This window comes from Marmota monax, unplaced genomic scaffold (assembly GCF_021218885.2).
Source record: "Marmota monax isolate L192 unplaced genomic scaffold, Marmota_monax_Labrador192_F-V1.1 WCK01_AAM20220418_F8-fsc00087, whole genome shotgun sequence".
Lineage (NCBI taxonomy): Eukaryota > Metazoa > Chordata > Mammalia > Rodentia > Sciuridae > Marmota > Marmota monax.
Window position 1 is genome coordinate 369,902 of NW_026693476.1, and position 62,045 is coordinate 431,946.

Genomic DNA, 62,045 nt, shown 5'->3' on the forward strand with positions numbered 1-62,045 from the left:
AGCAATGTCCCCCATGCTGCAAGGCAGTGCATGATTCACAGCAGATTTTCTGAGAAGTTTGTTCCATAAATGAATGTGACCAGGCCTGCCCCTGCTAACCTTTTCAAGGGCACCCACTGCCCAACAAAGCCAGACAAAGTACCCGTTGCCTGATTCACAACACTTGTAGACGTGATGATCTATAATTACGCAAGACATCAGGAGAGATAATAGGCATAGTGCTCCATGTGGGGGAAATAGGTAAAAGAGAGATGCAGAAGCTGCCATATTATCCAAGGTTAAAGGCTGGTTTTGTTCCCTGTCAACCATCAACAACAGCTTCCTGGTGCTGAATTATTTTGTAAGATTGTGAGACTATTGATGTGTCTGGAGGGGGCAGTGATGGTGAGGATAAGAGGATGTCATAAGTCTAAAGACTTCACATGCTCTGCATGAGGGAAATGGTAATTCAGCAAAGCAGCATAAAATAGAATCTCTCCAGAGTTCTTGTGTAACGGTAGATCATCATGTAACGAGTGCTGCAAATTGGGCAATAGCCACTTTACTTGGGCAGTGTGTGCCATGGAGAGACTAATAGACACAGGATTGGGAAAGCTCTGGCTAGATTCATGTGTTGCTAGATATACCCTGAGCAAGCATCTAAGTAAAAGTGATGAAAGCATCATGGGAGGTTTACTGAGGTAGTTCTACTGTTCTGTAGGTTGAAGTCTACCTGTGCTGTGGACATCATGTTCATGACTTCAGAGCCAAACTGTTGCTGGCCTTGTATAGCCACAGGTGGAAATGAGACCTTGACTGGATCTGTGCAGGGGAAGGTACAGGTGTGAGGTGTTGGAGGAGGAGCACATTAGATCACAAGCTGGACGGATCTTGGTAGATTCTAGAGTCAAGTAGATGTCAGAGGGGAGGCATAGCCCTACTCTACTACTGATGGTTTTGAGGGCTTGGCAAGTCACTTTATGTCCCTGGTTTCTGGGAGGTAAATAGCGATAGCAAGAAGCACATATCTTTAGGCTAGAGGAAAAACTTGACCATACTGAGGACTGACTCCATATTTTGCCAACAAAGTATTAATGTGGGAATCCTATTCAGGCCATTAATTAAGCCTAATATGGAGGCCCCAGTGTCTGTACTTCTCCGTGCCTGTGATATTCTCCTGCTAATATTCACAGTGACTTGACATACTCCGGCCAGTGCAGGAAAAAGTGAGCTGTGGGGTCCTGAAAAGGATGCTTCTGTAGTCATGGCCAGTGTCCATTCCAGGATGACCACAGGCCAGCATTCCATGTCTAGTCCATGCCCGTGTCTCCTGCACCTACTCTGGCAAAAGGGCTGATGTTGCTGTTGCTGGGCCTTGTGTTCTGAGGATGCACTACACGGTATATTCCTAGGGAGCTTCTGAATTGTAGAAAATATTATGACTGCCCCAGAAATTGCAAGTGACTCAGTGTCCCCTGTTTTTGAGGACAGGGTGGCAATGTACAATGTGATAATTCTCTCTTTTCCTCTGCTCCTCCTGATGAACCTCTTTCATGCTTCAGAACCCAACTCCATTCCCTGCTCATTACCTTCCTGTGTGATGTTGAGCCAAGAAAAAGGTAAGAAATTCCCCCAGAGTCCTCTGATGTGCAAAGCACTTGCTACAGAGGGAACAAGGTGTCCTTATCTCGAGTCTCCTAATATGACTTTAAATTGGAAAATGTCATAAAGTTCTAGTATTTAAAAATAGAATTTTCCTATTTTTCATAGCATAAAAGTGCTGAGGGCCTTACTTTGTTTCAGGAGTATGTCTAATTTCCATTCCCATTACAATCTTTGCAGGTGGTGTTACTTTCACGGAAGACTTCTCTATTTTCTCTCTCATATTCCTTTTACTAACTTGCTCATTCAGTCCTCCCCATACAGTTAAATGAATACCCTTCGCTGCCACAAATACCAGGGAAGTCTAGGATTCTCCTCTTGATTCTGATTCTCCTAATGATGACATAATTCTTCAGGTTCATTGACACCTTGGAGGCAATTTTGTATCTCTTTCCTTTGTCGTCCACACAGTCTGCTTCTCGGATTTCCTTTACTCCCTTTCCTTCCATATGTCCTCAATTCAGTTGAGTTTGTTTGTGCTCTGTTTCACTATTTGTGTGTCCATCATCTATCTAAACATTGATCCTTTGAGCTCACTTGGGTCAGGGCGGGTAACACACAGATGAAGGAGTGGGTTTGTCTTCAGGACTTGGAGGTGCAGAGGGAGGTGAATGAATAAATATATACATGCATTTTAATTAGGTATGCACAAGAAGGGGGGCATTTAAACGAAAGGTTTTTTGATGATGAATAAGGAACTGAGAAGGATGTGTCAGCAAGAGAGCTAGGTACCCTCTAAGCAGTAGGAATTCTTCGTACTCAAGTGGGAATATAAAGAAGTACAAAGTAATCAGGAAGGTCCAAATCATGGTATGTGGTTGTAGCATCAAGTCAGATAATGCAGGGACAGAGCAGGGATTGGCAAGAATTTAGTCTGAGGTGGTAGAGGGGTAAGTCTTCAGGCCTTTGGTATTATACTCAGGTTGTCAGACCTGTCCTTGTCCTGGGGCTCTACTCAATGGTTTTAAGGGAGAAAGTGGCCAAGTTTGATGTGATTTTTGGAGAGACATCTCTGGCAACTATGCTCAGAATGGCTTTAATGGGTGACTGCCCAGGCAGGGAGGCCCTGTGGGGGATTAGACAAAGAATGACAGGGGTCTGGACCAAGGCTGGGTGACCAGGGAGGAAGATAGCATGTTATTTTGGAGGTAGAATGGGTAGAACTGAATGAGAGGAAGGAGGAGGAGTAGGGGATGCCATCAGGTTTATGGTTTGAGAGAGTGTTGCATGGGACCGATGTGACCACCTCAGTCTGTCCACTCTGCCCTGGCTTGCCTTGGCCTGCACCCCACATTACATTTTGTTAATGTGACATACCCCAGGCCACCATCTCTGGACTTAATTCCATTCCTTTCCTTTCCCTCTCTCCCATTTCTTTTCTTTTTTTCCTTCCCTCCCTCCCTCCCTTTCTTTCTTTCCTGCACTGTGCATTGAAACCCGGGGCACGTTACCACTGAGCTGCATTTCCAGCCCATTTTGTTTTTTACTCTGAGACATTTCTCACTAAGTTTCCTAGACTGGCCTTGACCTTGGGATCCTCTGGCCTCAGCCTCCCTCATCACTGGGATTATAGTCATGTGCCATTGTGCCCGGATACTTCAAGCATCCTCCTCATCTCTTGCAATCCATCCTGCAGGGGTGATGCTGCAGTGATCTTTTCTGGGAAAACAAAGAGAGACCTTCACTGCCTCCCATGGCAAACTGAGTGGTGAGTGCCCAGATCTGCTCTGTGACTCTCATTACTTATTATTGTTGGAGATGACCTCTTTTGCCATAGAGTCGGAATGTTGGAGGAGATGAGGCATAAAAGTGGAAAGTAATAGAATGTCCAGTGCTCTCTAGAAGGAGCACACAAGGTGTACTCTGAGGCGAAGAAAGAAGGAGTGGGTATCTCCTGAGGAGACCAAGGTGTTTCAGGCCTGTGTCCCTCATGCCTGTGCAGGTGTATCCTCCACTTCTGGTCTGCACCTGAGCTCTCTGTGTGGCCCAGACATGTCTCCTTGCGCAGGAGCAGGATCTCCTTTCCTGCAAGGGCCTCTGCAGATTCCACTGTCTCTGTCTGGAGCATTGCCCTCACCTTTCTGCCTGTGGAATCCTCCTGCTCTCCACACCCAGTCCAATTGGTTGGGCCTATTGAGCCGCTGCCCAGGAGGGATCCTCTGTGTGCTCTGCACAGTTTCCTGAGTGTGCAGCAACCACCTGGTCTCACATTGTATTTCCCAACTGGACCAGAGTCTGGGAACACACATGGAAGGGTGTAACCCATAGCACTGGCTCAGGCCACGTAACATTTTCTCAGTTCGCACATTCTATTCCAATGAGAGTGATTTTATTTTTAACAAATTACGGCCTATTTCAAACATGCAGAAAGCCTAAAAGAAGATAAAATGTACAGTGGGATCTAGAATAGACTGTTACCTTGAGCACCTCATTTTTAAGAAACATAATTTTACAGTTAAACTTGGAACTCCACACACATATTCCTTTCCTGGAACTGGTCTTTAAACTTTTTTTTTTTTTAATGTTTAGAGTTAATTTGCGATATTTAGGGATCAAAACATTGAGATAAAAATTGGTGCTCTCATTTTGTGAAAGTTCTGGCTCAGGCTATCACCTTCTGGCCACTTCACCTTCTGTTATTCTGGTTCCCAGCATGGACTTCTTTGGCTTTTAATTCTCATCTGCACTCTGAGATTTTAGCCAACACTATATTTTAGCCAACTCAGTTGCTGTCTCCGTGTTCAGTTATTCATACAACTTTAGCCAGTGGCTGAGTACCTACCTGTCTGTTCTCTTATTTCCTTGCCAGAGGCTGCAGAGTGCCCATATACTGAAGGGAAGGGAAGGGCTTGTGCAGGCTGCCACTCTCTGTCCTGTCTCTGCTGCCCCTCTGTGGTGCATTTTATGTGGTGCACACAGGCTTGTGTGCAGAAGCTCCCACTGCCTGGCATTCTGTGCCAGTGCATGTAGAGATAGTGGACTTTGTTGTTCAAGGCCTGATGCTCTTTCAGTCAGGTCCACTGTCCAATCCCTTCATGCTACTTGTCTTCCTTTTGGAGATGAGGCCTCATCCTATCCCTGTGAGACTGCCCTGATAGGTAGAGTGATGGATTTCACTTGTCTGAAAAGGTGAGAGAGGTTCCTTGCCAACTATTCATGGACATCCTATGATGCTCCCTGTGGCGCTGGTTGAGACCTGGGGAAGGTGTGCATACCTCAGCAGAGCTGGGCTGCACTGGCTTTTGTTTTTCAGACATCTAAGCTGACAGAGGGGAGGCTACATTTTCCACCTTACCTACTACTTGGGAACACTCTATCTACCCTACTACTTGGGAACACTCTATCCCTGTGCTCACTGCTGATTCTCTGTCCCTTGAAGAGTTGCACGTGGCTCCTCAGTGTTTTTTCTCTTTGTTGCTCAGAAGAAAATCTTAAGCTATACCCTTAGTGATAGCCCAACTCAACAGAATTAGTGATTTGTATATTCCCAGGTATCAAAATGCAAACCTTAAATAGATTGAGTTTAAAGATGTTAATTAGCTTTTAATTGTGGTTTGAGATACAGACAACATCCATCAAACTTTGGATGTTCAATGAACTTACCAAACAAGGTGGCTTTCAAGGGTATGAAGGGGCTAAAGAGAACCAAACCAGACAGAATAAACAAAAGGGTTTTTCAAAGTTATTTTTCAAAGTTATTTTTCTTGTAAATGTTAAGCACAGTGCACATCATTGTCATGCTGGCTCCACCTGGCCTGTTTAAAAACATAGCTATTGATTTTGTGAAGTTAGATTGACATCTTTTTCTTGGGGTGTGGAGATTAGCAGGAGGGACTCCATTGTGTTTGATCTGTGGGCCTGGTGCAGGAATTCTGTTCATGCCCCAAACCTCATACATTATAGTCAATCTCAAGTCCCCTTCAGATCCTATCACTTCTCTCCCCTCCTAGTTCCATCCTCTTGTTTTGACCAAAAGGTGGCCATACATGGACTTGGAAGGGACAGTGGAAAAATGTCTTCATAGAAACACCCTTCTCCTGGTATGCATTTTAAATTTTTTGGTCTTTTCTGCCATGACAGTTTCTGGGTCCTTTATTGTTTGTTGGTTGGTTGGTACCAGTGATTGAACCCAGTTGAGATTAGCCATTAAACATCAGCCCTTTTTCTAATTTTTAATTTTTTTAATATTTTGAGACAGAGTTTTGTTAAGTTGCTTAGAGCCTCTCGAAGTTGCTGAGGCGGGTTTTGAACTTGCGAACTTCCTGCTTCAGACTCCTGAGTCGTAGGCATGTGCCCCTACACCCAGCTTGATGTTTTCATTAAGTTTTATGAAGGAATGGGAGATGTCCAAAGAAAAGAAATGCTTTAGCACAGGAGAGGGGGAATAAAACCAAGAGGCTCCTGGTGGCTCAAGGAAACCTCTAAGTTGTGTCATTCCCGTTGTACCCATTGTGTCAAAGAACCTGGGATGGTTCACTGGTCACTTTCTGGAGGGAGCCAGGTAGAGGAGCTCGACATATAGCTCCTGACAAAACCCGGGCCCCTTCCCTGCCATCTGCCCATCAGGGAGTCTTTTTCTTCAGTGCTCCCTTGTGTTTTTCCACCAGTGAGCCAATCCACTCCACAGTTTTCTCTTTGGCTTCTTCCCAGGTGTTTAAGGGCTTATAACCCAGATCTCGCTGAGCTTTCTTGTAGGAGAAGGTAAACACACTATTTGATGTTGTCAGTAAATAGCGGCTAAAGGGAGGTTGATATTTGTAAATGGGACTCAGAAGGAAGCTCACTGTCTCCAACAGGAAGGCAAGCCAGTACCTCAGAGAGAGAGGAAGTCTCAGCCTGGAGTCAGGGCGGAGGCCCCATTCTTTGGACATGTTGTAACGGAAATCATCATAGCTTTGGTGAGGTGTGTCATCTGTGATGTAGTAGAACTGTCCTCGGATGCTCACGGCCTTCTTGGGGTCCCTCAGAGCCCTGCAGGCCAGAATGTGTGCCCAGGCCGCATTGCCCACGTAGACCGGGTTAGCTACAGAGAACTTTCCTGTATTTTCCAGGACTCCATTGTTCTCGAGGGCCCTATTCACAATTCCAGAAAGTACAGGGCTTCCTTCCCCATAGATGTATGCGGGCCTTAAGGAACAAGTCCACAGGTTGCCCCCATTTTTCAGAGTGCTCCCATTAGCTGCCAGCACAGCCTTCTCAGCCAGCTTTTTGCTGTAGGGGTATGAAGCAGTCCATGTAGTTTCATGATGCTCTTCCTCGTGGCCATTCTGGACAATCTCCTTGTAGGAGTTGGGTCCAGCTACCGCTATTGAGCTGGTGTAGATGAAGAATGGCACACTAGCTTGGATGCAGGCGTCCAACAGGAGCTGGGTACCTATTCATGGGGAGCAAGTTGTCAGTGTCAGGAAATAACCTAAGAGTGCACCATGGCCACAGAGTCTCCCATATTTCCATCTATTATCCCAACAGAGGAGTTTACTCCTGATCCAAGTACATTATTCCTTGCCATAGATTTACATCTGCCATGGTAAAGTCCCAGGAAAATGCAGAAAAGAGATTGACATTTGTATTCTATAATGAAGAATTTCTTGTATGTGGGCCCATAGACCTGTCTGTACTTTGTAATATGTGTGTATTTGTGATGGTGTGTGTATAGTTTGATTTTAGAACTGTACATAGAAGCCAGGTGTGGTGGTATATACCTGTAATCCCAGTGGCTCTAGAGGCTAGGTAGGAGGATCACAAGTTCAAAGCCAACCTCAGCAAGTTAGTGAGTCCTTAAGCAACTTAACAAGACCCTATTTCAAAATAAAAAAATAAAAAGGGGATGTAGCTCAGTGTTATAGTGCCCTTGGGTTCAATCCCTAGTGCAAAAAAAAATGTTCATAGTGTTTCCAGTTTATATTTTGTCAAACTGAATATTAACAAAATCCCATTAGCACTGGGAATATAACTCAGTTGTAGAGTACTTCTTTAGCCTGTATTGGGTCACAGGTTTGGTTCCTATCACCATCAAGAAAATAGTAAAGAAATAAATAAAAACATTTGTCATGCATCTCACTTCATTAAAGATAGATCCTTTTTAATTCTAGAAATTCAGAAGACCATACTTTCAAGGACAGTTGGGATTTTACATTACATAAGCTCATGCACAGTGGTTTATGGGCAAAATGCACAGCTTAATAGACATTACAGTTCTGCCATGCTTTACATTTGTTGAAGACCAATAAAAACTTTGTCACAAGGATATTGTTTAAGTCACTGAGTAAATGGTTATCGAAATTTGGGGAGGTGCTGGAGACCCAGCCTCTGTTACTAAATGTGTGTTTCCTCAAAGGTCCCTCGAACCCTACGACTCTGTTTACTTAGTTGTGAACAGAAGAGATGATCATCATTCCCTTTACTTAGCATTCTGGAGACCTGCAGTGAACTTTTCTGATGAGCCTGGTTGAAATTGAAATGAAAGGTGAGCCTTCTATTGAAGCACCTCTAATATTAGAATTCTGTGGAACTCATGGAATAGTGAAGACCTTCAGGTCCTGGAGTAGTGCAGATCTGCCTTGCCTTAAAGAAGGATGGAATGTCCCTGACAGAGGATTATTTATATAGGAATTCATTTATTTGTCATTTAGAGTATTCTTGCAATCTGATTTTCTGAAGAGAGAGCCTTGGTTTTCTAAAAAATATAAAATGTTCTCTAGAAGATGTACGATTAGTTTTCTAACAGGGAAAAAATGAGCACAACTGTGTAGTATTTTCTAAGCCTTGACAACATATTTGTAATTTGTACCTCCTACAATGCCTCTTTCATTTCAAATCATGTTTGTTGGATGAAGCAGAGGGTAGGCTTCATGAGGCAGGAAGTAGTAATGAAATTCTGGTTAGTCCTAGCTCATCCTGCAGTGTGTGTGTGTGTGTGTGTGTGTGTGTGTGTGTGTGTGTGTGGTTCTGTTAAGGACACGGCAATATGGGAACCAGGAAGGGTTTTTTGGTTTGTTTGTTTGTTTGTTTTTTAGGTAATGATGTGAAAGAGCAACACGCTCCTTTTGGTGGATTTGGAAAAGGAGTCTCTGAGTAATTAAATGTGGAGATCAAGGCATTGAGGACAGAAGGGCCAGGGCTTGGGTTGCACTGGTGTGGGAGTGACTGGCCTCTGGGGCTCAGCCTAACCAGCTTCCTTAGGCAAATGTGTCTAATTTGAAGTAAAAGAAGTCAGCAAATTATAAAGAGGCACCTAGTGTTTAGTAATGAGAGTCTAAGGAGGGGTTACTTTGGTCACCCCTGTAGGACCTGCTCCACAAGAGTAGACTCAGAGAGAGATGAAGAGATAGTATTATGGACAATGGGTAATGATGATTGCTGGAAAAAAAGCATCGTGGGTTGGCGGCGAGTGCTGGACCATTGTGTCTCAGCAAACCTCTGCAGGCCTGCTTTGCTAGTGTTCTGGAGAAGAATACTTCTCTGAGGTGAGCAGGAGGGCTCTGGATGTTCTCATTAGCCCTGATACAAGAGCTAGAAGCATGAAGGAGGAGGCACCTGCAAAGTCTTTTCTGCCCAGGCAGACAGGGGGTGGATGGATCTCAAGAATTTGGAGACTCAAGGTGAGTTTGGAATAATGGTGCTGCAGAAAGAGATTCATGGCAGACGAACTCACACAGGTGTGAGTTTAAATTCCCATTTTCCTATTGGGCCTTGGCCAGGTTCCTTGCCCTGTCTCAGCTCTGTATTCCTCAAACAAAACCCTGAGAATACGGCTCTCAGCTCTTTCATCTGGGATAGGTGAGCAAAGACACCTGAGTCAGAGCACAGGAGGTATTTCATGGGGCGGGCGGGGGGCAGGAGCTTGTCTACCCTTTTCATCCTGCTTTGCCACCCTCGGCTCTATCTGCTCCATCTCGTTCCCAGGCCACTCTACCTTTCCCATTGACATCCATGATGGTCTGTCTGGCATCAAAGATATCAATAATAGAGGCTATGTGAAAGACAGCCGAGATGATATAACGTTCCTAGCTTCATCTATAAATATAAGACCAGTAAATCTCCACATCATGTATGACCACAAGAATGGGAAATTTTATTCCATGTATGTGTAATATGTCAAAACACACTCTACTGTTACGCATATCTAAAAAGAGCAAATTTTAAAATAAAAGAATTTGGAGTGAGAATCAGGTAAGTTTGGAATCAAGGAACAGTAGAAAGAGGTTCATGGCAGATGGACCACAAAGGTGTGAGATTACCTGGGGGGCCTTGCTCTATCTCAGCCCTGGATTCCTCACGTAAAACCCTCAGAATAACATCCCTGAGCTTTTGTCAGCTGGGATGGGTGAGCAAAGACAACTGGCCCAGAGAACCGCAGGTTTCCATGACGGGGGCTTCTTTACCCCTCCTGATCCTGCTTTGCTACCCTCAGCTTCACCTGTCCCATGTCATCCCAGGCCACTCTACCTTTCAGATTGACATTTATGACGGTCTGTCTCTGAATGAAACTCTCGGTATCAATCATGGCAGCTGTATGAATGACGAGTGAGAGGCCCTGGCAGGCTGTCCTCAGGCATTGGGCATCCAGAATATCTCCTTCCAGCCATGTCACCTTGGTCTTTGTCTGCAACTCTGTGGGGACAAAGGCAGATCATTGAAAGCTTTCTGAATGATCCTGGATGTTTCCTCAGAGATGTGACAATCAGCTAGGTTTTCAAGGACAGTCATAGTGAGAAGATATTAGTTAGGGGCACCTTCCCTAGAAACAACTAGTAACAAAAAGCTCACAAATCAGAATGTGTCAAATTTACTTGGAAAGAACAGATGACTCTTTTTAATCCCATTTCAATATGAATATGAATATGAGCAGTGAGCTTATAAGTGTGTCTAGGTCATTCGAATTGTTAGAGTAATGAGACATTCATCAATTTTAATAAGAGAGCTGAGGCTGTGCAGAGTTGGACGTGAGGGAAGGATCAGAATTTAGTTCCGTAGGGAATGAGGAATCCTGTGTGGATTTGGAATTGAAGAAGTAGAGGCAGGGTTGTAGCACAGGAAGCTAACCTTGGCCTCACCATATCAAATGCACAGCTATGGGGTGTGCGATAGCAGAGTAATCAACAGATTAATGGGAATGTCTCTTATCACATATTATCAAAAGCAGACATTGATCCTGAAAATAAATCAGCTTCCAAAGTACATACACTGCAACGACCAAGTGCTACAACATCAGTGTCTTCAGGCACCTCCAATCCTTCAGGAATGACTCTGCCAAGCACATTGTCACCTTAAATTAGCCCATGAAGCCCACTGTGTGCTCTATGCTGTCTGCGTCAATATCCTACTTGTGCTTTATAATTTACACACAAATTCTAGTTTGTTTCCTTCCTTTCCTAGTTATCTCATGGGATGTCCCTGTCTCCTGTGTAGGTGAGGAGAGCAAGGCTCAGAGAAATCAGGGACAGCTCTAAGCACATACTTCTAGCGGAGGATCCACCTTGGCTCAGCCTCCAAGCCTTGCTTACTTTCCTCTGCAGCACTGACTGTTTGAAACCAACTTTTCTGAGGCAGAGTGTAAAGAAGCCAATTGGATTAAAATTGGTCATAGGGCACTAGAACTGCAAGGGGGACAATCAGAGAGGAAGGGCTGGGCTGGGGAAGGCCCTTTCTGGGGTCCAGGTAGAACTGCTTGTCTCCTTAATCCTCTGCTAAATTTTGTATTCTCCAGCCTCCTTTCCCTTCCAGGCAATTCCAGGAAGGCCCTGTAGTGGAGGAGGGCAGGGTAGGGGTATGAGAAGGAGGTGGGACTGGCCTCAGAGTGGCCTTGCTCTGGCTAAATCTCTTGCCCCTGCTGCTTCCTCTGAGTCTCCTTTGCTGCTGCCTTCAGGAACTGGTTCAGAGGAACTGCTTAGACAGGGAGCAAAGCCCAAATCACAGATGGAAGTGAACCCTCACTGTTAGTGCTCAGGTACCCTGAGAGCTAGGAGAGGGCAGTTTGGGGACTTCATGGTGGAGCCATAGGTCCCACCTTGTCCAAGACACTGAGGACTTAGCATCTGTCATAGCTGGAAGACCCAGTTGCTTTTCTGGTGTGATCTGTATTTGCAGGAGAACCAGAGATACACAGCTGGCCTAAGTGGACTTGAAGAGATAAGAATGCTGGAACTGGAGCACCTGGCTCCAACCCCACATGCCTTCTTGCTGTGGGCCCTGGGACAAACTAATTAACCTCTGTGAGTTCATCTTCTCCTATTGTTGTCCTGAGAAGTTAAGGAGTCTACGTTGCGAACGTGTTGCACCAAAATATGAGACTGGCAAGGAAAGAACTCAGAATTATTTTCCATTTTTTCCTTTCTGCAGGACTTGAGCTATTGCCAGGATATTCCTGTATGCTGAGTATCACACTTTTCCTGTCATCGGATGTAAACTTGCAAATATTTGTGTGACATAATCATTACCAACAGTCTTGGTCTTATGTTAATTTTCTCACCAAGACAAACACAGGAGCTTTTATTACTATTCAATTTCTAAGCATGCAATTGAACCCATTGAGCTGATTTGTTGTCTTCTTCAGATAGAGCAGCTTCCATGGAAATAGGAGTTGTCATTTCACCTTGGAGTTGTCACCCATAAACTACTTCAGTTACAACAGCTTCTATGGAAATCCGACATTGTTTCACACTTGGTTTGTGCCATCCACAAACCAAGTGGGTCTCTATGGTCAGCTAAGAGCTGTTTCTAGGTCTTGGTCCAAGTATTGACAGACCCCAGCAGCTCTTTACACAGTTCCAATCCTAGGGAAATGGGTTGTGTGCTCGTGACTACCTCCTTCCTGCCTCCCTCTATAGCATGGTCCTGTGAAAACCATTTCCATTTGATTCAGGTCTCCTTGGGCAGTTTTATGTCCCTAGGAAGTCTTCATGGTATTTCAGGTTACAAGGTGATTTTTTTTTAAAAAAGTATTTTATTAGTTTTTGGTGGCACTTTTATTTATTTTTATGTGGTGCTGAGAATCGAACCCAGAGCCTCACATATGCTAGGCAAGTGCTCTAGCCACCACTCCAGACCATACAAGGTGATTTTACAAACTCTATTCATGATGGTAGCTTGATTAATTTCTGAAAGAAATGTGAAAATGGTGTAAACCAAAATGGGCTCATTGTGGTCAACTCTCACAAAAAATAAATATGGTCAAGAGTCATAAGTGGTTTTCATGCAGATTTGCCTCATACTATGACAAAAGTCTCTGCCAGAGGCATACCCTGCAAGCAGACCATGGCCATCTGAGTCAAAAAATTCTTTTGAAAGAGATTCAAGATGTCAGATTAGAGGAAGGCTGTGTTTCCATTTGCTCTGTGGCTCAGGATTCAAGCAGTGGATTTGCTGCTTTTTAGAAGAGTGTCTGAAAGAGGGACTTCATTGAAATTCAGTATGATGCAGTCATAGTGTTTTGGACTAAGATTTGTGTGCACTGAGCAAAGGGCAAGAAGGAGTTCATTAAAGCCAAGATGATTGTTGTGATAGCAGCAGCAGCAGCATCAACTAATTGTAGAGAGTAAGGATAACACACAGAGAGAAACATAATGGACATATTTGACTTGGAAAAACCTGTCGAGAAGAAAAGCAGTCTGGACTTAGCTGATCCAGAGGCTGCACAGCAAACTGATATTTGAAAAATGCCGTGGACTTCTCACCTGGCACGTGGAGAGTTGAGGCTAGGCACTATCTTGAGGAGGCCATGCTGCAGTCTGCTGCTGTGGGAGCCCTTGAGGTCATAGCAAATATTGCTACTCTGTCCCAGCAAGTGCCTACTGTGTGGCCTAGGGTGTACCTAAGCAGAAGGTGATTGAAAAAGGCACAGAGAAAATTGTACCCAGATACAAGTCTGAGATATTGAGAGAAGAGCAACTTGCTTTCCCTTTGGGTTTGGAAGCTCATGAGATCGTCTGAAGGTGGTCAGGAAACCAAATAGGTGAGTGTAAATACACTCACAGACTAAACCTGGAAAAGTCATATTTATGGGCAGTGGGGTATAAGAGAACTATGGAGGATTGGCTCCCCTACCCTAGATTTTTTGGGAGACTTCTGAGATCCAGATTCCCAGCACAGATCAGCATCTCCCAGCCCTAGGGGTGTGTTGATCTAGACTCTACAGAGCAGATAGCACCCAGAAAGTCCAAAGGCCTGTTTAGAGTTAAACACCATCAACTAGAACTCCCCACCCCCACACTGCAACAGCTCCAATCTGGGAGATTATGGATCTCCAAAATCCAAATAACACTATTTCCCATTCCATCCTACCTTATACTGGTTATGATCTAGTTAATCTATTCAAGTAGATTAATACAATGATTAGGTTAAGGCTCTCATAACCTAATCATTCTACTTCTAATCTTTTTTGTATTGTCTTACACATGAGCTTTTGGGGGACACCTCACATCTAAACCATAATACTACCATTCCTATTTGTGTGGTAATTAGCTCCAGGTCTACAACCAGCATCAGTTTTAGGCCACTCCAGCTTGCAACTCAGTGAGCCAAACAAAAAGAGAAAGGTGTTAATAACTCCTAGCCCATGCTCTAAGAGGGGTACATAACCAAAGAAGAAATGGAAAGGATAGGTGGGCATCAGCAGTGATCATCCTTCCTCATCAATAGTTCTGACTACCTCAATGGAGAAAATTCTTTCATTTTTACTAAGAATCTTTTTTTGTTTTCTTTTTTGGTGCTCTTGCTGTGCTAATGAGTTCATTGATACACATTTTTCTTATTTTTTCGCAACTTTTATGATTATTATTTACCTTTATCTCATCTTTTACAATTCTTGTCTATTTTTTGTTTTGCTTCTCCTTTCTTTCTTCTCCCTCTAATATCCAAATTCTCTTGTTCTCTCATTCTCTTAGTTTCTTTATTTTTTCTCCTTATTATAGTGATCACTTGCTATATTCCTTATGCTTTCTCTTTATTGATATTTGGAACATTGTAAACTTTCTTTTACCTTGTAATATTTTTTGTTCTCTTAATGAACTGTATGCTTACTTTCTTTTAGAACTATTTAGTTTGCAAAACTGGTGCCCCCAACATTCGTGTTGTTGCAGTTGATAGGACTATGAATGGCAGAGTTGATATCTGCTGTTTAATGCCAGGTCTAGTTTGTGACTATTGTATTTACTGATAGGAATTTCTGACCCCATCTGTTTCAGCCAACTTTGTTGCTGTTCTGATCAAAATACTTGATAAGAATGACTTTAGAGGAGGAAAAGGTTTTTGGGAACTCACAGTTTCAGAGGTCTCAGTCCAAAGATGGCCTACTTCATCACTCTGTGTCTGAGATGAGGAAGAACATCATGGCAGAAAGGTGGAAGGAAGCAGCTCAGGACATGATAATCAGGAGGAGAGAGAGAAAGGGAGAGATTGCTCTCTTTGCTGCGGACAAGATATAAACCCCAAGGGCATGCCCCAAATGACCTATCTCCTCCAGTCACACCCTACCTACACACTATGTCCTAGTAATGACCCTAACTGAGTCATTCAAGTGGGTTCAAGTGGGTTTAGATCAATGAAACAAGAATTGGTTCCCTGAAAAGATAAATATGATTGGTAACCATGTAGAAAGAGAGAAAACCAAATCAACAAAATTGGGTATGAAAAAGGAGCTATCATTGCAGATGCATCTGAAAGCCAGAGGATTTGAAACTGTTTGAAAAGTTAGACTCCTATAAACTGGAAAATCTAGAAGACACCGAAAAATTTCTATATGTATCAGATCTGCCTGAATTGAAACAGGAAGATACAGAAAAGAGAAACCGATCTATATCAAGTAATAAAATTGAAATAGCAATTTAAAGCCTTCCACCAAAGAAAAACCCAGAGCCAGATGGATCTTCAGCTGAGTTGTACCACATCTTTAAAGAAGAACTAACACCAATCTTGCTCAAATCAATAAATGTAATTCAACACCTAAAGAGTAAGGATAAAAATCACACAAGCATCTCAATAGATACAGAGACAGTTTTCAATAAAATTCAGCACCAATTATGATAAAAAGACTGAAGAAACTAGGGGAAGAAGGAGCTTACCTCACCATCCTAATGGAAATTTTCAACAAACCCAAAGTCAACATCACAGTGAATGGGGAAAATCTGAAAGCATTTCTTAAAATTTCAGAGCAAGACATGGATGTCCATGTCCACAGTTCTTATTCAATGCTGTACTTAAAATCCTAACCAGAGCAATTATGCAAGGGAAGGAAATAAAATAGATAAAAATAGGAAAGAGAGGAGTCAAGTTCACTGTTTGCAGATGATATAATCTTATATTTAAAAGAACCAAAAAGTTCCATCATAAGACTGCTAGAACTAATGAACAAATTCATTGAAGTAACAGGTTACAAAATCAACATACAAAAATTAATAGCTTGCCTATATACAAATAATGTATTTGCTGAGAAAGAAATCAGGAAAACAAGTCCATTTCCAAAAAAACAGGCAAACAAACATTAAAAACCTAGGAACATATCTAATCAAGGAGGCAAAAGGCATCTACAATAGAAACAATAGAGTACTACAGAGAAAAATTGAAGAAGACCTTAGAATATGGGGGAAAAAAAACCCATGTTCATGGATAGGCAAATTAATACTGCTAAAAAGGCCATACTATCAAAAGCAATGTGTATATTCAGTTCAAACACCATCAAAATATCAATCACATTCTTCATGGAACTAGGAAAAATAGGCCTAAAATTTATTCGGAAGAATAAAGATCCAGAATAGCCCAAGCAACTCAAAAAAAGGAAGAAAGAAAAGAAAGGAATAAAGGCAGGCCGCCTGCCCTGAATTCTGGAGGCGTTACAATACCTGGCTTTAAATTATACTATAGAGCTATAGTAACGGAAACTCCATGGTACTGGCATAAAAAGAGACCCAATAGACCAATGGAACCAATAAAAGATACAGAGACAAACCCAACAGATACACTCAACTGATCCTTGACAAAGGTACAAACAATATACGTTGGAGAACAGACAGCCTTTTCAACAAAAGGTGCTGGGAAAACTGGTTATCCATATATAGAAGAGTGGAACTTGACCCCAATCTCTCACCCTGCACATAAATCAACTCAAAATGGAACAAAGATCTAGAAATTAGACCAGAAACTATGCAAGCCCTTGAAGAAGATGTAGGGTCAGCATTCCAGTACATAGGCTTAAGCTACAACTCTTTCAGTTGATCTCCTAAAGTTCAGGAGTTAAAAATGGGATCAAATGCATCAAATTCTGCAGACCAAGAATGTGAAGAGAGAACCTGCAGAATGAGACAAAATATTTGTTATCTGTTCTTCTGACAGAAGATTAATATCCAGAATATATTTTTAAAGCCCTAAAAAAACCACAACTCAATTAATAAGTGGGCAAATAAACTAAACACACACTTCTAAAAAGAGAAAAATACAAATGGTCAACAATTAGAAAAGGGTCCAACGTTTTTAGCAATTAGGGAAATGCAAATCAAAAATATATTGAGATTTCATCTCACTTCAGTTAGAACGGCAGCCATCAAGAATACAAGAGCAATAAATACTGGAGAAGATGTGGAGAAAAAGGAAGCCTTTTACATTGTTGGTGGGATTGTAAATTAGTTCAACCACTATGGAAGTCAGTGTGGAGATTCCTCGAAATACTAGGAATGCAACCACCATATGCCCCAGCTAAACCAATCCTCAGTATTTATTCCAAAGAATTAAAGTCAGCAACATATGCTTATCTGTGTTGTATGTTGCAATCTTAACAGCACATGCTAAAAGAGCACCAATAAGATTACCTCAGCCCACAAAATGTAGACTAACCTCTGGTGTGCTGGTAGGGACACAGACCTACATGGGACATTAACTGGGGTTATGCATAGCAATATATGCATACTTATGTTTATAGCAGCATAATTCACAATAGCCAAACTATGGAAGGAGCCTCAGTGTCCATCAATGAATAAATGGATGAAGAAAACACGTATACACAATGGAGTTTCATTCAGCCAAAAAGAAGAATGAAATGACATCATTTTCAGGATAATGGAAGGTACTTGAGAACATTGTGCTAAGCCAAATAAGACAAACTCAGAAAATGAAGAGATGTATGATTTCTCTCATATGTGGAAAACAGAAAGGAAAAAGAAAAGGAAAGGTGTGTTGGGGTCTCTTGAAGGGAGGGAAGAGGAGAAGGAAAGGGGGAAATGCTGGAGAATGATATTGAATAAATTATGTTGTTATATTTTGCATGTGTACAAATATGTAACAATAACCCCACTGTTATGTAAATTATAATGCACCAACAAAACTATGGGAAAAAGAGTACTTCTGTAAGGACATCTTCCAGCAACTTTATTTCCATTTCCAACTATCCTCACCTCAGTTTCACTTATTGTGGCCAGAGATTATTCCTTCAAAATATTTCAGGTAATCTTTTTCAGTTTTGTCTTTAAGAACCTCTCCTTTCCTCAACATCTTTCAATTTTCCCACAGTTTACTATGGCACCTGTATTCCTATTGCACTGCTGTTAATACAAAAAATAATATTATTATTGGAAGAAACTCTGTGATTAATTTTTTTATTTTGATGGACAGTAGCAATATAGTAAATGCAATTCCAGTGAAAATTAGTCCCAAACCTCAGTAGTTACTGGGATGCACTTTGAGGCCTTAGTCGTAAACCCCAGTTAATGTCCCATGTAGGATTATGTCCCTACCAGCACACCAGAGGTTAATCTACATTTTGTGGGCTGAGGTAATCTTTTTTTTTATTTTATTTGTTTTACTTAGTTACACATGACAATCCAATGATCTTGACATATCATACATTTGAATTAGATGAGATATAATTTTTCTGAGTATACAGGTTGCAGAATCACATTGGTCATGCAGTCACATATGTACACACAGTAATAATAACGTCTGTTTCGGTGCTCATTTAGCATGTGCTATTAAGATTGCAGTAAGGGTATGGTTACATGCCTTCTGTTTTAAGGTATTGGTAAGGAAAACCATTGCCCAATCAGACTGTGTCCCTCCCCATAATACAGTCAGGTCAGGTAAAAGAGATGCAAGGATTCACACGAAGGTCAATCAGGGCAGCTCCTGTAGGAGATGTCCTTGATAGAGTGTCACTTCTCCCCAACCCAATTGCAAGGATTACATGCCCCCCACCTTTTGCCCAGCGTTGTAAATTTTAAGGAGCGCCCCACATAATTCTCTTGCTGTTATGGTTTGAATGGTAGGTGTCTCCCGCATAAATCATTAATATTTTAATGGACAGACAGTCTTTCTTTAAATTTACAGAACCAAGAATATCTGGATGCTTCTACTTAGTTTTTAGTCCTGGGTATCACCTAACAAAAAGCCTGAAAGTTGGTGTGAGGTTTAACTTGCTAAGAAGTAATATGTATGTGTTGAGAAAATACAGGCACTGGGCAGGTATGGTGGGGTATGCCTGTAAGCCCAGTGGTTCAGGAGGTTGAGGCAGGAATATCAGGAATTAGAGGCCAGCCTGGGCAACTTAGTGAGACCCTGTCTTGAAACAAAATTAAAAAGGGAGGCTGGGGATATAACTCAGTAGAATGCTCCTTGGTTCAATCACCAGCACCACACAAAATGAAACAAAATAAACAAAACTCCTTGAAATACAGAAATTAGCCACAGAAAGTCAAGGCTGATGGTTAGGTTCCTGTCAGAGGAAAAAACGTAGATTCATGCTGTGACTAACACTCCTCTAGAAGAAACACTCATTGTGCATTTTCTCATTATATTTCCTTTCCCTCCCTATAAAAGCCCTTTGCTCCCCTGAGCACCCCAAGATAGAATTTTAAGATCTACACCACCTCCAACTTCTGATGACGGTGGATCTTGAATGAGCCTGATTTCTTCCTACCAACTTTCACCTCCTGAATATTGGATTTTGAATGTAGAACAGACTGGATCATTAGTCTCTATCAAATTCTTTTGAAAAATAACAATTCTTCTCTAAAGTTTTATCTCCATTTCACCAACCCTCATTTCCACCTATAACCTCCCTTTGGAGTTCATCAACAGCTGTTCATTCTCTAATGCTTCATAGGGGAGTGTTCCCCCAGTTGACATAGTATCTCTTCCCATCAAATATTTAGGTAAAGGAGACAGAGCTTCTTTACGGAAAACCTGTTCAAACATGTCAGCTCTTCTATGTTTATATTTTATGTTTTAGTCCCAGGAATTTATCTTCTCCGACCCCAGACCATTTTGCTCTTTCTTATACAAAAGATTTTTGGTACCCAGCACGTGTTTGGCTATAGAATCCCAGCCATCTGGGCAATCTTTGTGTTGATTTCTCTGAGAAATTCCAGATTAGCTTTCTCATTGGAATATTGGCATTATGATGTTGAAAATTTCTCCCAACTGGGTTACATGCAGCAAACTTGTTAGCAGCCCTTCCTTGTTGAGTTACCAGTAGAGGGACTCAGTCATCCACATTTGAATTGTGATGTATTTGTGGACAGCAGGCTGTGCCCAGCTCTGAGTTACTCCATGATGTATAGAACAGTACCTTTCAAACTGTGCCTAACTGTGTTTTCAAACTGTGTTTTCAGTAAAATGCCAAGGTAAAAAGAACCTATTTGTACAAACAAAAACCATGATCTGCTTAGCACAGATACAAGGAACACATTGATTAATTATTTAGCAAATTAAATCAGGAACACCTGGACACTTGGGCATATCAAATCATATCAGAAACACCAGACATAGCAAAGAGCCTTGGCAAGGAATATTGTCACAGTGATGAGCTTGCTCATCCTGACCCTTGCTCCTCAGCTCAACTCTGCAGAACTGATTACTTAAAATCTTTATCTGACTATGTACATTTATTCTCTGCATTCACATCTGCTCTCGACCTTCTCTCCTCCTGCCTCAGACTCCAGAGTTCCTGGAATTGTAAACATGTACCACCGTACCCTTCTGACTCTCCATTTATAGTCCCTTGCTGTTATGGTTTGAATGGTGGGTGTCTCCCCAAAAGTTCCTGTTAGTGGGGAATATTCAGAGATAAAATGATTTGTTTATGAGAGCTATAACGTAATCTGTCTATCCTTGTTTGAATGGATGGAATAGGTGCTAACTATAGGCAGTTGGTAGGTGGCTAGAAGAGGTGGGTCACTGGCATATGCACTGGAGGGGCATATCTGTCCTGAGGCTCCTTCTCTCTCTTTCTCTTTGCTTGCTGATACCACCGTGACTATGCAGCTTTTCCTCTGCTGGGCCCTTTCCCCATGATGTGCTCTTGGGCCCAGAGCAATAAGGTGACCAACTATGGACTGAGAAGTCTGAAACTGTGTACCCCAAATAGAAGTTTCCTCCTTTAAGATGTTCTTGTCAGGTTCATTATTTTACACTGATGCAAAAACAAATTAAAACAATAGCTTTTACCCCTACCAATGTTTTTCATACGAGTAAAATATTCTGAGATGTCCTAAATTTAGTACGAGGACAGAGAATTGAGAAGATGAAAAATATTATATAGATAATATTAGGACCAAACAAACTAGAAATTGCTCCATAAACCTAAGCATATGTTGAAGCCCTTAACTCAAAAGGGCAGGAGGATGACTATCAAGGGGTCATTGGGAGCTGCTTTGCAGCCAGAACACTCGAGAAGCAAGTACTTCTTAAGATTATTCTCCTATTCAAAAAGTTCCCCTCAGCATTTTCCTGCTCACCTATGGCCAGTAGAGGTCACAGCACTTTCCTTCCCCCAAATTCATACAAAGCTCTTAGCTCTGGTGTGGCGGACATTTCCATTCTGTAGTTTTTTGATGTTGGTAGCTAAGGGACCTGCCCAGGACCTGTTCCTTCTTCTCCTGACTAGCATTTGTATGGAATGGCTCTATAAGCCCCTTTATGCACGCATGCCTGGGCCTCAAGAGTTTTGCTTTAACACTTTCTACATCCATCTTAATTCTCAAAAACCTTTTGAAAAATGTCCATCTTCCCTAGGTTAAATCCTGTAATTCTACCTTCATTTTCACCACTTTCCTCTTAATTAGCCTATTGTTTATGTTGGCATCTGTAAGAACATATAAGGCAAAGCTGAGACACCCAACTTGAAATGTTTTCTCAGAGGTACAGTTGCACAGGGTGCCCAAGAAGAAGGGTCCCCATTAACCAGAGCATCTACCATGACATGGGGGACGCGCTTGACAGACAGGTGAATATCCCAGTCGTATTGAATCTAGCTCCACACACGTGCATAGGAGGCATTAAAGCTGCTTCACATGGGCTGCTCCAGTCAGCATTTGTGGGGATGTGGCAAGTCCGGTTCTCAGCATGAAAGCCATTGTACAGTGGCTTTGTATAGTTCCCTTGACCAGCTGTTCCCTTGGGATAACCTAGTGTGGGTCTCCATCAGGAAAAGCCATCTGAGATGGTTCCATCTGGAGCTGTGTATCCTGCATCCACCCAAACAGTCTCTTCCACTCTGTAGCACTTAAAACAAACACACTGCTCCTAAGGGTGTTACTCTCACCATCCATTTGAAGAAAGTAGATGAAACTTTCTTCAAACCAAACCCTCTGATTTCCATAGAATGTTGGTACTGTCCTTCCTCACATGGGTGGCCAGCTGGTGCCCAAGTCCTAGAGGTGCTCTCTGTTATTCCAGCAGCTTTTCCCAGGAGGTCACTGAGGCTGGTGGTCTGAGTTCAGGCAGACTGAATGCTGAGCTTGGTCTAACCTCAGTCAGACTCAGGCTCTCTTCCATTTTCACTTTAGGCATCCTGGCTAACAATGGCCAAGGGACTGGAAATGTTACTGTTTCCTGACTAAATGCATGTCCATGTACAGCCAAGGGAGAAACTCCCCAGGTGTTATTTCCATCTCCAAATTCCAGGGTAACTTTTATCCTCAATAAATGGTTGCAAACACAGCTGCTCCTTCAGACCATGGGTGGCCAAGTGGCAACTCAGGGACAAAAGTATCCCCATCCCTCACTGTTTTGTCATTGGCCTTCCCACATAATAAATTTTTGTTATCCAGAGCCATGCTAGCAAATTCTACTTCACTCACCAAAAATGCCCATTCACCCTTTTGAAGCCAGTTGGAAGTCTCAGGTTGACAGACCTGGGCCTTCTGATCAACTAGCTTAGAAGGGATCTGGTTCATTTGTTTAAGTTAATCAAAAATCCCAGGGAAACATCTGTATTTTCTGGTGGAAGAGGATGGGAAATTTCCTATCTGATTTCTGAAGCTTCCCTGGAATAAAGTAACAAAGATGAATCATAAAGGCATAAAAAATTCATGTATTTTAGAGGAGTGAGATTTCCCACTATTCCAATATCATTCAAAAATTGATAAACCCCCTTTTTCTACAAGAGAGGTGCAAAATGGGGAATGTAGACAATTTTGGGGTAGCTAGTTGATAATTTTCAGGGAAATTCTATGTGCTTGGGGCAAAGTGTACTTGGCCCCTAGTATGAACAATGACTTGTAAATCATTCTCTATGGGATTAAATAGAGGACTAGGGTATAAACACGTCTGGGCAGATGTGTTGACAGACTTGAGTCTTCCTGTGATATGAGTCTAGTTAATTAAATTTCAGTGAAGGAACAAGAGGGAATCTTTTCCTTCCTGGGGTTCCAGACTTGAAGCAGCAAGGAGAAATCAGGGGCAGCGTGTTCTGGCACTTTCTGCTTTTATGTCTCAATTTGTATAGAGAGCCAGCATTTTGAGGTGTTTGTTTTTAGGGTGAGAATCCCCCAAATCCTTCACCAGTTTACTCTGTAGGATGTTTACAACAATGGAGACAGATGAAGAGACTAATAGGGCAAAGCATTTGGGAGGGACACAGCCACCCTCTCAGAACCTCCTGGGTTTATCCATCATGAAGCTGTCTGAACCTTGGCCTTTTGCTGTATTAAGGGGACTTCACTGCATAGCTATGATTGGTATTTGGAAAATCGTGTGTCCATATGATGAACAGAAAAGGATTGGCCCATGCTGAAAGAATGAGGAAGAAACTCAGCCAGATCTGTCTGTGGAGATTCTCCAGTATTTCTTCCTTGAGGGTATAGGACAGGATCCTGGTAGAATGAAGAGGATTTTTATGACCCACTATACTTTGCCTTAGAGCGGGATATGAGTCAAACACTGTGGTCCCCAACCACCATAATAAAACATATCATTATATAATAACACTTTTGATTTCTTCCATCTATCATGGTGAAAATCCCACGTTCACATCTGCTCTCCACCCACCATTCCTCGCAACATGAAGAGTAGTTGAGAAAAACATGGAAAGTTCTAACCTGTTGTAGTGTAAAGGACAGCTGAAAGGGCGACTGTGCTGGTCTCCTCATTCTCCAAGGCAGGACTGGGGCCTTATATGCTGTACCTTCTGCCTGAGTCTAACAACCTTGGACTCTTGTGGCATGCTCATTGCGTGGCTTCTCTTTGACAAATCTGTTAATATTACAACACGAGTGTTTATTTGCCAAAATCTTTGTCTTCATTCCTTATCAATGTGTGGGTTTGTGTGTGTGTGTGTGGGGGGATCTTCAGAGATAGGTGACTGAGAATGATGGAACCATCTCAAATCTAATCTATAAAATGAATTTCTGCCAGGCACAGTGGTGCACATCTATAATTCCAGCTCCTCAGGAGTACTAGACAGGGGCATGGAGAGTTTGAGGTCAACCTGGACAACATGGTGAGATGCTATCTTAAAAAAGAAAAATATTATGTCTTCCTGAATCACTTGAAAGTATTTCTTTACTTACTCATCCTCAAAAATGTAAACGAATGATTACCAATTGTACTGAAGGGAACTAATCAACTAGATTGGATTTTGTTGAAGTCTCTGTCCACCATTGAAACTTGCATGAGCAATTCCTCAGGAAGAAGTGATGAAGACACAGACAAGAGGAAGTAAGAAAAACATTTTAATTTGTTTTAATAATCACTGCCGGGTCCTTCTTTGTGTGTCCACAAGCCCTTTCCTTGTCCAGCAGGGTCATGATATCATGAACCTGAGTGACTGCTGTGCAGTTGTACTGTTCTCTGGAGTAGGGTGAAGGATTTGATTAGAAATATAAGAAAAAAGGGAAATTAAGACAAACTAGCAGAAATAGATGGAACAGAACTCAATGGGTAAATCAGCCCAGAGGGGGTCTGATCTCTAACAATGAGCATTTATTTTTTAGGTTTTAAACATCAAAGCGATTCACTATGAAAAGCTCTTCTTTGAGGTAAACAGGATGAAGTTTGTGAGCAAAACAGCATAGTTGGGGCTTATGAGTTCTTGCCCATCTCGTCTATCTCTGTGCAGCTAGGATTCAAATTCAAAGCTTTGAACTAGTAAATCCATGAAGAGCATGGAATTCTCCCTATCAACAGGAGTCAACCTCCAAATGAGCATTTCTCTTGGCACTTTCACACCTAAAGGTTCCCTAAAGTGGTGTTTCACTGCCCAGGCTTACAGAGTTCAAAGCAAAGATTTATTCGCTGCTCCAACATCATGAGAAGGCTGGGCCATCTCTGGAAGGAGGGAGATCCTGCTCAAGCCTCACTGTTGTGGCTTGATGCATCAACCAGACCAGCTCCTGGTTGCACAGGCAATTCACCAAAACACTGGGTTTTATGAAGAGTTTTCAGAGCTATACTTGAAAAGTTTCCCAGCCTGCATGTGCAGGTGGAGCCTCTAACCAGGAACCGGTGAGAGGAACTGCAGTGTGTTCAATGACAGATTTCTTTGGGAGTATTAGTTAAGGCTAGAGATATTCTCAACTTTAGAGTGTTTTTTGAGCATTTACTTATAAAACCTGAATATCGAGTGCTAGATTGGAGGTCAAGTATCTATAAATTTTATTCAAGCTATGCCAGCAATTTTAGTGGCAATAATTGTAAAGAAGCCTGTAGTGCTAGTTAGGCATCTCCTTTCTTTGGGATGACAGGAGGTAGAAGCCATCAGCCTCAAGTCCTCTTCTGTGTCCAGAGGAATAGAGGCAAAGTCATTGTAAGACTCCAGCCTTTGCTGTCAATGGCTCCTAGAGACCACTTCCACACACCTTCCCCAACTGGAAAGACAAAGGTCAGGGTCAGGCCAAGTGCCTTTCTTAACACTTCACCACATAAGACAGGAAGGTGCATAGAAGGATGCCAAAGTCCAGTCTCTGCTCTATTGCACACATTTTTTGTAAACTTTAGAAATAGTTCAAATGTTTAAACTCAATATAGTTGTTAGGAAAATTTACATTTGACACTTTCCCACCAGGACTTGAGCAGTACATCATCCACTTGGACACTCTACCTGGTACCACTGAGGTCAGCGTTACCTAGTGCTGGGGTCAGTCTGCACCTGTGCTCCCTAAAGAATCCCAGTTAATCCTGCTTAGTTGACATCAAGCTTCTGCACTCCCCTTGTCTCTCCTCAGGTGCCACCTGCACACTCAGCCTCCGCTCTGCACTAGCTCTCAGGCTGTTTCCTCAAGGTGCGCTCCTTGGTCTCTTCCCCAAATCCCACCTGCTCTCTGGTGGTCCTCCCAACACCTTAGGCTCAGCTTTCTCTCTGTGCTCATGTTTTCCCCTAGCACTTTAGCCAGTGGCGGAGCATCTGCCCCTGTTTTCCTTATTCCTTCCCACAGGCTGCAGTCCCCAGGAGCAGGTAGGGGAAGGGAGAGTGCAGGCTGGAGCTGCCTGCCATTGCCCTGTTGGCTTTTCCTCCTCTGTGTGCTGCATGTCATGCAGTGCATGCTGGTGTGTGTGCAGGAGCTCTGACTGCCTGTAAGAGGCAGTTCTGTGCCAGTCTGAGGTAGGAATGGAGGACCCTGTTGTCCCAAGCATTTGGAGGCCTTATGCTTATTGAGTGGAGGCCACCATCCAATCCAATATCCACTTCTCTTCCTCTGCTCACCCTTGTCTGCCTTTTGGTGACAATGCCTCCATTTGTGAAAATGCCTCAGTGTGTTCAATGACAGAAATCACTGGGCTAAAAGTGAGAGTGAAGGCCTTGTCCAGATCCCACCTCTCTGCTTTGCTTCCTGTGCTACTGACATAAACATGCTGAAGGCTGTACACCTCACAGAGCTGGGCAGTAACTGGCTTTTGTTTTTTTTTTTTCACATCTGAGGGTCCTGAGGGCATTCTCCTTACCACTTCCTGACCTTACCCCTGCTGGTGACCCTCTACCCTGATGCCTGCTGCAGACCTAAGGGTGTTGCCGGCAGTTCCCGAGGGATTCTTTTCCATTTCTCCTTCAGACCACAGTTTACAAGTATAGCTTTAGTGTGAGTGCCACTCCACAGAATTCATGATTTGCATATTCCCACACTTGTAACTTTCCCTGTCTCTGTCTCTCTGTAGCATTCTGAGACCTAAATACACAGTTTTACTTTCAATTCATTTTTCTTCACTTCTACTGAAAATGCTAAATGTATCCCCACCTCCCAACAAAACAGAGCAGAACAGAACAGAACAACAGAAACAAAGAAAGAACCCAATTATGGGCAATTAAGAGGTGCAGAGTTCCATTTATGAGGGTCTGTTGATGATACACACCAATTGCCATACCAGCACCTTCAGCACAGTGAAATCTTGTGAGCTGCCAGGTATGGTTGTGCATGTTTATAATCCCAGTGGCTCAGAAGCCTGAGGCAGGAGGATTGCAAGTTCAAAGCCAGACTCAGTAAATGCAAGGCACTAAATTACTTAGTGAGACCTCTGTCTAAATAAAATACAAAATAGGGCTGGGGATGTGGGTCAGTGGTAGAGGGCCCCTGAGTTCAACCCCAGCATCACCCCCATCTCCCCAAAAAGAGTTGTGAACAGAGGAATGATCTGATGTGATATTCTCTAGATATAAGGGATGGGGTCCTAGAAGCTCAGTGGCCATCAACTGCCACCCTCTCCAGTTCTGAACCAGAAAGAATCCTGTCTCCTGAAAGCAATGCCATCCGAGATTTCTCGTAAGTATAGACATGGGAGGAACCTTATGGCTCCAACTTTGCTTGAATGTGGGGGAATGGAGTCTCACTCTCAAGCCTCAAGCTCACTTACTAAAGAATTCCTCCCTGGTTTCCAGTTTGAGTACCTTGTCCAGAGCCTTAATCTCCTGCACTATTCTTACTGCACCAACAAATAGATGGTGCTCTGGCCTAGATAGCCTCCTGCTCCTGTCACCAGGCCACTCCAAGCAGTCAAGGCCAATGAAGGAATCGGAACCCAGCCAGTAGGAGGTGTGATGACAGGGTGACCCTGCAGAGGTCTAAAGAAAGAAGTCCATTGAGTGCAGTACACAGAAAGCCCTTGTGGATGATGTAAGGGAAAACCCACTCCAATTCATTTCTCCCGCTGTTCTCTCACCCCACACATCACTTCCGTGATCCCAAAATATGTGGGAATTTCTCTCCACCATGCAGGGAATCAATTATGTAGAGGTCACCAGCTGAGCAGCCTCTACTCCAAGCCAATTCTGACACTCTCTACCTGGAGATGGTGATAGACCTCACAGGGTGAAAGCCCTGTTCCCAAGACCATCCCCTTACTGCTTAGACAGCTGTTGTATGCCCAAAGTTGTTTGACCTGTACTTTTAAGCAATTGTTTTTAAGGGATTGTCTAAAATTTCTGGTTCTAGCAAGTTCCTCCTATTAAGGTTTATTAAAGTGATTGAGAAGCTCATAGAACTCAGAGAAATATTTGCTTGCATTAGGTGGTTATCATTAAGGAGATTGCAGAGAATACAGAAAAAGATGGACAGGGTGTGGTGTAGGAGAAAGTGCATGTAGTTTCCTGGTTCATGCTGCACATACCACATTCCAGGCATCTCCACGCCTACAGCTCTCTGAACCCTGTCCTTTTGGAGTTTCATGGAGACTTCGTTGTATAAACGTGGTTAAACATGGACCAATACTTCAAAGTGTGATTGCACAGAAAGAATGTGACCAAGAGCAAACTGGATGAGTAGCTAGTAAGGCCTATCTGTTTAGATTACTCAGCATTTCTTCCTGGAGGGTATGGGATAGGAACCTTTGGAATAAATAGATCCATGACCTCCTGTGTCCTGCATTGGGCATCAATAAGAGCCAGGAACTGTAAGCAAATCCCACAGTATATGTATCATAATATTAAGTCACATTTTGCTTTTTTGATCACAGAACACTATGTCAAACTGATATATAAGCCAAAAGAATCTTCCACATAGCTTGAATCTCACTGAATTGTTGACAATCAGTTCAGTCAATCATATTATATTCATATATGTCCAGGGAGAGGCTACTGAGGATTTCATTTGACTTGCATGTCCCCTCCGTATTCAGAAGTCAGAGAGCTCTCTGCAAACAAGGAGCTTCCTTTCTGGCATGTGGTGTAATTCAGCTGAGGGACATTGTCCTCTCCTGTTCTGTGCCTTGCTGCAGGTATAATAAAATATTTGAGTTTCCTGAATTTATAATCCTCTTACTCCTTCCTGGCTCTCAGTTTCCCCTCATCCTCTGCCTCATTAATCAACAAACATTTTTCACCTTTGGAAAGGACATTGAGTTTAGCCACTGTGCCTGTGTACACAGCAGGCAGCAATACTAGCCCAGCAAGTGCCTCTCCTAGTTCACTGGTTAGGATGGGGTTGGTTACATTGGTTTAGAACCAGTGGACCATGTTGACTACCAGGCTATAGACCTGTATTCACTGTTGCTCCCTCGTTAGCAGGATGGGGTGAAGCAGGACCAACCCCATTACACTCTTGGGAATTAGGTTATCAGGAATCGTCACTATCGCAGATGTGCAGTTGACGGTAGTCCTGAATTTGTGACCACGGTGTCAGGTATTGGTACACAAACTGAGAAAAAAAAATTGAGGTGAGGAAAAAAACTATTAATATAAATCCATATATATGTATATAAGTGTATATATACACACACAAACTTACACAAATAGATGCATATGTATATGGTTGTCATATCGGCATGCTCCTTTTTTGGCAGGAGTTGCACAGTCTTACCACCATCCTCTCCTCTGTCCCCACCAGTCCACCAGGACTACAGAGCACTATCACGGGGGGATGTTCTTTGAGCCTCACTATTTCTGAGTGTGAGCACGGACTTGAGAAGGGGTGGATGGCAGCCCTTCATTCCTTTATCTCCTCCACTTTAGACATCCAGTGTTTTATTTGCCCCTTTCATTCTCTAGAAAATTATTACTGAGGAGCGTCTCTCTCTGTCCATTGCTGGAAAGCATGGGCTATACAGAGAGTTCCTTGTTTTGCAGAACTAATATTTGTCTAAGCTTGTGCAACAGCTTCTGCTCTGGTCTGTAGCCTTCTGAGCATTTATTTGTCTGTGGCACTGAGTAAGCAAAGCCAGATACAGAGCCATTTCTAGTCCTATCATGGTGCATCTGTGGCTCCCAGGATTTCCAGAAACAGTCTCACTGGCCAGAATGTTCAGGATCTTCCCTCCATGGATTCTGTAGCCATCTGCTGCCTCTATACCTTTTGCAGGAAGACAGACAATTTTCTATGGTATCATGACCCTGAAAGGGTGGGAGAAAAACTTGTCTTGATTAAGCCCCATCTCGATTGCTATAGAACCATCATGCCAATTCATTTTGCAGACCTAGGTGACCATATTCATTGTCAAAATGGGGACATCACATTGTCAATTCCAAGAATCTTCCCAACTTGGAAGCGATTTTTTTGATGGACATTAAGTCCTACTTCAGTGTGCACTCTGGAATATGTCCACATGGTTGCTCCCCAAGTGGTTGTCCTTGTATGTACCAGGGTTCTTCTGCCCTTCTGCCTGATGCAGGGCATGAATTTGGCCACTTCCCATGATTCACAAAACCCCAGGACACAAGAGGCTTTTTTCTCATGGTTTCATTTTTATACATGCAATTCATCCCACTGAGCTTATTAATTATCTTCTTCCATCAGACTTATTTCCATGGTAATTATTGCCATCTATTCATCTTGGACCTGTTAACAGCAAACCAAATGGGTCTCTGTTGGTTAGTTGAGAGCTGTTTCTAGGTCTCTGTCCAAGTGTTGATAGACTCCAGCAGCTCTTTACATACTTCCAATCCTAGGGAAATAGGTTATGTGCTTATGACTATCTTCTCCCTGCCTCCCTCAGGTAGCAGGGTCCTATGTAAACCATTTCTATTTGATTCAGGTCTCCTTGGGCAGTAGCATGCCAGTAGAAGGTTTCCCTGATGTCTCCTAAGACATTGTGATATTTCAGGTTTCAAGATTTCATGAATTCTATTCATGTGAATAGCTTAAATTAATGTCTGATAGTGGGAAAGAAATGTGAAAATGGTTAGAATCAAAATGGGCTCACTGGGGTCAACTCTCACAAACTGTCAAAAAAGCTGGGAGTCTGAAGGAAGTGCTTTTATTCATACTTACCTGAAAACATGACATAAGTCTCTCCCAGGAGCAACCTTGCAGGAATGCCGTGGCCATCTGAATTCAAAACTTGAATGTATTTGTCTCAGGAACTTTAGTTTCATCTCCAATTATATTCACCATATTTTTATTTTTATTTATTTTTATTTTTTATTTTTTTTATAGCCAGCAACTTTTTTTAATGTTACATATACTATTCTCAAGGCACATCTGATGATATATTTTATAACACAGTAGGTGTCAAAGTATGTTTAACATATGATTTCTTCAGGATCCCTCCCCTTTCTGAATTCCAAATGGAGGAACTGAAAGTGTGATGTAAAGACTGGCGATCCATATTCTATCTTTGGCAAGCTTGTACAAGCACTATTGTAAATGTAATGTAAAAGAACTGTAAACTAGGAACTTCTTCAGTTTATGAAACACCATTCAGGACTGCTGATTCTTGAGTGTTCTCTTCTTTTAAGGTATTAATCTTTTCTTCTCCTGGAGTACGCTGCAGCTTAGTAATTTCATCGCCAGAAGCACTAGTTGGGCCATTTATTGCCTTTTCTGAAGGACCATGCTCTTCAATCACATCTTTTGCCATTTCTTTCTTGTTTTTAGCCAAAGATTCCCTTGGGAGGTTTCTTTGTCTGCTCTGAGACTCAGCTCTAGAAATATAATCTGCAACTGTGACTAGCCCATTTTCATTAACTGAAGCTGTATCAGATTCAGTCATTCCATCCATCAGAACAGCATCTTCATCAGTCCTTCCTCTAGGAGACCGCCTACGACGGTTAGTACTGTGATGAGATTCGCTGGCATCAGTGTCTGCAGTTTGATCTGATTCTGTATTATCAAGTAAGCTGTATGGATTGCTGTCTGGATCTTTGAGCACAGAACTGATGGAGGATTTGCCACCACGTGGTCCACCACGACCTCGACCCCCTGAAACACTTCTGCCTCTTCCTCCTGGGCGTCTCCTGCTGTCACGCTGATGTCTGCTCTCCCGATCATCCTCTCCTGCCAATGACCAATCGCTCAGCTCATCTTTACGCTCGGATTCTGTTTCAGAGGGGTTAGACAGCTCAGAATTTGTACCATAACCGGAGGTGTAATTAGGGCCCCGACGACCTCTGCCTCTTCCACTATAAGACCTAGAACCTTGTACAGAAGAGACGGTACTTTCATCAGTGGCATATCCTTTCTCTTTTTCAGGCCCTCTGGTGGAAGAAGGTCTGAAACCCATACCAATCTGTCGAAGCTGTTCATCAATCTGTAGGCGTTCCATTCTTAGCTGCTCTACTTCCTTGAGATAAGCAATATGATATTCTAAAAGGACTTGTACATTTCCAATGCTTTCTTTAGTGCCAACAAATACAAATGGAACCATACCATCTTCTCTAGGTAGTTTATTTTCATTATCTCCTTCAATTCTCACGCGAACCACACCAGATTTGTCCACTATTTCTTGAATAACTTTGCCATTTTTTCCAATTACCTTTCCAACAAGATTCCTAGGAACCTGAATAAAATCCTCCACAAATTCCAAGAAACCTCTAGCCTTTTTAACAGCATCAGCACTTTCTCCATAGATTCTAAATGTTCCAGTATCTTCATCTAGTTCAATGGCGGTAACTCCAGGAACCTTCCTAGCTTGTTGTATATTACTACCATGTGTACCTATTGCCAGTCCCATTAAATCTTCTCTCACAACAAATTCTTCATGAAATGCTGCTGCAAGTTGTTTCGTGCATTCTAAATGCTTAGTGGCCTCTTCATTTCTGGAAATTAGCATCAACTTTGTACGAATACTTCGCAGATGCATGTCACTTAAAATATTTACTCTCTTCACAGTTGCTTCACTGGCAGACAGTATCATTAGCTGCGTGGTTTCTGGATGGTAAAAAATTCTGCATGCTCCTACTGCTTTTTTAAAATCTTTATGTGCATTTTCATTAGCACACGCCTCTCTCAAATCCTCAGGAACATCAACTGTGCACTTGAAGAACGTATTTTTTTTGACAGTTTTATTCTGATTGACAGGCCGAAGACGTTCAAATGTCACTATTTCATTGTAAGTGGCATCACAAGCAGCATATTCAATGACATAAAATTCTCCTTTCATCATCCGAACTTTAGCCAACCACCATCCACATGGTTCTTGGTCAGTTGCTCTTGAATATACCTCTACTTCATCTCCTTCACTAATTTCTTTTTTTATATCAGGTGGTGGTGGTAATCTAACTTCATTAAATGGAACCTGGCGTTCTGGTTGCCAATTATTTTCAAAAACAACTGTTAGGGAATCTTCATGAACATCTTTGATAAATCCCTGTAATCCCGGCATCTTGGGAAGCTGAGGATCAGGTAGGAAGATCACAAATTCACAGCCAGCCTCAGCAGCTTAGTGAGATCCTTGTAGAAAGCCCCGTTAGAGCCGCGAACGTCCACCGTCAGCTCCGCCATGTTGGAACCGCAAACCTGGCAGGGGAGATACCATGATCACCATATTTTTAAATCTTTGTGGCCAGAGATCATTCTTTCAAAATATTTACTGCAATCCTTTTCAGTTTTCTCTTTTAAAATCTCATTGCAGCAACGTATTTTAATTTGTCCATAGTTTTCTGTGGCACACATAGTCCCACTGTCCTGCTCTGCTCTTATAAAAATGAGTATCATCATTTTTGGGAGAATCATCCTGTGATTTTTCCCCACCTTTAATGAATAGCATCACTGTAATCCATGCCCATCCAGTGAATGTCCTCTCCTGCAAAGTCCTATTAGTTGGTTTTCTCTGGATGGTGCTCATAAGTCTTTGCATAAACCCCACTTTTGTCACACATAAGGCTGTTGCACACTAGGGATTACTCTACATTCTCCAGGCTCAAGCAATGTCACAAATTTCCACTCACCAATTATAATTGATATTGTTTGAAGGATGTGTACTCATGCTGTTATGTTTGCATAGGAGCCCACTCCAAAGCTCCTGTGTTAATGCAGAAAAATTCAGATGTGAATTTTTTAGATGAACACAGCTATTACCTAATCAATTGATTCTAGTTTAATGAACTTGGCTAGGTTTTAACTGTAGGCAGGTGGAGTGTGGCTGGAAGAGGTGGGTCACTAAGGATGTGCCTTGGAAGGGTTGTTCTTTCCTGCAGCAATTTCCCCTCTCTCTTATTCTGCTTTCTATCAGACATGAATTACAAGTGCTCCTCCATCAGGCCCTTCTACCATGATGTTCTGCCTTATCTTAATCCCAGTGGAGTGGACTTGGTCCACCATGGAATAAAATATATGGAACAAGGAGCCAAAAGAACCTTTCACTCCTCTACATTTTTGTTGTCAGGCATTTTGGTCACAGCCATGAAAATCTGCCTAAAATACATTTTCTATTCTATGGTACTTGTAGGAGAAACACTCTCCCAATTAGATACAAAGTATGTTCCTGTAACATAGTCAGGTGAAAGAGGGGCAGGGACTTCACATAAAGCCTGTTGAAAGATCACACCTCTCCTGTATGCTTTCATTGTATTCCATCAACCCTTACTTTGCTATTAGGACCTTACCCATGGGTTTTGGCCTCTCTCTTCTCCATAGGGAAGCATTCCTGTGCGAGATGTAGTCTTCCTTTGCATCAAATTTTAAGCTAATGAGAAACAGTTTATTTACATAAGCCATTTTACGCATTTCCTTTCTCAGAATTCAGTCAACCTTTCAATTTTATGTTCCAGAAATTTCTCCTTCCCTAAGACCTTTATCCCCTCTCCTGTGCAAAAGAAATTGTGTCCCCAGCAGGAGCTCCAGCCAAGGGACCTTGGACTGTGGTCAATCTGTATCTTGATTCCTCTGATTCAGATTAGATTTTTGCTTTGTTTTTGTGCACTACTGTGTTGATTAACTGGTCCTGGGTCATCACATCCACCCTTGAAAGATGTGGTGATAAAATCTTTGTTCAACCCCATCTCTGTTCATGGGTTTCATTTTATTTCTTAGTAACCATTTATAATTTCCCACCTGCTGTGAAGAGTTCTGGGAGTGTTGGCTTACATTTTTTTTCTTTTGACTTTCACCACTACCAACATTTTTAATAAAAGAAGCATATTCTTATATGTCTTAAAATTAGCACAAGGCACAAGATTGGAAGAAAGCATATAAAAAAAGCTATTTGGCTAACAATTGGAGGCTAAACCTACACAGAAAATACTGGTTCACATTCCTCAGTATATGTTGAATCTGGAGATTCAAAACACAAAAGGTCCTGTGGCTTTTTTCTAGTTACCCAAGACTTGGATTTGGTAGGCAGTACCCTAAGGGTAGGGGAGGCATGCTGGGGGGAGAGGGAGGGAGGGAGGAGTAAAAAGGAAAAGGAGGAAACAGTTATTGATAAAATGTTCATCATGTTCTGATTTCAACCTGGATTAGTCAAGAAGCAAAGAGTACTTTGTATAATCCAATTTCCACATGGTGTCTGCTTCACGTTGTCCTGTCATCTAATCTATGGACAATATAGCACCTTCCTTCCCCCAAAGTTTACACAAATGCTCTTACCTCTGGTGGGACAGATATCTTCCAAATGCTACCTTGACCTGATGCTGCTGGCTGTGGGAAACTGCCTGGGATGTGGTTTTTTTCTTTGTCCTGGCTAGAGTTTGTATGGAATGTCTCAAAAATACCTTTATTTCAGACTTCCTTGGCCTCAAGTGTTTTGTTTTAACTTTTTAAAAATCCCTTTATTCCTCAAAAATCTTTGAAAAATTTCTAACCTTCTTAGGATGAGTCGTGTGACTGTCCCTCTGCTTTCCACTATTTCTTTCCTTCTATTAGACCTTGGGATTTTCACTTTTTAAAGTACTTTTTATATATCTGCTTAAATTTTTTCACTTTTTAAAATTTGTTTATTTATTTTAATTAGGTATATATGACAGTAGAATGTATTTTGTTTCACTGTACACAATTGTAGCACACCTTTTCATTTCTCTGGTTGTACACAATGTAGTATTGTACCATGTGTGCAGTCATACATGTACCTAGGGTAATTGGTGTCCATCTCATTCCACCATCTTTCTTGCCCCCATGCAACCTCTCCACCTTCCCTCCCCTTTGCCCAATCAAAGTTCCTCTATTTTCCCCATGCCTCCCCCTCCCCATTATGGATCAGCATCCATTTATCAGAGAGAACATTTCGCCTTAGGTTTTTGGGATGGCTTACTTCACTTAGCATGATATTCTCCAACTCCATCCATTTACCTGTAAATGCCGTAATTTTCTTCTCTTTTAATGTTGATAATATTCTATATAAAATTATGGTGTATATATACCATAGTTTCTGTATCCATTCATCTATTGAAGGGCATTTAGGTTGGTTCCACAGTTTAATTATTGTCGAGGACAGCTGTTTGGTATTGGGCAATCACTGTGCTGTGTTAGTGACAGCCAGGGAGATGGGGGAGTTAGAAACTATGGGTACCTGGCCAGTGGGCATTCCAAACTGAGAGTTACCTGACCAAAGATGGCGATGACGGTGACCGAAGATGGAGGCGGCTGCCTTCAGCCATGTGGTGTTGGGTCTGGTGGGGGGAGCTGGGTGGTGATGGTATTGGGCAGAAATGAGCTCTGTGGCATGCAGTCTTGTGGCTGTCAACTGTCTTCAGAGCCTGTGCGATGTCCCCAGGTGCAGGCAGGCTACTATGCATAAGGGAGTAAGGCAGTGGCTACAGAATCCCAAGATGGAGGCGATGGGGCAAACCCCACTGCCGCAGTCTGGCTGGGCACAAATCACGAGCCACTGAAGCAGGAACAAACTTTATTTTTAAACTGCAGGAAAACACTTCACACAGCTCCCGGGGAATCCTCCCGAACGCGCCAGGAGGCTTGTCCAGGAACCCCCAGCCGGAAATATCTCTCCCGGAAATCCCTCCTCCTGCACTCCCCCAACCAATGGGAACTCTCGGGGAATCCCTGGAAATCCCCACGAGAACTCCAAAATAGTGCGAGAACTCAAAAGTTGCGGCAGAGGCGGATAGTAATGCCTCGCCTGTCAATCAATACTGTTGGCAAAATGCCAGGGGCCATACAGACTCGGCGGTGGCTCTCAGCATCTCCCCCTTTTTGTTTAATTAAACAACAAGCAATGTGGCTTAGGGACCGTGCCTGTTAGGCAGTCCAATTCAACATATGGTCCTTACCCGTCATCGGATGAACTGACCTCTAGGCGTCAGCCTCCTGTCTTAGGTTGGTACCACTGCAATTGGATCATACCCGTCACTGACTACCGGTCCAGCATACAGCCATACTTGTGGATAGGCCTTTGCACCAGTGGGGGGGTGAGGTTCTTTGCCTCACCTCTGTTGGCCCCCAAATTTTAGACCATCACTAGTAGAAGGGAGGAGGATGCAAAATGCCATGACACTAAGCCAATTGAGGGCTCCTTTGAAAAATTGTACCACCGGTGACACCATCAGCAAAAATACTCCAGCACTACCACAATTCGCTGTACCAACAGATAGTTCACAATGCATACAAGTGATACATAGTCCAGGCAAGTTCTGCAAGCAATTCAAAGCAGAGGAATCTGTCAATATGTCCATTTCCTCCCAAAGTAAATCAACTCCTTAATTGAGCATTACTTGTTGAGTTATTATTCATTGATGCATCAGTTTTTACAGTTTGTTGTGATAACTATCGAAGAAGCTGTAGTTTGGTTTTATCTTTGTCTTCACCGGCACTGGGATGAAGATAGGAATTCTGGCAATGATGCTAAGAAAAAAATTATGTAACATTCCAACAGGCACTAAGAAAACAATTTTTTGAACAATTTACATTATCCTGAACAGAATTATTAAATATAATGAGAAGGAAAGGTGAAAGTAAACAAACAGATCTGTTAACCTCCTTATTTGTTCACATATTAAAACAATTTTCAACAGCTGTTTACCCAATCTAAATTAAACCATTAAAATCACGTGAATAAAAAAATTCGGATCCATTTATTCATGAGCGCTCCTCATATATGATATATGGACATACGCACATACAGACATACAACACAAAACAGAAGTGTGCACACATAACATACAACACATAAGACAATAGTAAAGGCCTTGTAGCTTTACCTAGGTGAAATCTCCATTGCAATGCTTAAAAACTCCACAGTCAAAAAATAAAACTGATCAGAAAAACATTAACCTAGGTCTGTATGAGCTCAAAAATAAAATAGAACTTTATGATGTGGGAAAAGGCAAATAATAAAATAAATATTGAAAAAAGCATCCTGGTTAATCACTGTCGCAGATGTAAGAATAGCCAAACTGGAGTTCTGGATATCAGCTGTTATGGATTTGAGTCAAATCATCTTCCTTTTGGCCTGTAGAAATTGTTTTAGTTAATCTCTCTGGAATCCAAATCGGCTGCTGTTCTCCCTGTGGAAAAACACAAACAGAACCCCGACTCCAGACAATCACTGGGTCAGGACCTTTCCATTGTCCTGTTAGAATATCCTTCCAAAGTACCTTAGGCTTATGTACATTTTTTGGACACATATGCCTTTCCGCAGCACTAAGCCTTGAGGAATCCAAATTTAAAAAGTTTAGAGTAAAAAGGGTTATTTTAAGTTTATCTTTGGGTGACATATACCCCTTTCCAATTCCCTCTTTTTGCTTTAGTAAGTACATTTTAATAGTTTGATGAGCTCTTTCAACTATGCCTTGTCCCTGTGGATTGTATGGAATTCCTGTTATATGAGTAATGCCAAATGATGAGCAAAATTGTTTAAAAGAGGTAGAAGTATAACCAGGACCATTATCTGTTTTTAACTGTTTTGGAATGCCCACAGTGGCAAAATTTTGTAAGCAATGAGCTATAACATCTTTAGTTTTTTCTCCGGAATGAAGGGAGCCCATCAAAAATCCGGAAGAAGTATCAACTGTAACATGCAAATATTTTAATTTTCCAAATTGTGGCAAGTGTGTGACGTCCATCTGCCAAATATGGTTAGGTATCAGTCCTCTAGGATTGACTCCAAGATTAACTTGTGGTAAAAAGGTCACACAATTTTGACATTGTTTTATTATTTGTCTAGCTTGTTCCTTAGTTATTTTAAAACGCTTTTGTAAAGTATTAGCATTGACATGGAACCTTTTATGAAAATGTGTAGCTTCTTCTAGTGTAGAGAAAATATGTATGTCATGTGTAGTTTTATCTGCTAAATCGTTGCCCAAACTAAGGGCTCCGGGCAATCCTGTATGTGCCCTGATATGTCCTATAAAGAATGGATCTTTTCTGTCCCAGATTAGACTTTGTATAGCAGAAAACAAAGAGAAAACAGTAGAGGAAGGGGAAATCCTGCCAGCATCTTCAAGGGATACTATAGCATTAACTACATACTGACTATCAGAGAATAAATTAAATACAGAATCTTTAAACATCACAAAAGCTTGTAAAACTGCATTAAGCTCTACCTTTTGAGCTGATTGTTTGGGTACTAAAAATGTAAAAGTTTGATCAGGGGTAACTACTGCTGCTGTACCATTATTTGACCCATCAGTGAATACATTTGGAGCATTCATGATAGGGGTTTTTCTTGTCATTTTTGGAAAAACTACAGGATGCGAAGACCAAAAAGACAACAAAGGATTAGATGGTAAGTGATTATCAAATGAAACATTAGATTTACACATGATTATTGCCCAAGTATTTAACTCATTAGCTAACTCATCAATTTGATCCATAGTATATGGAGTAATAATTTTATTGGGAGAAATTCCAAACACTCCCTTTGCTGCTTTTATTCCTTTGAGTATTAATTGTCCTACAGCCTCAGGATACCTAGTAAGAATAGTGTTAGGAGAATAAGATAAATGTATCCACAATAATGGACCTTCTTGCCAAAATACTCCTGTAGGAATATTTTTTGTTGGTATTACAATAAATAATAAAGGCAAAGTTATATCAATTCTATCCAAATGCATATTTTCCATATATGTTTCAATAATTTTTAATGCCTTTCTTGCTTCAGGCGTTAACATGCGGGGTGAATTTGGATCTGATGGACCTTTTAGGATATCAAATAAAGGTCCCAACTCTCCTGTTGGTATGCCTAGATAAGGCCTTATCCAATTTATGTCTCCTAATAACTTTTGAAAGTCGTTAAGTGATTTGAGTTGATCTACTCGTATTTGAATTTTTGGTGGACGGACCATGGTTGAGGATAATAGAACTCCTAAATAATTAATTGGAAAATGTAATTGTACTTTATCTATTGCTATCTCTAGATTATAATTTTTTAATAAATTTGTAAGTGTGGCATAACATTCTAGCAATGTGTTTTTATCTTTGTGTGCTAACAATACATCATCCATATAGTGAAATATTTGTAGTTTAGGATTTTGATTTCTAAGTGGCTGGATTGCTTTGTTAACATAAATTTGACACATAGTTGGGCTGTTAGCCATCCCTTGAGGGAGTACTTTCCATTCATATCTCTGATCAGGACCTTCATGATTCAGTGCAGGGATAGTAAATGCAAAATGTGGACTATCCTCAGGATGAATTGGAATTGAAAAAAAACAATCTTTAATATCTATAGCTAAAACGTACCAGGTTTTTGGCAAAGCAGACAATTGAGGAATCCCCGATTGAGCAGGTCCCATAATAACCATCTCATTATTAATGGCTCTTAAATCTTGCAATAATCTCCATTTACCAGATTTCTTTTTAATGACAAAAATGGGAGTATTGTAAGGAGATACGGAAGGTTGTATATGTCCCTCTGCTAATTGTTGTTTGACCAGGTCATGGGCTGCTTGTATCTTTTCTTTAGTCAGGGGCCACTGAGGAACCCATACTGGTCTGTCTGATTTCCAAGTAATTTTTATTGCCTCAGTGACCCCTTCTGAAAACCCAGTCCATGTCTATTTATTCCCTGATCTATTTGAATTGGTGCTGCTATGCCTTGTTCTCCTAATCTTTTTTCTTTCCTGAAACCTTGTCTAGCCCTAATAGTGGGCGCATTTGGATTGATGTTATTTGTTAATGTCAAACCTAATTGATCTAGGACATCTCGTCCCCATAAATTTATAGGAAGATGATCCAATACATATGGCTGTATAGTTCCTTCACATCCTTCAGGATCCTTCCAATCTAATACCATTGCACTTCTATGGGGATTAGTCGCCACTCCTAGGCCTCGAAGCGTTTGAGTGGCTTGTTGTAACGGCCAATGTTTTGGCCATTCTTGACGAGATATGATGCTAAGGTCTGCACCTGTATCCAGTAGTCCATTAAATTCATGTCCTTGAATATTTAGTTTTAGCATGGGACGAGAATCTAAATTTAAAGACAGCATAGCCCAATCTACACCTGTGGAGCCTAATCCCCTGGAACCTCTTTCTATAGTACTACTGGAAAATTTATCATGTAGGCTGGGTATTATTAATAACTGTGCTATTCTATCTCCTGGTGAAATTACTGATATACCCTTTGGAGAACTAGCTATAATTTTTATTTCACCTTCATAATCGGGATCAATTACCCCGGGACTTATCATAAGTCCTTTTAGCGTAGAAGAACTGCGTCCTAACAATAAGCCTACTGTTCCTTGGGGAAGAGGTCCTTTTACTCCTGTGGGAATGATTTGAACTCCCATCTTTGGAGTTAGTACTGCTCTGGCGGAGGCGCAGATGTCCAACCCTGCGCTTCCTCTGGTTCGTCTGATGAGAGATCTGATGGATAATGTGTCCTGGGCACTACCCTGATGGTGTTGCTGGCTTCCTCCATGGTGTTTCTGGGTTCCTCCAGTGCCCCGTACATTTGTGGTCGTGGGCCCCGGAGCATTGGGCCCCCCTGTCCGTTTTTTGGCAATGGAGCTCGATGCCTTTCTCCACGATATCGTGGGTAAACACTTGGTCCTTGTCTGTTTTTTGATAACGGAATACCCTCTATGGTGGTTTGAGAACGGCATTCATTAGCCCAATGTTTCCCTCTACGGCATCGTGGGCAAATACCCGGTATTCTATTCGTTTGATATCTAGCTTTGTTAAACCCTCCTCCTATGGGGCAACTCCTTTTAAAATGTCCTGTTTGATCACAATTATAGCATGTTTTTGGCCTGGCATCTAAAGCCTGTTGTACTGCTGCTAAGACTTGCCCTTGTTCGTTAATGTCTCTACATAATTTAATATATGTGTTTAAATCTTCATGTCTCCATGGTCTAATGACCTCTCTGCAACAATGATTTGCTTGGTCATAAGCCAGTTGTTTTATAAATGGCATTGCCTGTTCTGTATCCCCAAAAATTCTGGAAGCTGCTTGAATAAGCCTATCTACAAATTCAGCGTAAGGTTCATTAGTTCCTTGTATTACCTTAGATAATTGACCTTGTAAACCTCCATGCCCCTGTAAAGTTTTCCATGCCCTAACCGCATCTACAGCAATTTGTGCGTATACGCCAGGATCATATTCAATTTGTTGCCGTTGACCCTCATAAGGTCCTTTTCCTAACAACATATCTAGATTTCTTTGAGGGTAACCGGCTGCTGCATTTCGTCTAGCTGTCTCCCTGCAAAATTCCTCATTGGCAACCTTCCATAACAAATATTGTCCTCCATTTAGCACAGATTTACACATACTAGCCCAATCTGCTGGCGTCATGTCCAAGTTGGTAATGGATTCGACCATGCTTACAGTGAACGGTGCTTGAGGACCATAGGTTGTTACAGCCTCCTTTAACTGCTTCACTGTTTTGAAATCTAAAGCACGGTGAATTCGCTGCCCTCCTGCCTGCTCAAGTACAGGGCATGCTAATCTTTGAGGTCCTGTCTCAGGATCCCATCTATCAACTACGGGGTTTGAGGGCCACTCAGCTATCTCCATAGGGGGAGCTGTTGGTTGAATTACGCCCTCTGGTGATAGAACGGTGTTAGTAGCAGCCTCCTGTTGTAGCTTTTTCCCTAATAGCTGTTTCTCCTCTAAGCTTTCTTCCTTTAAATTTTCTTCCTCTGTCTGACTAGCTTGAGAGACCTTCTCTTTTGCATGATCTAAAATGTCTTTCTCCATGGTCTGAACCTCTAACAATTTACTTAACACTCTTTCAGTTTGTTTTTTACTAATTTCTAATCTGTTATAAAGATAATGCAACCCAGTAAGATAACACAAAACAAAACCGAAACAGAATGAAACAAAAACGGAACAAAAAATCGTTGTATCAATTTTCCTATTTTCTTGACATGTGCATTTGTGGTCTATTTCTATCTCTTCCTCAGGGGCGAACAACTTCAAACCTTGAGCCAACCATTTTTCCCAATCTGCCTGAGAAAATTCTAGGGATAGGCAGCTTGAAACAAACACAAAACAAATCAAAACAAGAACACATTGTTTTTTAAAATGGTCACCCATTCTCTCGCCTTCCCTTAGGGGCAAGCAATTTCATTTACCCCGAAGCTTCAGACGTTCCCCGAACGGGCCGCCAAATGCCGCAGTCTGGCTGGGCACAAATCACGAGCCACTGAAGCAGGAACAAACTTTATTTTTATACTGCAGGAAAACACTTCACACAGCTCCCGGGGAATCCTCCCGAATGCGCCAGGAGGCTTGTCCAGGAACCCCCAGCCGGAAATATCTCTCCCGGAAATCCCTCCTCCTGCACTCCCCCAACCAATGGGAACTCTCGGGGAATCCCCGGAAATCCCCACGAGAACTCCAAAATAGTGCGAGAACTCAAAAGTTGCGGCAGAGGCGGATAGTAATGCCTCGCCTGTCAATCAATACTGTTGGCAAAATGCCAGGGGCCATACAGACTCGGCGGTGGCTCTCAGCACCCCACATTGGTAGATGGGGGTCCACACGAGAGTGGCTGCCAGAGTTCCTGTGCATGGGTAGCGGCCAGAGATCCTGCATGGGAGTTGTGTCCTGGATTTCTGTGTGGGTGGGTGGCCCTGAGTTCTGCACTGGTGCTGATGCCAGTGGTCCCACTCTGGCACCCAGGAGTCCTGCACGGGTGAGTAGTTTGGGGTCCTGCTCTGATGCTGAGCCTTGGAGCCCTGCACAGGTATGGAGGCCTTGATTCCTAAGTGAGAACAGCTATAGGGGGGTCCTCTATCTCTCACAGAGAAGCAGTATTCCCACTACTTGAGTCCCAGGTCACAGAGTGACACAGAATGCTGTTCCCCTCTGGCCCGCCATCTTGGATCCCACTGGAGGACATATTTTTAAGGAATGCTTTCAAATGAATAAGGATTTTATATGGTAAAGTAACATTTTTGCACTAAAATCCAAGACACACATTTCTGGTATGGGAAAAAGGAAGGTAAGACAAGATCTAAGGATGTTATCAATTGTACAATGTCTCAGTCAGTTGCAAAAGTTTATAAACATCCGTGTTTTTTAAAAATGTATGTGTAATTAAGTTGGGTATAATTTTTAAAAGAGCTATTTAAAGGGTTCTTCTGAGTTCAAAACCAAATGCACTAATATCAGGCCACAAGCTAGTTCTCTATGTTTAGAGAAGCATGGTTTACCTAAGAGATTAATTTATCCCTGGGAATGTTTACAAAAACTTGTCTAGGAAGCAAAGGTTTTCCATTTTCATTAACATAATTTTTTGGATTTTGCCACTGTTATTTGTTAGGTTTTGATTTCCTAGGAAAACTAAATGTTACATTCAAGGTTCATTAAATATATGTTTTAAAATCCATCACATGATCACTTTATATCTCTAGTTAAGTCTAATTAAATGAGCAACTATAATTTTATCATGATATGGGATATATGGCATTGATAAAAATGTTCTAAAGACATTCTAAAACTTGGAAATCTCGTGGTCCTGCCATAATACTGTTAGTCATAAGTACTATCTTAAAATTTAATGTACTATGAATGTAGCTAAATTGTCACATTAGTTTCCAAATTCTCATCAAAATCCTAACCTCAGCTGTTTTAAGTCATTTGTGGCCCACAGGTCTGATTCTCTCTGAAGCATTTACAACCAGAGTCCTAGGACAGACTCCAACAAGTACTCATATATACATATTTCTAATAAAACCAAACTTTTTTTTTACAAACTGGTTATCCTTTGATTTTCTTATTAAAATTTTGTATGCTTGAAAAATTGTTCCAATATTTAAAAGTGCTATACAAACTAAATTCATTTTGTCTTCTTGGTTTTGTTTGGTATTTTCCTTTTTTTTCAGTTTACAAACAAACTTTATTTAAGAATATCTGTGTCAGCAACAGTGTTTAGATTGCTTTTGTTTTTATTAAAAGTATTTTCCTTTTAAAGCTTTGTTAATGTATCCTTTCGGAATTCTGCAGAAGTGCCACACCTCATAAGGATCTGGACTGATGTTTTGAGATGTAGGCCATTCCCTACAGAACATACAAGATTTTAAAAAACCTAACAGTGGACTCAGGTAAGCTTGGCCTAAAAACCACTCCTTCTAATCCTCCTTGTTGCCCAAATATGTCAAAAGAGACTTTGACACTGAATCCCATTCAGTAATCACTATCCCTCCAATGTGGGACAGACAGATGCATCCTAGCAATGAGGGACAATCAAACAGGATCAGTGATCAGCAATTGTCTTCAGGAAAACTGTCACAAAGACAAGGCAGCATTTGATTAAAAGAGAGAGAGAGAGAGAGTCATCTGAATGAAGGTGAAGTCACTTGTGTTAGCCCTTCAAAGAACTAAGTAAAACCAGGAAGTTGTAAAGAAAGTTCTTATGCATGAGTGACTGATAATTATCACAGAAGACTCTGCCAGAATCTTAAATTTTTGCTGTGTCAACTGGATTCTAATCTAACAGACCTACTCACCTCTTGGTTTTCTGGAACATCTGCTGAAAAAATACTACCAAAAAGTGATGGCTCACACCTGTAATCCCAGTGGCTTGGGAGGCTGAGACAGAAGGACCACAAATTCAAAGCCAGCCTTGGGAATTCAGTCAGGCCCTAAGCAATTGAGTGAGACCCTGCCTCAAAATAATACATAAAAAAGGCTGGGGTTGTAGAAAGCCCATAATCTGTCAAGCACATCTAGTTTGTCCCAGAGATATTCTTTTCATAAAAGGTTAAACATATAACTTATATGTATGTCTTTTTCTACATTTTGGCCATGAAATGAAAAGATGTGAGTGGGCTTGCATTCTTGAAATTTTTGTTGTTTTTTTTTTTTTTAATGAAAAATGCAGGGGTTGGTGGGAAATGGTCCAGAGGCTGAGAAGTAAGAAGTATGTCTGTGTATTAAAGGCAAAGATGCTCAAGTCACTGGTAATTAACAGAAGGAATGATCTAGCCTATTTATTTCCAATCAAGGCTGCTTCCCCAGTTGCAAGGACCCCAAACCCAAAGGTAGACAGTAAAGTGAGATAGGCCAGTGCTGCTCATCCAGGTTCACTATGGGAATGTATGAGTCTCATGGAAAACTTACAAAATAAGATTCCTGATGTGGCAGTTGGTGATAGAGCAATGTCTCATCCCAGTTTAGAAACTCATGAATTATACAGAAGGAACTTTAAAAAGTGTCCTGTTTTTCTTTAGATTTTTTTTCCCAGAAAGATATAAGGAAAGCTTTGAACATGTGCTTACAAGATTATGGGTAATTCAGTGTCTTTCTCTGAGAACTAACCTCAGGTACATATTAAATAACTGAAATTATTTGAAGGCAGAGCACTAGAGGAAAAAGAAACTGATCTTTTTTTCTGTAACACAGCTTGGCTCCAATATAAGTTAGAGAGTGGAAAATAAGAAGGCTCCAAAGAGATGAATCCAGGCTTCAGAACAGGCCTAACTGCTCACCTTACCTTAGGCAAAACCCCCTGTCCTCAAAGGTGCCCCAAGGCGCTATATAAAATAGGGGAAAAATAACTCTAATCCCAGAGGCTGCTACCATTGCAGTGATCCTGGACCCTGGAGCAAGGACTGCCCCAGAGTCCACCCACACCTGAGTTATGCCCCTTCTGCAAAGAGGGAAATCATAAGAGATAAGATAGTTGATCTGCCCTGAAAGACTGAGGATACCTGAGCTTTCTAGAGTTCTCTTCAATCAACTGGAATCATTTCAGAAGAGCGTTGGGTAATTTTGCTATATTTGATGTGGCAAGTAATGTTAATTGCCCTTTGGACATGGGGGTTTGATTTTCTCCATTGATTGAAACTCCTGGACCTCTTTCCAATCAAACTTGTCTAGTAACCAGAGTTGATGGGACTCCTCAGCATAAAGGATTAATATACTAACAAGGTCCTCTGGCTCTTGAAAACTCACCTCAGACACCAACATTTCAACTTGGAGTTTATATCTTTTTTTTTTTTTTTCAGAGTAGAAATTAGAAGTTTATTAAAGGACAGCAGAAAAGACTTCTCCCGGAGGAAGAAGGGGACCCAAGAGGTGGAATCCGTGGAAGGGATGTTGTCTCCCCTTTTTATAGTTCTTTCAGTGATGGAATGTAGGTGGGAAGGACCGAGGGTTGGGACATAGGTGGGCCAAAGAAGTAATCTGGTCGGGAAGGACTTCTGAGTCAGGCACCTTTTTGCTGGGGGCTGTTCATTAACATTTCTTTGAGGTGGACTTTGGCCTAGGGCCTTTTGGGACTTCATTAACATTCCATGAGTTGTCCTGTGTTTTCCCTGAGTCATTCTCTGCATGGTCTCCATTTCAGATTTCACTCGATATTAGACCCGATTTACCTAACTACACTGACTATCTAACTTTAAATCTGGCTTCATTCCCCCCTCTAAGTTGGGAACTCCTTACTGCTATAAGGAAGGGGGGCGAAGAAGATCTTTCTGGCTTCTTCAGGCTGAAAAGGGAAGATGTGGGGCAAGCAGTTTGGAGTCCCCATTTAAAAATCGGGTCTATCGAGTGGTCCATGATAGAAGTCTGATTGAGAAGTAATAGTCTGGAGGGCCATTTGAGTGATGGATGGTCTATAAGAGAAACAAGAATTCATTAGTACTGGAACCATGCCGCAGTCTGGCTGGGCACAAATGCCGCAGTGTGGCTGGGCACACAATCACAAGCCACCACACAGCTTGTAGATTCAAACAGCAACTCTTTATTCTCGAACTCACACCAGCCGTCTACAAACACGTTCTGGGGAAATCCACGTTCTCTTCCCAAATCCTCGTCCACTGGGCTTCTATCTCCAAAATATACTGTCTAAATCCCATGAGAACTCAAGGGGAACTCAGGCAGCAGGATACGCCCTATTCCCAGCAGGAATAATCTTAAGCCTTAAACCTGGAACCTAAACTGGGAACGCCCTAAACACGATTATCTTAAAACCGGGAACACCCTAATCTGCCTTGGTCCTTGAGCAAGGTCACCTACATTCAATGTCACTGCAACATGTCAGCAACATGGGGTATGCTGGCAAGGAAATTGTCATACCTACTTGGCTAATGGCTCCCAGCAGAACCATATTGATGCAGCAATAAATGCCATAGCACAGGAATATGCCAATGAGTATGATGGCAAAGACAAAGATTAACAATGTTTTCCACCAGGAAGTACCAAGAACCAGGAGCTAAGATATTGTTTCCATGACAAAGTTGCTGAGGACATGGCTTCTATCTGAGCATGTAAATCTTTAAGGATATTTGTCACATTGCCAGAAATGTCAGGGGTGTAAACACAACATTTAACTTTTAGGGTTACAGATATTCTTTCCCTTAAGATATAGTTTAATAATTTAATGTCATCTGATCTTGCAAAATCCTTTTACTAGTATGACCTCTGTGTCTAATAGAGAAATCTTTAATTCTGTTACTTAGGGCTGGATAACCATACTAGCAAACACTAAGCCTACCTGTGTAGGTTAGAAATAAAGGCCTTAAACTAAAAACTACTCTGGCAGTTCCTTTTGATAGTTATCAGGCATTCCTGTCTGAGAATCTCTTTTGTAGCCTCCAGTTTACTTATTTTTGGAAGTTACATTTAACAATTATTATTATTTAAAATGTCCAGGAACAGCTGTGCTTTGGCTTTGACTGTCTTTGCTAAGTGTTTAAGATGAAGCAAGTCAAACTGACTTTTGTTTTTATCTATTGTTAACAGTCAGCTGAGCTTCCCTGGGAGTCCTCGGGGAACTTCACAGCAGCTTCTCAGTTACGCTAGTACCATTTGCGCTAGGATGGGTCCAGGCCTTGCTTGACCATGTGGCTTCCCTTGGAAGCATCAGGGATGTCTCCCTTTTCTGATGACCCTCCTCTTCACAGCAAATGCACTGATTGGCTTTCTGTCCTCCACTGGTCTCATTAATCTCTCTGCTCAGGAGGTTATGAGGCCTAGAGTTGCAGAGCCCTTTGGAGAAGTCCCCTATTCCCTGATTCAGACTGACTCAGAGGGCAAGAGCCAAATTTTTAATTTTAAAACTTAATCTTAAACATCCAGCAAATAAGTTAACAGCCTTATATTAAGAGCACTGGGCTTTAATGTCTATCTCTCTATCCTGTAGGTGATAACTCCTTATCTTATGTTGACACAGGTTGTGTTCTTAAAGCAGTACCTCTTTAAAACATTAACAGGCAATCCTTAAACCATCTATAAGCAAACTACAAAACAAAACTAACTAGGGTAAAAACATATTTAGCTTATATAATAGCTACCTTGAATTCTGGCAGGGTTAAACATCATAATTCCCTGTTTGAGATCCTGGTAATTGTGACAAAAACCAACTTTTGGACACAACTTTAAATGTACTGAAATCTGGCCTACTTCTTCCATAGTCACTTTCACATGTAGTGAGATGGGACAGAGCCTTATCTCAAGTAAGGCAGGGCTCTTCATAAATCTTAAGTACTGTAGTTCTGAAACTGATCTTCTTTGCTTTTTAAACATCATTTTACAAAGCCTACATAAACTGTTGCTCGTTCACATGAATATTAGCTAACACAATATAATATCACACCTAAAACATGAATTAAAGAAAAGATGAAAGCTTTTAACCTTTTGTAGAAAAGTAGCAAAGTGCTTTTGTGTTTTGCAATAAAATCTTTACACAGATTAGGCTCTCACTAACTTAAAAATACATTTAAATTGTATCTCAGTGTAAAAAGTAACATAGAACTTTACATATCTTATGGATAACAAGTCCAGGTATAGAACACAAATGATATAAATAAATCAACATGTTTTTCTTTTTAAATCTAAAATTACCATACAATTTCAGAACACCAGCTTGATATAATGCTCTTTCTAAAGCTTCTACCTTACAGACTTGTATACCTGGAAGATATGGACACATTAACACCACAATTACATTGATGTTTTTATATTAACCAAGTTTAGCTTTTAAAGAAATAACATAGCACAATTCTCTAAAACAACAGCACTTGTTTGACCAGCTGTTTAATTTCTTTAAGATTACTTGCTCAAAAACTTACACTTATAAGCAACTTACACAGACCTTTTTTATATCATTTACTTAAACCCTCTTAATCATATAGACTCTTATCCAGAAACACATTTTCCCTCTATTAAATCCATATCTAGAACCTTCTAGTTTCTCTCTTTTATCTGTTAACCTCCTTCTGTTCACATTTTGAAACAATACTTGTAAATTTTTTAATTTAAGCAGATTTAACATTTTATTAGGGCCTTTTTGAACATCTAGAAAAACTTATAAGCTTAATTTTAAAGACATCTTTACTTTCATCTGTTTACCCAATTTAAATTGAACCATTTAAATCACGTGAATCAAAAGATATTTGGATCCATTTTTGAATTTTTTATGAGCACTCCTCATCTGTCAATTGTCATATCACTGCATGATATATGGACATACACACATACAGACATACAGACATACAACACGTAACACAAGTGTAACACAACACAATAGTAAAGGCTTTGTAGCTTTCTCAGGTGAAATGTCATTGCAATGTTTAAAAAAAAAAACTCCAGTTGATCAAAAATAGAACTTATCAGAAAAACACTAACTTGTCTGTAGGATCAAAATCATGAGCTCAAAAAAAAAAAAAAATACAAAATCTAAGAAAAAAATGTCCTAGAAAAAATTGACCGGCCAGTAATTAGTAAATGCCATACCACTTACTCTTTGGTTTAATCTAGTTTGAGTGCCCATAAAAAGACACTTTTACTCTTTTTTTTTTCTTGGGCCTCAGATCTGTCTCCTACTGAGTGCTCCAAGCTTCTTCTATTTGCATATCAACTTAAGTCCTGGCTGAGGTCTGGAAGGAACTGGGAAAACTGGAATTCTGAGCAGAAACCTCATGCCTAAGGCATTTTAACCATAAGTACCATGTATATCCAAAATTAAGCTTTAAAAATTTTTAAGACTGTTGCTATTTAATGTCATTTCAATAAGCCAGACCAACGTTTTCTTTTCAGGCTACCCAGTTCAAAAATTGATGAAAAAAATAAAACTAAATGATTGGGTGTTACTTGCCAACTGGGAAGTAGAGTTCTTTTAATTTTCTATCCTAAGTATTTAAGTTCTCCGGCATGAATTATCTGAAATCACAAACTAAACAATTACCTAACCCCAACTTTCAACTGCAAGATTATGCAATGCTTCAAACTCATTTAGATACCAGATGTTACAATAAAAAAATCAAAACAGACAGACCAGATAAGAGAAAAATCTCTCCAGGTTTTTAACTCTCATTTAATTATGACTTCTACATCAGTGGCACCATAGATTTCCCCATGAGTGGACCAGATGTTCTCACATAGGGGCAACTATAGGTGTAAAATCAAGGGTACCTATGCATCTTAGGGAACCTGGGCAGATTTTACTAATTATCTCATGCCTTTCTCAGTCCTACAACCTGAATTGCTAACATTTCTGACCTGCGAAGGAAGGGGAGCATCCAGGAGGGAATGGATGCGGGGTTGGGAGTGGTGCATAGCCCATACGGAGGCAAATGTGATTGGGGCTTTTCCTCAGTGCCATTCATCTACCGATCACCCTAGATACCCCTGAGGGCTGTCGGGAGGGGGCTCAAGAGAAAGGAACCTTAGGAATCGTCTGAGTGTAGCCCAGACCGGAATTCCGCAGTTGTTCCAAACTCCTTCCTCCACCTCCACGCATCCGAGGCAGATCGGGATTCGGGACACTGTGTACTCACGCCAACTGCTCTCCGGGCCCAGACAGAAAAGTTGGAAGCGGCTTTGGCAGAACCCAACATGCCTGCTCTGTATTGAACAGGTGATTGAGAGCTGCCTAGGCCGGGAAACCTCTCACCCGAGTCTTGAAGAGTGGCGGCTGCACTAATTGCGTTTAAGTAGCCGTCGGGTGCCCACCTTACCCTCCAGAAAGAAAGAGAGAGAAAGATGCACCTCAAACAGACATGGGGTGTGTGCACTTACCTCGGTGTAGAATCTCGGTATGGGACCTCCAATATGTTACCGCTGTTGACCGGTGACGAGTTCTTGCTTCCCCAATGTTGAAGAATAACACCAAAGAAGCACGCCGAGGCAAGGTCAGAGTAGAAATTAGAAGTTTATTAAAGGACAGCAGAAAAGACTTCTCCCGGAGGAAGAAGGGGACCCAAGAGGTGGAATCCCTGGAGTTTATATCTTACTGAAAATTATGGAAAGGATTTTCCCTCACATTAGTTCCTTCCAAAGTGGGAAGATCTTTATCAAGATTTTTTTAAGTGTACTCACAGTTAAATTCCAGGGATATACTGTTTGGATCCATGTGTCTAGATTTAAATCTATTCCTCTTTAAGACTTAATGAGATCAGAACCTTGATGAAGCCACAATCAATATTCATGTCTCTATGGGCCCTATTCAAAAGAAAGAAAGATTTTGTTTAAGTTAAATTTCCTTATGTATTATGTACCAGAAATCTTGTTCCTTTTTTGCTGTGGTGGGACTTTTTCTTTGGCTATCGGGGTTACTTTATTAAAAATCAGTCCTTGATCTGTGAATCTGCTTAGTAATCCTAAATCTCCTCACCTTTTTGGCTTCCTTATTCCTTGGAGCTACCATAGAGAAAAGCATATATCGAGAGTAATCACTAGATGCCTTCTTCATTCAGATAGGTTTTGTATCATTCAGCTTACAAATATTCCTGCTTAAGATGATTGATGGTAATGCTAGGAATGTGACCCATCTCAAGAATGGAGTTCAACCTTCCTATGTCTCCTTCAGTTTAGGCAGGGTGAGACTTTCCATCTCTGACTAGGCAGGGCTAATGGCATGTCCGCTTTCAGGAAGACAGACCTTCAACCTTCATGAACCCTTGAGAATAAGAGGTCAAAATCAGGGCAGGAAGAAATAAGGTGGCGTAGAAGTCATAGGATAGGTAGAAGAGAAACAGACAGGGAAGGAAAGAAGGACCATCACTATCCATCTAAGATCTCCATGAAAACACTCACCTTTACCCCACCCCCACCCCAGGCCTGTTTCTCCTCCCAGGACCACCTTCTTAAAACTCAATAAAACTTAAGGGTATTGAAGTCCAGTTCATTTGTGCCTATGTACCTTGTTAGCTGACAGAATGAATTTTTAGACTAATATAAAAAAGCCTAGAGAGAGCAATGGGGAAAGTCTAAGCACTACGAATTGCATGGTGTCAATCCAAAGATTCTGAAAGAACCAGACTCTTGGGACCCACACATGCTCAGCGGTCATCAAAAGAATCAAGATTATGCTGACACCACCCCACCTCCGCTCATGTCCACCCTTTACAAAGTGTCCTTTAAAGGTCTCCTGAGCCCTTTTCCTCTAGAGTTTTAAGCATATTTTCCTCTAGAGTTCTGCAGTCCCTCTCCCTTTGAGTGCATATCCTGCTCTATTGCTTGCTTTCCTGAATAAGTCTCTTCTTGTGCATCCTTTGTCAGGTCCTGAAATTCCTTTCTGTGATGTTGATGAATCCTGTAGACTACCTTCCCCAAGTGGGAAGACAGTGGCCAGGGCCAGGCTCAGTGTCTCTCTTAATTCTCCCACACAAGACAGTAAGGGGCATGAAGGCATTCATTGGTCCTTCTTTGTCTGCTCCACTCACCTTTGATCCTTGCCCTGTTCTTTTTAGCCTTTTTACCAGTGACCAGGGCAGAATTGCCTGCCTCACACTTTTCAACTGCCCTTAATGACGAGAATGTTTTCCTTCCCAGATATATAGTGCTTAATGCTGTGGAGGCTATGGAGAAGTCGGCACACTCTAACACTTGCACAGTGAACTGAAGGCTGATTTTGTACCTGGCCAATCATCAAACTCAGATTCCTTGCCAAGTATAAGTGTGACTTTTGACATGTTGAGTAGGAACAAGTTCTCTTCTGTCTCTGAGGGCATTCCCTGTTGAGCATCAAGCAGATTTGTGTGGTGAGCCCAGGAGGATGTCTTTTTAATATACACATCTTAAATGCTGTGCATTTATGATCTCATAACCAAGCAGACTCAAGGTCAAGCCGATCACTCCTGAGGTCTTGTGTTACTATAGAACATTCTGTCAACAGTGCTGCAAATTGGGCAATAGTCTCTTTATCTGGCTTGTTGGGCAGTATATGTCCTTGGAGACACTAACAGAGACAGGGCTGGGAAAGATCTGGCTACATAAATGTCTTCCTAGATGCATCCTGAGCCAATGTCTAATTGAAAGCAATGGAAGCCTCATGGGTGGTTTGCTGAGGTAGTTCCACTGCTCTCTAGGTTCAAGTCTACAGGTGCTGTGGGCATCATGTTCATGACGGCAGACCCAGACTGTTGCTGGCCTTGAATAGCCACCGTTTAATGATGCTGGAGCCTTGGCCTAGCACTATATGGAGAGGACCTTGTCTGTGCAGGGGAAGGTACGGGTGTGCAGTAATGGGAGAGATGCACAGAAGATCATCCACTTCTAGTGCAGGTAGAGTCAAAGTCCTAGTATGTCTTGATTAAGAGACACCCAGAGTTCAGCAACCTCTGATACATTCCCTAAATCCTGCTTATCCTGGTCCTGCATCCCTTTCCTTATGCACATCGGTTTCTTTCCTTTTTCATCCCACAGCCACAGGCTGGACAAGTGTTTTCTGGATGCTTGTTTCACTCTTACATTTGAATTCCACAAAATGTTTTGTCTGCCCAGCAGGAGACAGGGTGTCTTCCCCATTTGTCTAGGATTTTGTCAATCAGTTGTTTTGCTTAGTGGGGAAAGAAATTCTCAGAGTCAAGCCTTGGTGCATATTTTCCCACTAATTAAAATTAAATAAAGAACTCATACCAGATCGTAAAGGCCAGCATGGGCCTTAACTGTGTGTACTGTAGCCCATGAAGCTATCCTTCTAATATTCACAGTGGCTTCATATACTCCAGCCAGTGCAGGAGGAAGTAGGTTCTGGGCTCTGGAGAAGGTTGCTCCTGCACTCATAGACAGTGTCCGGGGAAGCATTAGGCCCATCCTTCTGACCCCTGAACCCATTCTGGAAAAAGGGCTGATGTTATTGGTACTGGGTCTTGTGTTCTGAGGATACACTGCACTCTTCATAGGGAGCTTCCAGTTTGTAGAAAATATTCACAACTGTTCCAGAAATTGCAAGCGACCCGCTGTCCTAAACTTAGGCACAGAATGGCAATGCACATTGTGTTCATTCTCTCTTTTCCTCTGTACCTCTTGATGAACCCCTTCCTTCCTCAGAACATGACTCACTCTCTGATCATTACTCTTGTGTGGCATATAGGACCAGTAAAAAGGGAAAGAAATGTCTCCAGAGTCTTCTGATGTGCATATCACTACCTCCAGTGGGATCAAGTTGTCCTCACCTAGAATCATCAAAGATGACTTTGAGGAGGATTGCAGTTTTAAAATGCAGAATGTCCTCATTTTCAGTATAAAATTATTGGGGGCTTTACTTAGCCTCAGGATTATATCTAATTTCCATTCCCATTATAATCTTTGCAACTGGTTTTTGGCTTCATGGAAGTTTTTTCTGTTTTTCCTCTCATGTTGTTTCTATCAACTCCCTTCCTCACTAACTCCTCTGCACACAGTGAAAATGAAAATGATTTCCTACCACATCCTCCCAAGGCAGTCTCTCTGTTTCTTGAGTCTCATGAGGGTGACACAATTCTTAGGTTCGTTGACACCTTAAAGACACACTGGTATTGTGTTTTTCTCATTTAAAACGTTCTGCCTTTCTGACTCCTTCATTCAGCTTCCCTGAATATGACAGCAATTCAGTTTAGCTTGTTTTTGTTCTATAGGTTTTAATGTCTATCTGTCAGTGAATCTATCCATCCATCCGTCCACTTATGCTGTGTGTCCACTAGCAACATAGAGACGAAATGGTGAGTTTGCTCACAAGACAGGATAATATAGAGAATTGGGCTGAATAGATAAATAAATTAGGGTTATGGAATTAGCATACAAAACACACGGAGGTGCTTAAATGAGAAACTTCTTTTGGTGAATAAGGAACTGAGAACTATTTGCCAGCAAGAGAGTTGGGCACCCTCTAAGCAGAAGAACTCTGTGCTCACATGAAAGTACAGAATTAAGCAGGAAGTTCCAAATCATGGTTTATGGTTGGAGCATCAAGTTGGATAATGGGATGGCAGAGCAGGGGATTCATAAGAATTTAGTCTGAGGTGGTAGAGGGGTAAGTCTTCAGGCCTTTGGTATTATACTCAGGTTGTCAGACCTGTCCTTGTCCTGGGGCTCTACTCAATGTTTTTAAGGGAGAAAGTGACCAAGTTTGATGTGATTTTGGAGAGACATCTCTGGCAACTATGCTCAGAATGGCTTTAATGGGTGACTGCCCAGGCAGGGAGGCCCTGTGGGGGGTTAGATACAGAATGACAGGGGTCTGGACCAAGGCTGGGTGACCAGGGAGGACGATTATATGTTATTTTGGAGGTAGAATGGGTAGAACTGAATGAGAGGATGGAGGAGGAGTAGGGGATGCCATCAGGTTTATGGTTTGAGAAAGTGTTGCATGGGACCGATGTGACCACCTCAGTCTGTCCACTCTGCCCTGGCTTGCCTCGGCCTGCACCCCACATTACATTTTGTTAATGCGACATACCCCAGGCCACCATCTCTGGACTTAATTCCATTCCTTTCCTTTCCCTCTCTCCCATTTCTTTTCTTTTCTTTTTTTCCTTCCCTCCCTCCCTCCCTTTCTTTCTTTCCTGCACTGTGCATTGAAACCCGGGGCACGTTGCCACTGAGCTGCATTTCCAGCCCATTTTGTTTTTTACTCTGAGACATTTCTCACTAAGTTTCCTAGACTGGCCTTGACCTTGGGATCCTCTGGCCTCAGCCTCCCTCATCACTGGGATTATAGTCATGTGCCATTGTGCCCGGATACTTCAAGCATCTTCCTCATCCCTTGCAATCCATCCTGCAGGGGTGATGCTGCAGTGATCTTTTCTGGGAAAATAAAAAGAGACCTTCACTGCCTCCCATGGCAAACTGAGTGGTGAGTGCCCAGATCTGCTCTGTGACTCTCATTACTTATTACTGTTGGAGATGACCTCTTTTGCCATAGAGTCGGAATGTTAGAGGAGATGAGGCATAAAAGTGGAAAGTAATAGAATGTCCAGTGCTCTCTAGAAGGAGCACACAAGGTGTACTCTGAGGCGAAGAAAGAAGGAGTGGGTATCTCCTGAGGAGACCAAGGTGTTTCAGGCCTGTGTCCCTCATGCCTGTGCAGGTGTATCCTCCACTTCTGGTCTGCACCTGAGCTCTCTGTTTGACCCAGACATGTCTCCTTGTGCAGGAGCAGGACCCCCTTTCCTGCATGGGCCTCTGCAGATTCCACTGTCTCTGTCTGGAGCACTGCCCTCACCTTTCTGCCTGTGGAATCCTCCCGCTCTCCACACCCAGTCCAAATGGTTGGGCCTATTGAGCCGCTGGCCAGGAGGGATCCTCTGTGTGCTCTGCACAGTTTCCTGAGTGTGCAGCAACCACCTGGTCTCACATTGTATCTCCCAGCTAGACCAGAGTCTGGGAACACACATGGAAGGGTGTAACCCATAGCACTGGCTCAGGCCACGGAACATTTTCTCAGTTTGCATACTTCTTTTCCCATATGGTGAATTTATTTTAAAAATGATAGCCTATTTCAAGCATGCAGAAATGTCAAAATAAGAGAAAATAGAAAGTGGGATCTATCTCCAGCAATGATTAGAATAGACTGTTACCTTCAGCACCCAGTGGTTAAGAAACATGATTTTATACTTAAACTTGGAACTCCACCCACATATCCCCTTCCTGGAACTGGTCTTTGAACTTTTATTTATAATGTTTAGAGTGAGTTTGCAATATTTAGAGGTAATAATAATGACATAAAATTTGTTGTTCTCACTTTCTGGAAGTTCTGGCTCAGAACTCACCCTCTGGTCACTTCACCCTCTGGTTTCCAGCATGGACCCCATTTGGCTTCTGAAATCCCATCTGCACTCTGAGATTTCTCCAACACTGTAGGCTCAGCTGCTCTCTCCATGCTTAGTTATTCATAGAACTTTAGCCAGTGGCTGAGTACCTACCTGTCTGTTCTCTTATTTCCTTGCCAGAGGCTGCAGAGTGCCCATATACTGAAGGGAAGGGAAGGGCTTGTGCAGGCTGCCACTCTCTGTCCTGTCTCTGCTGCCCCTCTGTGGTGCATTTTATGTGGTGCACACAGGCTTGTGTGCAGAAGCTCCCACTGCCTGGCATTCTGTGTCAGTGCATGTAGAGATAGTGGACTTTGTTGTTCAAGGCCTTATGCTCTTTCAGTCAGGTCCACTGTCCAATCCCTTCATGCTACTTGTCTTCCTTTTGGAGATGAGGCCTCATCCTATCCCTGTGAGACTGCCCTGATAGGTAGAGTTATGGATTTCACTTGTCTGAAAAGGTGAGAGAGGTTCCTTGCCAAGAACTCATGGACATTCTATGATGCTCCCTGTGGCGCTGGTTTAGACCTGGAGAAGGTGTGCATACCTCAGCAGAGCTGGGCTGCACTGGCTTTTGTTCTTCAGACATCTGAGCTGCCAAAGGGGAGGCTACATTTTTCTCTTTACCTATTGCTTGGGGACGCTCCATCCCTGTGCTCACTGCTGATTCTCTGTCCCTTGAAGAGTTGCACGTGGCTCCTCAGTGTTTTTTTTTTTTAATCTTTCTCTCTCAGAGGACTGTCTTAAGCTATATCCTTGGTGATAGCCAAAGTCAATCAAATTAGTAATTTGTGTATACCCAGGTGTCAAAATACAGACTTTCAATACATTGAGTTTAAAGATGTTTATTGGCTTTTACTTTTGCATCTTTGCTCCCAAGATGTAGGCTCTCTATTCACCTCACAGCCTCTAGTCCTCTCCTGTGTGCAGGGAAACAGAGGCAAAGGGCAGGCTTTGCTGTCCATGGCTCTTGGAGACCAATGTTCACTCACCTTCCCCATGGGGGAAGACAATGGCCAGGGCCAGGCCAAGGGCCTATCTTTGCTCTTCACCAGAGGAGGCAGGAAGGGGAATGGGATGCTGCTACTTTCCCTTCTCTGCTCCACTTGGCACTATTTTTTCATTTGTATATGACAGCGAAATGCATTATAATTCTTATTATATAGAGAGAGCTCAATTTTTCATATCTCTGGTTGCATACATAGTATACTCACACCAATTCATGGCTTCATACACGTACTTTGGATAATAATGATCATCACATTCAACCATCATTAATTACCCCATGCCCCCTCCCTTCCCCTCTCATCCCTCTGCCCTATCTAGAGTTTGCCTATTCCTCCCATGCTCCTTCTCCCTATCCCACTATTAATCAGCTTCCTTTTATCAAAGAAATCATTTGGCATTTGGTTTTGTGGGATTGGCTAACTTCATTTAGCATTATCTTCTCCAATGCCATCCATTTATCTGCAAATGCCATGATTTTATTCTCTTTTATTGGTGAGTAATAGACCATTGTGTATTTATACCACATTTTTTTTATCCATTCATCTATTGAAGGGCATCTAAGTTGGTTCTACAATTTAGCTATTGTGAATTGTGCTGCTATAAACATTGATGTGGCTGTATTCCTGTAGTATGCTGTTTTTAAGTCTTTTGGGTATAAACAGAGAAGAGGGATAGCTGGGGCAAATGGTGGTTCCATTCCCAGTTTTCCAAGGAATCTCCATACTGCTTTCCATATTGGCTGCACCAATTTGTAGTCCCATCCGCAATGTATGAGTGTACCTTTTTCCCCACATCCTCTCCAACACTTGTTATTATTTGTATGCATAATAGCTGCCATTCTGATGGAGTGAGATGAAATCTTAGAGAGGTTTTGATTTGCATTTATCTAATTGCTAGTGGTGACGAACATTTTTTCATGTGTTTGTTGATTGATTGTCCATCACCTTCTGAGAAGTGTCTCTTCAGGTCCTTTGCCCATTTATTGATTGGGTTATTTGTTTTTGTGGTGTCTAGCTTTTTGAGTTCTTTATATACCCTAGTGATTAGTGCTCTATCTGATGTGTGAGGGGTAAAGATTTGCTCCCAAGATGTAGGCTCTCTATTCACCTTATAGAGTGTTTATTTTGCTGAGAAGAAACTTTTAATTTTGAGCCCATCCCATTTATTGATTGATGATTTTAATTCTTATGCCACAGGAGTCTTATTAAGGAAGTCGGGGCCTAATCCCACATGATGGAGATTAGGGCCTACTTTCCTTCAATTAGACACAGGGTCTCTGGTTGTATTTCTAAGTCCTTGATCCATTTTAAGTTGAGTTTTGCACATGGTGAGAGATGGGGTTTAATTTCATTTTGTTGCATATGGATTTTCAGTTTTCTAAGCACCATTTGTTGAAGAGGGTGTCTTTTCTCCAATGCAGGTTTTTGGTAACTTTGTCTAATATAAAATAATTGTAGTTTTGTGGGTTAGTCTCTGTGTCCTCTAATTTGTACCATTATTCTACCAGTCTGTGTTGGTGCCTATACCATGCTGTTTTTGTTACTGTTACTCTACAGTATAGTTTAAGTTTTTTATAGTGATGCCACCTGCTTCACTCTTCCTGCTAAGGATTGCTTAAGCTATTCTGGGTCTCTTATTTTTCCAGATGAATTTCATGACTGCTTTTTCTATTTCTATGAGGAATGTCATTGGAATTTTGATCGGAATTGCATTAAATCTGTATAGTGCTTTTGGAAGTATGGTCATTTTGATAATATTAATTCTGCCTATCCAAGAGCAAGGTAGATCTTTCCATCTTCTAAGGTCTTCTTTGATTTCTTTCTTTAGGGTTCTGTAATTTTCGTTATATAGATCTTTCACCTCTTTCATTAAGTTGATTCCCAAGTATTTTTTTTAAGCTATTGAGAATGGAGTAGTTTTCCTCATTTCCCTTTCTGAGGATTTGTCACTAATATACAGAAATGCCTTTGATTTATGGGTGTTGATTTTATATCCTGCTACTTTGCTGAATTCATTTACTAGTTCTAGAATTTTCCAGTGGAACTTTTAGGGTCTTCCAGGTATAGAATCATATCATCAACAAATAGTGCCAATTTGAGTTCTTCTTTTCCTATATGTATCCCTTTAATTTCTTTCCTCTGTCTAATTGCCCTGGCCAGTGTTTCAAGAACTATGTTAAATAGAAGTGGTGAAAGAGGGCATCCCTGTCTTGTTCCAGTTTTTAGAGGGAATGCCTTCAGTTTTTCTCCATTTAGAATGATGTTGGCCTGGGGCTTAGCATAGATAGCCTTTATGATGTTGAGATATATTCCTGTTACCCTTGGTTTTTCTAATGTTTTGAACATAAAGGGATGCTGTATTTTGTCAAATGATTTTTCTGCATCTATTGAGATGATCATAGGATTCTTATGTTTAAGTCTATTGATGTGATGAATTTCATTTATTGATTTTTGTATGTTGAACCAACCTTGCATCCCTGGGATGAAATCTACTTGATCGTGGTGCACAATCTTTTTTATTTTTTTGTATTTGATTTGTTGTTGTTGTTGTTTGATGTGTCTTTGTCTTGTTTTGGAATCAGAGTGATATTGGCCTCATAGAATGAATTTGGAAATGCTGCCTCTTTTTATATTTCCTGAAATAAATTGGAGAGTATTGGTATTAATTCTTCTTTAAAGGTCTTGTAGAACTTGGCCGTGTA

At 41.7% G+C, this 62,045-nt stretch overlaps 2 protein-coding genes and 1 long non-coding RNA gene across 5 annotated transcripts; all 3 read right to left on the bottom strand.

Annotated features, from left to right (window-relative positions):
* Positions 1-5,158: 5,158 nt before the first annotated feature.
* Positions 5,159-24,066, bottom strand: LOC124101942 (3 beta-hydroxysteroid dehydrogenase/Delta 5-->4-isomerase-like). The gene is made up of 3 exons (XM_046458166.2): positions 23,943-24,066; positions 10,090-10,252; positions 5,159-7,015 (listed from the first exon to the last, which is right to left on the bottom strand). Exons 1-3 carry the CDS (start codon positions 23,991-23,993, stop codon positions 6,204-6,206), a joined length of 1,026 nt encoding a protein of 341 aa, XP_046314122.1. The 5' UTR covers positions 23,994-24,066; the 3' UTR covers positions 5,159-6,203.
* A 7,108-nt stretch (positions 24,067-31,174) lies between these two features.
* Positions 31,175-33,485, bottom strand: LOC124101943 (FMR1 autosomal homolog 1-like). 3 transcript variants are annotated; one of them, XM_058583584.1, is made up of 2 exons: positions 32,181-33,435; positions 31,175-32,081 (listed from the first exon to the last, which is right to left on the bottom strand). In XM_058583584.1, the coding sequence occupies exons 1-2, from the start codon at positions 33,364-33,366 to the stop codon at positions 31,450-31,452; spliced, it is 1,818 nt and encodes a 605-aa protein (XP_058439567.1). In that variant the 5' UTR covers positions 33,367-33,435; the 3' UTR covers positions 31,175-31,449. The 3 variants fall into 3 exon arrangements, with proteins under 3 accessions (XP_058439567.1, XP_058439569.1, XP_046314124.2); XM_058583586.1 differs by having other exon boundaries at positions 31,176-33,351; positions 33,408-33,485; XM_046458168.2 differs by having other exon boundaries at positions 31,177-32,180; positions 32,268-33,423.
* A 12,801-nt stretch (positions 33,486-46,286) lies between these two features.
* LOC131424680 (uncharacterized) lies at positions 46,287-53,045 on the bottom strand. Its single transcript, XR_009228078.1, has 2 exons — positions 52,644-53,045; positions 46,287-47,938 (listed from the first exon to the last, which is right to left on the bottom strand). It is a non-coding gene; the product is annotated as an uncharacterized LOC131424680 (long non-coding RNA).
* Between the last annotated feature and the right edge of the window lie 9,000 nt (positions 53,046-62,045).

Coding starts and splice junctions, on each gene's coding strand:
- LOC124101943 (XM_058583586.1), bottom strand. CDS start 33,485: ATGGCGGAGCTGACGGTGGACGTTCGCGGCTCTAACGGGGCTTTCTAC. Junction 33,352..33,407: donor CTAAGCTGCTGAGGCTGGCT/GTGAATTTGTGA, acceptor CCGGGATTACAG/GGATTTATCAAAGATGTTCA.
- LOC124101942 (XM_046458166.2), bottom strand. CDS start 23,993: ATGAGGAGACCAGCACAGTCGCCCTTTCAGCTGTCCTTTACACTACAA. Junction 10,253..23,942: donor TGTCCTTTACACTACAACAG/GTTAGAACTTTC, acceptor GTCCCCACAGAG/TTGCAGACAAAGACCAAGGT. Junction 7,016..10,089: donor CATAAATGTCAATCTGAAAG/GTAGAGTGGCCT, acceptor CCCCATGAATAG/GTACCCAGCTCCTGTTGGAC.